We start from the raw sequence: 72,089 nt of genomic DNA on the forward strand, positions 1-72,089 counted from the left end.
GCAGGTAAAACTTCAATATAAAAACTAAAACAAAAGAACAAAAGCAACAACAAGGGAACAAAAGCAACATGCACATGCGCAAACAATAAATCTCCATTCTTTTCTCGGGCTGTCTCTGGCAGGTAATTTTCTCTTGGCTCTGCACAGTTCAGGTCTGGGCTTTTGCCTCTTGGCTTAGACTTGCAGAAACATTGCCCGGTGTTGGGGTGCCAGCAGGCTTCATATTCTTTGCTGCATCCCATTTGGGTCCTTCACCTGCAAAAACATAAGCAAACCCTTTTCCCCATGTTAGAAACTTGCATGGATCTTCTATTTGTCCTGGGTCTAAGGTTTTAATTAAGACTGAGGGGTGCCATTTTTTTTTGCTTTTTTGTTATTCAGGAAATGTCTATAAATCGGGGAGTCAGGCTCTCCTGCAGAGCTATTTAAAAAATTGTAAGCATACAGAGCTTTACTCAACCTTTTTTGAGGTGCAGCCTGATAAACTCCCCTTTTCTGTTTTAATAAGCTGCGTTTTAGGGTTTCATATGTTTTTCTATGGTATTTTTCAACAGTTGTTTACCATAGGAAGGGGAGATACCACCATCATTTGCTGCTTTTAGGAATTTTCTCTCATCCTGAGATAGGACAGATGTCCATTTTCTGGGACCACCAGGTTTCTGGCTGAATGCCACAGTCATGGATTGGGGATTCAGACTGTCTTCTTTGTGACCATCACATCTGAATGCATGCCAGTGTAGCAGTTGGTGATTATCAACATTCTTCTGGGAGTTCTGTGAAATTGAGGTAGAAGGGGTAGTATTGGCAGGGGAACCACAGATTTCTGTGTGTCCTATATTTGCCAAAGCAGCTGCCAGGTTCTGTTCTTCTCTCTCTTGCTGCATGCCAAGCTGTGGTGCGGTGCTGCGTGTAGCAGGTGCAGGAGCAGCTGGTAGCTGAGTCAGAGGGGCAGGAGGAGTGTCTGTCAGCAAAGGCACATGGGAAAAATCCAGAGGTGCGGAGGGATGTATTGAGGCTGGGGCTGCAGCCGCAGAATGTAGATCTAGTGTAGGGGAGGACACAGAGGCATATGCAGAGTATGCTGTGGAATCATGTTGTGGTGCTGCAGGCAGACTGGTTGGAAGGTGGGGGGTGGGGTTTGAAGGCTGCAGTTGAAGAGAAGCTGCTGGTGGCAGTAGGGCTGGGGTTTCCAGAGGCTGCGAGGGCAGAAGTGTAGGAGGAAATATGTGTGATGCAGCTGCATCTATCTATCTATCTTCTGCAACACTAGGATACCCTAAAAAAAGGCAGTAAGGGTTTCATTGTCTTTCTGGCTGTATTCATCCTGTCTAAAAATCTTCTCAACATCTTTTTTATTCTCTGCTTTTAATATATGCATCTAAATTTTGCCTTCTAAATGGAGATCCCTCAATTTTCACAGCTTTTCTGTGCTTTGTCTCCCTCTGTTATTTCCAAGCATCTTATCAAGCCTGTTCAGCATCATATTCCTTGCTCCTTCAGGCCTGTTTCATACCACAGCTCTCTTCCTTTTCAAATCATTCAACAAAATATTCTGCTCTGAAATATTTCAATTCAATAGGTTTTGCTAATAATATAAAGACAGAAGAATTTTTAAAAGAGGTATAGCAAACCACATGGATGACTTAATCATTTAACTATTTTCCTTCACATGGTACCCTTCTCCCTTTTGTTTTCACATATGATTCTAACTAACATAATATGTACTCATTTTTCCATTGCATCTACTTACACATGTTGCATATCATCCCTTCCTCCTAACAATTTTATTCTTCACGTAAAGCAGACATAAATGAACTGGTGTGGTCTTTTGTCTAGTCTGTAGACTATGTTTATTTCTATCCGCATTCTTTATTTTAGGAAAGAAAACAATACTCTGGCAGATCTTTCTAGTAAGCAAACCTCAGCTGCTCTAAACTTATAATAATTTGCACACTAATATGTTCTGTAGGTTTAAAGGAGAGTGTTCTAAGATTATTAGAATTTACTCACTTTTAGGGACATTCCGACTGACCTAATTTGTATGAGCAGGGGTCATGGTTAAAGGATAGGTCACTTGAAGAGATTATCCTTGTTCTCTAGTGTTCCTTAATTTCTGAAAAGTGACCCTGGAGATGGGACAAAGCCTTTTAGCAGGGGGAAAAATCTAGTAGGGAAATCCAAATTACAGAGCACAGGGAAAAACTAAAGTAAACTAAAGTATACATAAAGAGATTTCCAACACCATCTTTCAGAGAGAAATAGGCTTTTCAAAACAACCTTGAGTAAAAATATTAAAAATAGTAAAAAATATTAAAATATAAAAAGTGTAATTACTTTCTGCAAGAGTTCTTACAAAGTTTTGTATATATCTATATCCAAGACTATGTTTTAAAATCCTTTTTTAGTCAGTTAAAAATCTTTTTGAGATTGTATTTTATATATTGTCCTCCAGAGAGGGTCATTCAATTTCCCAGACTTGAATAACATGTTTGCTGCAGGCAAACTAGTAAGAGAAATACTTCTGTCCTGTTATAGTTTCTAAATGTGCAGACCCTCTGAAATGTACAGATGAAAGACTTCTGCACAATTTTTTTTTCTGTATATTAAAAATTATGACCTACTACTTTTCAGTGAAATAGTTTTGCCTCTCATTCTCCTTGTGAAATTGCATTTATCTTGTTACATTTAGGGTTTTAGATTTTGGTTCTTATTCTCTTTTTTGGTTTAATATGTAGAAAGGAAAATTTATAAAATAGAGGAGCATTCTGCATACATCACTTTTTGATAAAACTGGTATCTCATAATCACATAAATAGACATAGATGTTGTTCTGGTTTGAAAGCAAAACCAGTGAGAGACTCTAAGTCAGAAATACAATTTACTGGGAAAAGGGGAAAAGGACAAAAATACATGCAACAATACAAAGTGAAAGTCTACTGACAAAGTCAGAATACCACCTGGCCAGCGTGCTGGTAGCAGTCCAAATTGGAGTAGCTGTAGTCCTCTTGGGATGGCAGATGTAGTTGCTGTGTCTTCTCTGAGAACCTGTGAAAAGGCTGTCCTCGGTCTAGAAATCTCCACTTTTATCCAGGTGGGAATGCCTAGCTCCTCCCCTTGGGCAGAGCATCTCACAATGGGTTATTAGGAGTAACAAGGTGTGTCCTTAATCACCTCCTCCTCCTGGACAGTGTTATCTCTGAGTCATGTGGCCAGGCATTGATGGGGCCATTAACAGCAGATAAGGAAAACTGCCCCAAAGCAACTCCTACTCAGATGGTAATTGGAAAACGTTTTTTTTTTTTTTTTTTTTTTTAAATCTTGGACAGATGTTTATAAAATTAATTACAAGCACACAGCTATTTTAAAACTACTCTTAACTGTGGTGAGATTCATAGTAATTTTCTCCACTTATTAAAATACTGAAAGAAATATAGGTTATTTTCACTAATAAGCCTGTGAATAAACAGCAATTTAACTTTGTTTCCCTATTTTATCCTCTTCTGTTGGTCAGTCTAATGCAACTCTACTAGTGACAGACCTTCTGCCTGTCCAAAAGGCTAGACAGGGCTTGTGTATGGGGAAAAAATATATATGCCAAACCATTAACCTAAAAGGACATGTGTTCTTTAGCTATTCCTCATGTGGAATCTCATAGAAAATTCTCAGGATTGTATAAATACACCAACAGGCTACAGCATTGTTTAATGCCAGAGGGATATATTAGTTTTTCAAGTTCACACAGCCTGCAAAAATGCAGGAATCAGCGGAATGGGAAGCCCAGATCCCTGCTTCTGCCACAGCATAGTTGAGCCACATAGGGAGAGGTCACACTCTCCCTCATGGGGACAGAGGAGACCTCAGGCTGCACAGGGGAACAAACAGAAGTAGGCAGTAGTTTTAGCAAAAGGGCAGAAGGAAGGGAAATTATGGGAAGGGAAAGCTCTGAAGCCTACAAAACTTACAGTGAGCTGTTGGAGCAGGTTCATGAGCACTACTGTGACTCTGTTCAAATGCCTGTCACTTGGATGAGCACTTGGACCATTTGAATAGTTCTCAAAGCTTTGACTACTGATCTGAGCTATGTCTGTTGACTTTTCTCTGCTGCCTATCTCTGTGCTGTGGAGAGCAAGGCTTGGCAGGGGATGAACTGACAGCAGAGAAGGCTAGCTCTGGCCTTCACATTAACACATCCTGTGCTTTGGCACACACAGCATTCCTAGAATGCGAGTTTTGGGAAGAGACACTTTGTGCTTCTTGCCAGATGGGACTCAGAATGTTTAAAAAAAAACCATGAAAAACCACATGCAAATAAACAGAATGGTAAAAAAATATGAATGAGGGAATTTGTTTGGGTTGAGAAATCTCCTTCTTCCCACTCCTTTCTCTGACTTTTCTAATTAATAATCATACATTTTATTAAAAAATAAAGGCAGAAAGAGGTCTCTGAAAACATGTGTTTGTGCAAAAAGACAAAATTTGAGGTTTTAGCTCAAACACAATAGGAAACACAACTCAGCCACTTCACAAAAGAAATACCCCCTAACTGAAGTCTACAGAGTCTGTGGTGGGAATTATTTGGTGAAAGAGTGTATGAAATAATATGTTTCACTTTCCAGGACTGGTAGATAGAATTAACTGGATACTAATTTAACTGTGACTAGGCTAGACTGGGATCCTTTCCAATATATGCCTGTCAGTGTATTCTATTTTAACCTGCATTCCAGCTTAGTGCCATGAGACTAAAACAGATGTCACATGCAAGGCAGTCATGTCTTTGGTTCACCGAAGCCCCCTAACCACTGCCTTTATGCAGCTGGACAGAATTGTAAGGCATTTCTGCAGGATTTTGGCACGGATCTTCATGCAAGAGGTAGAATGTTTTGGTGTGGGGGTTCTTAGAGGATTTTTTTGTTTGTTTGTTTGTTTTTTCCTTCTTTATTTGTTTTTTGTTTGGTTTTGGTTTTGTTGTTGTTGTTGGTTTTGGTTTTTGTTTGGGGTTTTTTGTTGTTGTTGTTGTCATTGGGTTTTTTTCTTTCCGAGTATAAAACTTAGCACAAACATTTTCCATTTACTTCACAGGTCTTTGTCCAGGCTTCAGCATGTGGATCTGAAAACCCACTGGCACATCATGTAGCAGCTATCAAGCTAAACAATTTACCTGTCACATGATTGCCTTGCTAACAAGGACACTGCTACCCATAGTCTGCCCTTTGGGCTGCATGACTGTGTGCTGACCCTTGCCCTGAATTCATAGTAAGGTAATAACCAAATATAGCGCAGAACAGTTGTACTGGTCAAATAAGCAACTGCAATATGAGAGAGGAAAAGTATCAGCAGTATAAAAAGAAAGGGAAAGGGTAGCATAGAACTGCTTAAAACTTTGGAGGAGATGAAAAATAATTTCTTCTTTTTTCTTATCAAGGCTGTATATTTGTGAAAACGACTGCCTTGAATACTCATTTTAAATGAAATTATTCCTACTTTAAAGAGACAAAACTATGTGGGGTTTGTAATCATAATTTCATGTGTGGCCAAACTAACAAATGAATGACAAAAGTGCTGTACATTATTTGGGTACACAGCTGAGGGGAGACCAGAAGTGCAAATCTATTTGCTAGGTCTGTTATGATATTCTGGCTTTCTGAAACAGAAATTTTCACACATATCCAGGCTTTTCCAACAAAAAACAAATCAGAGGTTTGTGAGTTTTATATGATTCTTAACAATTCTTTTTATTGTGGAATAACATAACTTTGAAAATGAAATCTCATAATAAAAATATTCAAATTATTTTACCTGGCTGTGAGATGTGTGGATTTCTAGGAGGATATGACTCTTTTATACATATTCCGAAAAAAGTACTTAAAATGATTCTGTAACCTATTTACAGACAACATATTAAAAAAAGCTCAAAAATGCAACATCCCACTGTATACCAAGAAATACAGTTTAACTCCAAGTCCTCCTATTCAAAATAAAGTATTTTTCTGGAAAGCACCTTGTCCTGTTTCAAAATGCAATACAAAGAGGCACTCTTGCTTGCTGTGTAGTGATCAGAATTGTACAATAATGATGTGAATCAGTTTAATCATTAAATGAGTCTAATTCTTTTCAAATATCTATGAAGACAGGAACACCTCTACATACACATATATATTACATATTATATGGATACAAAAAGCATTTACCTTGTCCTTTTCCCCTCCAGTGACTCAATACATGATTAGACACAATAAAAACCTTCCCCTTATGAAATTGATGCATTTCAGAAGATTGTCAGTGATAGCTGCACAGTGATATATTCCATACAAAAACATGCAATTCTACCAAGTTTGCTCTCATAAAAGATTTATTTCTATCATAAACCATCACCTGTCTCTTGGTCCTCTGACATTACAATGCTGTCACATTCAGCACAGTGGGGTGGCTGGTGTGTTTTCTTTCTTGCAAATATGAAGATTGACAGACAGTTGACAGTGTTAAAGAACAAGATATGACCAAATACATAACATTTGTTTCAGCTGAATAGTTACTGCAAAAAAAGCATAAACTCTCCTTTTTTAACCTTTAAAAATACTCATATAGAGAATAAATATGGTGTACATAAAGAGAACATGGACAGGACTTCTTACCATAAAATATTTTCTAATTGTCACTATAATTTAGTATATAATTTAGAATTTATAATTTAGAATTTTCTTTTCTCCTTCAGTTTTTCTCTTGCTGCTCAGTGTCTATTTTGTATTGCTGACATACATTGTTTTTCAGAACAAAGACAGTTTTTGTATTGCCTTCTCACCATCTAACTAGTGTTGAATCACTGCCTTGACAGTACCTGTCCCTATTAACTGGGAGGAAATTTAGGTGACTTATTTGGTCCACTTAATTGTACCCAAGCAAGACTCCAAAGTGGAATGGACACTATAAATACCCCTCAACGCGTCCTCTACTCTGAAAGTTGTCATGAGACACTCTTGATTGTGGTTCTTATCTTTTTGCCAACATTTGTTATGAAGGAGAATATTAATGATGGAGTATTTATACAGATGCCTACTTTTCTGACCTTCTTTATCCTTAACAGTCCTGGCAATCTAGTCTCCAGGGGTTTGCATAACCCAGTAAGAACAGATGGATTTCCTTTACAACTCAGGGTCAAAGGTAAAGAAGCATATTCTTAGATGTGTCACTACATGAATTAAAATGTAGTAATGAATTTGTGGTGTACTCTTTGACTTTATGTTAGACCTTGACCTTAATATCACATTTAACTGAGCACAATCATAGGTCACAAATTAGAAAGCTTTAAGCAATCTTCTACTCTATCAAGGGAACCCAATTTAATCAGATCTATTTAATATTCTGCTCAGAGTTTAGGGAGCACTAGACTAATATTACTAAGAAAAAAATTGTCAGCATAGTTACGCCCATGCTGCAGAAGCACAGAGGCATTGGGGGGAAATTTTAGCACTTTGCAGAAGCTTACTGTCAAGCATTAGCTTTCCCTTTCCCTTTCCCTTTCCCTTTCCCTTTCCTTTCCTTTCCTTTCCTTTCCTTTCCTTTCCTTTCCTTTCCTTTCCTTTCCTTTCCTTTCCTTTCCTTTCCTTTCCTTTCCTTTCCTTTCCTTTCCTTTCCTTTCCTTTCCTTTCCTTTCCTTTCCTTTCCTTTCCTTTTTTTTCTTTTCTTTTTTTTTTTTTTTTTTGCAAGATGGCTTCCCCCCTCCTCCCCCAAGAATGGCTCTTTGAAACTTTTCTAATACCAACTGTTTTCTACATCATAATTGCATTATTGCAGTAATGTGTTTCATCATTCACTAGGAGAACACCTGTGGAGAGGCAAGCCTACGCTGAAAAGCACACAAAAGAGCAGAAGTGAACACATCATGCAGAGCCAGCAGCTCAAAGCATGACCATAGAAGGAACTGCAGAGAGATCCCCAGTACTTGAGAGTGGAAACAGAGGTGCAGAGTGACTTCATGCCCCTGGAAGTGGCAGCGTAGAACAAGTACTGTCATCTAATTGTACAGATCCAAATTCCATTCCTTTACAAAAGCAAAGGAGGAAAGAAGAGAAAGTAAGGCTAAAGCATGTCAACAGCAGGGTCATGACTAGTGTTCAACTCTGCTTTTTTTAATGCACTATGATATCTGCAGATGTATTCATAATTGCTCACTTAATGCTACATATACATAAACATGCATAATATACTCATAAGCATCTTCTCATCTGAGACAAATGAAGCCTGCCAAAATACAAGAATGCACATATAATTCTCTAGAAGTGTGAAAATTCACTTCACACTGTGCATAGGAATAGGGGAGTCTATTCCACAGGGCTTTGGATTAGATTAACAAGATAATTAATTTGCTGATTTATCAGTCCTTAAATATGCATATAGATAAGACATATAGTACAGATTCAATCTGAACATACCTGATGGATCCAGCTACTTTATGAACAACAGTGAAATAAGCACACTTAGTTCCCTTCTACATCTGCTCCAAGTCTGCTGAACAAACACTGATTTTCTTTCATGTTTAAAACTGGTCAGGTTACAAGTATCAAATTACATTAATTGAAAGTACCAGGTGAAAATAAACTGATTGTTACCTATGAATGTAATCCTGAGTTTCTGTCCAGTAATTTAATCTTCTCCAATTCACAGCAAACATGTTTTTTTTTTCTTTAAAAAAGGTGATTAACACTGAACCATTCCAGCTTTGTAAAAATGAGTCTGCAGTGCTGAAGCAACTCTGCATGCTGCTCTAAAATAAAATCACAATATATTCTATCTTAAAAATTATCTTGAAAATAGAATGTCATGGTCTTACCTCAGAAGGCCCATGCAGATAAATGCCCCAGAAATTGAATTTGTATTTCTAATTCTTGCTTATTTGAAGACCTTCTTAAGCTTGTGTAAGATCTTCCCTTATGTATGTTATCTATTCTCAATACTAGATCTGTGATTTAATAAAAAGGGTGAAATGTGATGATAAAAAAAGGAAAATCAAACTTTTTCACTTACAATTTCAAAATATTTTAAAAGCATCATTTGGAAATGATATAAATTGGATTGTGTTACTACATAATAACCCTACTTAAATGCAATATAACCGTAACACCTAGAAAACATTTACATTGAAAAGACCAGACAAACATTTTACAAATTAAATGCCACAGTTCATCACATCGATATAAATCATGTGACATACTACATACTACCCTTGACTCTATATCAATATAGAAGTAATTTGTCAATTTTAAATTTAATGCTGAAATGGTTTAAAGACAAACACAGAACCCATTTTCTATAATTGAGATAAACTTGATATGTCAACAAACAACATACAAAATGAAATAAAAAGGAGAACCTCCAATAATTTAGCTTTAGTCAATGCCATTATAATCAGCCTGCCATGATGGAAAAAGGAAAGCTGCCTATTTTCCATGGCTTTTTACTATTTATTTTGGCATACATAAATATAAGTCTTGCCATTTGTGAATGGGAGGGAGAAAAAGAAGTCACCGTCAATAGGTAGAGAGCTGTGTCTCAGCAAAATACTGCAAAACGTTATACCAAAAAGAGTAATGAACTTAAGTATTGTTCAATCTTCATAAATCTTCAAAATTCAGAGATACTTGAGAGTAAATCAAGAAAAGTGTAGCAATTTAAGGTAAAATAGGAAATAGTTGCAGAATCATTGAGTTATAAGCAGGGAGAGCTTTTATTCTTTCAATTTATTCACTGCATTTTCAGTTAAGACTGTTTACAAAACCTCTCAAACAGCTATTCTCCCAACAATAGTCAAATTCAGTGAGAACTTAGAGCCTCTGAAAGAAGAGAGGACTGGAAGAAGTTGCAGTTTTCTTTGTAGAACTGTTGTAAACGGTCTACATTAGACAAACTTCATGTAGTTAAAACAATGCTAACCATTTCCAGCCTATAGGACTAGGATTTGTCTGCAATTTACTTTAATTCTCTTTTCCCAGCCTTTAGCTAGTAATTCATAAAAGCAATCAGTTAGGTCAAGAGGCTGCACATCTGGATTGGCATATTTTCGAAACCATAGAACCTTTGAGAGGGAGGAATGAAAAAAAAGTTGCTAAGTTTGTTATACTGTCCTTTATTCTCACAGCTACAAATTGGATTTCAACCTAGTATTCAATGCCTGAAGTACTACTGGTTTTGGAAGAACAAAGACAAATACCTCAGTGACAACAGATTTCTTCCCAGGGCTTTCCTTCCTTCCCAGCTTTTGATATATTCTTCCAACTAATCCTGCATCTTCATAGTGTCTCATTCATTCATCAAAAAAATGAGATCTCAAAATACTTTCATTGACAATACAAAAGATGGTTGCTATTTACTGATATCTTTGATAACTAAAACATAGATGTACTCTAAGTAGAAAACAAGAATAACCTACAATACTCAATGCTGTTTTGTCCAAATAGCTTCCCATAAATTAGAATTCACAGATTCAAACCCACATATCACAGCTCCTAAGTTTTTCAAAGTTGATATTATTCATTCCAATTTCTCTGGCAGGTTTCAACTTGATTATATCAACTAAAAGCACATCAAACCAAACATTTCAATCTACAAAAATGGAGATAACACTTCAAAGCTCCAGTCTTCCTTATCTCTGCCATGTTTTTCTCTTTTTATATTGTTGTCTACTTTGTTTCTCTTAGTGTTTAAAGACAGGCCCTGACCCTTTCTACTTGAAGCAGTGGGCACAATAAATAACAGAATATGTATTTACTCCTTTATTTCATTGTCTTGGGTTTGTGTAGCAATGTTTTGGTAGGGGAGGGAGGTGGGGCTGCAGAGGCATCCTCTGTGGCAAGACACCAAAAGCTTCCCTCATGTCCAACATGAGGGAAGTTTCAAGAAAGACCTGCTGCTAGTCAAAGCTGAGTCCCTAACTGTGCTTATGTAGTGCTTCTGGGATAATGTATTTAGAAAGAGGAAAATATATATTTATGAAGAGAAAAAAATATATTTATGAAGAGAAAAAAAACCCTGAATCCCCTATTCTCCATTCGCCTGTGTTCTGGAGTAGGTAGAACAATCAGAAGTGAAGTAGAGCCTGCAAAGAAGGGTGCATGGGGGTAGGTTGGTTTTAGGTTTTTTTATTTCTCACTATCTTGCTCTATTATTAACTCATAATAAATTACGTTAATTTCCCCTATCCAAGTCTGTTTTGCCAGTGGCAGTAACTGGTGAGTGAGCTCTCCCAGCCCTTATCTTGACCCACAATCTCTTTGATTGTGTTTGCTCCTTCTGCCCTGCTGAGAAGGACTTGCTGGATATCTGGCAGCCAAACAGCCACCCCACCATAAAAATATAGCCTTAAGATCCACCAGCTGGGATCCTGGGGTCTAAGATATTGGAGACTTGAAATATTGTTATCACTTCCTTTTCTCTCTCTAAAAGTATCTAAACTCATCAGAAATCCATACAAAGAAAACCAGTCAGAGGCTGATGGTCTTGTGGCAGTATCGTCACTTAGACTTAATATCTCTATCACCCTTTTTTTAACCACTGAGATCCTACACACAGCTAAAAAAAGATCCATATTTTAGGCCTATCTGATGAATCTGTGTTCCTAACAGTGAAGGCTAAAATCACATTTCTATTTGATTACCTGCACCCAAAATTTACCTGATACCAAGCTCCATATCTATTAGGTTTTTAAACTTTTAAGAAATATTTTAGCTATTAGCTATTAATACATTTCTTTTTATACAATTTTAGTAGAAAATAGGACTATTTTCACAGAATAGACTCTGCAAGCAGTATTAGCTCTGCATATCACACCATTGTTACAGCATGCTCCCACTGGCTGTGCCAGGCAGAACTGTACTGAAGATATGATCTTTTGAAAAACAAAGGTGTAAAATACCTATTTAAAAGTGTTTGTATCAGCTGTCTATTCAAAGTCACAGGAATGGTGAGGCAGCAGGGGTGTACACTGGTGGCAGGAGCAAGCAGGAGAGTTGGTGTGTAGTAGGGCCTCAAGCCTGTCTGTCCTGACAGTGAAGATTGGGTCTTGCAAAAGTGCACAGATCACAGAATAATAGAGTCAAGGAATGGTTTGAGTTAGAAGGGGCTTTAAGGATCATGTCATTCCAATCCCATGCAGTGGGGAGGTACACATTCTGATAGAACATTGGATAGCCCCAGCTTTTTTGGGTGTCCTGTTCCAGTGCACCATCACCCTCACAGCAACTAACTTCTTCCTAATATCCCATCCAAGTATTTCAGCTAAAAGCCTTTGCCCCTTATGCTTTCACTACATGCCCTTGTAAAAAGACTCTCTACAGCTTTCTTGTAGGCTCCCTATATGTACTGAGGGATGCTATGAGGTCTCCCCAGAGACCTTCTCTTTTCCCATGCTGAACAGCCTCAACTCTGTCAGCCTTTTCTCATAAAAGAGGTACTCCATTCCTCTGATCATCTTGATGTCCTTCCTCTGGACTCATTCCCACAGGTCCATGTCCGTCCTGTGCTGTGACCCCACAGCTGGATAAATTGCTCCAGGTGGGATCTCACCTGTAGAGGGGCAGAATCGCTTTTCCTTCCCTGCTAGCTACATTGCTTTTGATGCCGCCCAGGATGTATTTTCCTCTCTTGTGGTTGGCAAGATAAAGAGGAAAGATTGCTCTAAAGGAAAGAGAAAGCAATAAAAACAAGATTCAGAAATAACTATACTAAAGTCCAAAGACAAAAACTCCTCTAAAACAAATAGAAGAAAATTAAAATATCCATTCTATAAGATGAGCAGCCAAAAAGTTCTTTTTTACCAACAGGAACTGGATATTGATAAAAAAAAAAATCAGTGGAAACTCCATTGAAATCAGCTTAAGACTGTTATCATTATTATTAAGTTAATGCAAACAAGATCAGATTCCGTTTAGTTTCACAGAAGCTGAGAAAATCAGTGTAGTTCGTAGTGTTAAGCATATTACTTGTGACTGAAATACACCAATTACCTCCAGAAAATGCAAACATATAAACACGTTTGCAAAAGGAGAAATTCTACATTAACTATTACCACCAAAAAGGCGCACAATAATTACAGTATTAACATGCTTTTCTGAATTTCTAGCTATCACCTAATTCCTTCCTGAGATATCATGAACATTTTCATCACTTTCATGTGATGAACATACTAAAAATATTTGAATTTGGTGACCTTGTTAGCGTGCTTAACATAATGAATATACTGAAATTTATTACGGTTCAGAATACTCACTTCAATGTTTCCATGGATGAGATGATTTTTCTATTGAATGATCTCTATAATAATTACTAGCTTTTTGAGTTCAACAAGTACATTGATCTCTCAAGAGGACTCACGAGTCCTGACACTTAAAATCTCAGATATCTTACATTGCAACCATGCTGTGCTACATATTCTTTTTAAAATTAATGTCATCCTAGGAATGTTTTTCTTCCCTGTGAATTAACATGCAACTTAAACCCCCTTCCACTAAGCTAAAATACAGGGTAAAAGTGAATAGATCACACAGTTAAGATTGTTAAGACTTTTGGTTTTGTTTTGAGTTGAAACTATTGGCATACCATTCAGGGTAAGCATATTAAAAAAAACCCCACAATTTTTCATTGTAAACACAATTTATGTACCACAAATATGATACATAATTACAACACTAGCTAAATTGCAAATTATAAACATGTCTGTCTGAAAATTCACAGCAGAGATACACCATAATTTTTAGAAAATATTCTAAATACAAGTACATTTTGACAAAATCTGTGGGTTGCTAAACCAGTGGTTTGTGTAAATCTTGGAGTGATTTACTTTTATATTGAAACACTTAGTTTCAAGTTGTAGAGTGTGTATTTTCCACAATGTAACTCAAAAACTGAAAACTAAAGAATTAATGAGTAATATGCAGCACAAAAGTGACAAAAACAAAACAGTAGTATAAATGCAATGCAGTAAATCAAGACCAGATATAACACATAATAAATCAATGAAAACTGCCAAAAATTGCTAAATATAGAGCATTTAATTAAAGTTTCTGCCATGTCTCTAGACAATCCAAGTATAACCATTAGCATAGCCTTCTTCCTTTTTTCCACACTCATTTTTAGCCTGTAACTTGGCCTGTCTTTCCCTTCTCATTCAAGTAATATCCATGAAAAGCATCAGGAAGAACACAGAGCAAATACAGCAGAAGAGAGTGCCACGGCACATATTACAGCCAGGAGGTGGAAAAGATTGATTCTGAAGAGGGGAACATAACGGGCTAACTGATTTAATCCTCTGGAGATAATCAGTAAAACCTATCTGTTGAATTATGTATACATACATACATACATACATACTTCCTTCTCTGTGTTTACTGTTCAGAAGGCACTCCCGAGGCCTGGCACACATTACATGCTCTCACTGGTGCGCACCTGCCAGTCCAAAGCAGGTACACTCCATAGTCCTGCTCAACAGCAGGGATTTGGAGAAACCTCTGCCATGGATGCAATGTACCTGAAAGAGGAGAGTTTGGGCTGAATTAATGCTGTTTGTTCACAAATTGGAATGTACCATCAGAAACAGACTGTAGCACACATCGTGTCTACCCATCAGTCAGCCATGCATGTTTTGGGGCTGAAGATGGGGCTGGGGGAGTGTGACCCCATCAGTGACAGAGAAGCATGAGGCAAGTTGTCAGAATCCATTAAACTACCTGTTAAACTGCCATCACCACTTACTTGTCAGTGCACTGCATTGTAGAGACCACATCCAAAAGCACGTATGCCCTGAAGAGGTGAAGAATTGTGCATTCCCTTCCAATAACAAAATGTGAAAATGTCTCTACACTATAGATTCATCCAGCTGAAAATAAAGTCAAGTTTTCCCTCTCCCTTCTACGAAAAGGTGCATAAAATAATTATAATTTCCATTTTTAAAGCTGAAATCTGGATTCCAGAGAGACATCACAATAACAAACCATGGTGGGATATTTTTGCTGAAAACCTTCCATGTAATCTATCCAAAAAATTATTTCTGATCCCATGAGTAAGATTCCACCTACTAGTTACCACTGGGTATGATTGACTACATGTTAAGATGTTGCTTCTTGCATTAAACATTTTTACCTTGAGTTATTGACACATTTTAAATTATTCTACTTTATGTCCATCCTTAATAGAACAGAAATCTACTACAAAACATCTTTCTTAACACACTTGCCTTAGGTACTGTGTAGAGATTCATGATTTAACAGCTCTCCAGACAGGCGTATATCTTGTTTAATAGACTTGTTCAACCATTTGGCTTCTGTGAGGTGTAAGTTGATGATAGAGGTTTGCCTGGCTATCTTTTTACACATCTTCCCAAATAATTGTCATAAATATCCATACTTCCTTAACCCAATTAATGAAACATAGCAAACATCTAGTCTACTGCTTCTACTGATGAAACAATTTCTTAGGAAACACATAATCATTGCCACCCCACGCTACATGCAGAGGTTCTAGTCTCACACAAAGAAGCAAGATACATTTGAAAAGGAAAAAAATAAAAGAGGAAAAATTCATATAAGTAGCACAACAATTTCTTTAGTCACTGATAAAGATTTTTTTTTCCCCTGTGGTGAGTTTTCAGAAGACAGGTTTAATGGAAAACATGTGGATTCATCATGGTTGAAAATCAACCTCACTTCAGATGATAATTTACTTATTTTCTAGAAAAAGGTATTTATGCATAAAAATTACACTCTGGGAGTTTTAATAGCCCTTTTGCATTCCTGTAATGGTAAATGCAATCTTGCACTAAAAGCAGTCAACCCAGGTGTGTTTCAGCAGCAGGGTGAATGGAGAGCTGCACTCAAACAAGCAGGGCTGGTAGTTCTCAGACCTCAATATTTTTTCTTTTTCATAAGCTAAGCAAAACAAAATTGCAAATAAGTAAAGTAAATTACTTCATTTATAATAGAAAACACTTAAAAGAATAATAGTTTCCCTATTCAAATAACAGATGTATAGTAACAGCACTAGGTTCATGGAAAAAAATATGAAAAGCTATTAAAATATTAAATATTTATGCTTTTAAATCTCCATCTATTTCACATCCCCTTAACTATTTTAGCATAATTTTATGAATATTTAAAGTTATAAAAACATTCATTTTATGATCCTGTTGAAATATTCAGCATGAAGAAAAATGTCATTTACACCACATGATTAATGTCCAAGATTCCTAAATCAACAAGCCCAGAATCCAGGAAGCCTGAGTAAAAAATGTTGCAGTCTGGAATCTGAAACAGGGTTGTTGTGTCCTTGGGAACAGCAGCATTGGAGATACACAAAAAAGGTTCTGACTGTATTACATTTAAAAACAAGAGGAGATGTGTTGAAGTGGGGGAAGATGTATGTGCAGTGTGATTCAGTATCACAGTAACAGTGGTGCTGGGGAGTGGATCTGCTTGTGAGCAGAACAAAAATGAAAAGAAAAACAAACAATTCTTTGTGCAAAGGCAGTCATAACACAAAAAAAACGCCATAAAATAAAAAGAAGAGAAGAAGGATGGAATTAGTGGTCTGAGTGAAATATGCTTGTTTAAAAAGACCATTGCCCCATTCCCCTGTGGAGACCAACACTGCTTCCCTTCTCACACTGCTGTAGCATTTACCTGGTTTGCTGAAAAGTAGAGTGTGCTATATGCAGCTGCTGACACGGTCAGACATTAACTGCCCCCAATTACTTCATTATTTATGAAATGTTTGCTGGGTGCAGTCAGTGGCTTCATGATGGAAAAGCTGCAACAATGAGGTTCTGTCAGATTTTTGGCAGAGACATATCCAAACACATAAAAACAAGTTAAAACACTATCTTTATGCATAACTCTTTCTTGGCATGTGTCCTCAGTTACCATAAGTTGAAGCGAGAAAACACTTCTACTTTTTCTCATTCTGAAATAATGTGGTCAAAAGTTATCTAATTCTCCTCCTCTCCCAGAAGAGAAACAACCTTGTCAAGAGCTGGGTTTTACATGTGCCTGAGATACCAAGGTTTCCATTTACCACACAGCTTCACCAACTCTAGCAGCCCTGCCTGCTGCCACATGCCTGGAGACACAAATCCACAGCTGCCCACAATGGTCATTGGTGACTGGCCAGGGCTCAACTTCTCTACTAGACTCAGCCTCTGCTCTGCTCTGACTGCTGATCCACTCCTCTTGCAGGAAATCCTGTAAAGCACATGCAGAATGGTGAACAATCAGTGTGCCAAGAGACAGAATCAGTGTAGACAGAGGAAAGCACAGTGCAGAGCCATGAATACTTTGCAAAACTGTGCTTCAAAACTGATTTACAGCTGGAAAGCCCTCTTGGTACAAATAGGTCATACAGCATATGACCTAAGTACTTGCCCACAGGGCCACAATAACATTTATGTAGCATAAATTAATGTGTTTCAACCTCTAATTCAATCTGGCTAGCTAATTCCTCTAGTTTTGGCAGAATGTGACCTCTGCAACCAAGTACTGTGCTTGTGGTGATGAACCACAGTTCTGCCTGCCTTGCATTTGAGAGTGTTACACACACCCTCATGAACAAAGAGTGCTATTTGTCAAGCAGCCATAAAAATATACTTCCAGAATATGTTTGGATCACTGCTAATTGAAATTTCCTTTTTATAGGAGTCTGATCAAAACCAGCTGTGGTTTTGGAGTCATGCAGGAACAGATGTATGTATTACATTAGAAACCTGACAAATTTAGACACCAGCAGCTGAGTGAATGCCTATAACTGGCTGGAGAGAGACACATATAACATGCAATTACTTGAGACTTCCCCGAAGGAAAATTCTACACTGGATGTGGATTATTTTTGTGTTTCTCTTTTCTGATTTCCTCTTCAGTGAAAAGCTATATCTAAGTAGTACCCCAAATTCAGAAGGACTTTACTAGTGATTTTAATGATGCCACAACGAGAGAACACAAAGTGAGGCAAATCTCTGAGGAACACATTATTTCTGTGCCTCTCTCCAACAAGTATGATTAGGAAGATGCCTGTCTATAGAAAGCCAGCTGTAGCTGCACAAATAAAAATGTTGGAGGGAAAAAGCAAGTGGTTACCAGTCTCCCTCTGTAATTTCCTCAACTATTATAAGACCAATTGTTATTAGACTACTAATTCTGTTCAGGTAGTGAAGCCTTACTGAAGTTCTACAAAAAATCCATTCTCTCTACTTCTCTCTGGTTGGCTGACTGTTTCCCACTCCTCCAGATCCAATTGTGCCTACAGCAACTGCTTACGAATCAGTTGTGAACACATGTTGCATGACGGAACCCAGGCCTGGTTCAGGGGTTCGGTATGGTGGAAAACTCTCTCCTCCAACCCGTGCTTCCAAAGCTTAATAACAAAGGAATAACAAAGGAAAAAAGTTTATTAAACTACTACTACTATAAAAGACACACACACTAAATCCAGAATTAAAACCTTCCAAAACATTCCTCCTTGCCTCACCTCAACTCCAACAAACCACAGTGAGAGACAACTTGGACCCTTAATCAAGTCATCACCCTTCAAAATAATCAATACTCAGTCCAAGGGAGAGAGGAGTCTCCCTTGCACCACAGACCCCCAGGAAACACAATTGCCACTTCTTGTGTTTCCATGTCACACATGCCCAAAGAAAATCTGCCAGTGTGACACTCTCCATGTCACAGTGCTCTCACCACCATGCATGGACAGACTGCTCATAGGCTTCTTTAAGGATATTTTGCCAAGGACCAAAAGAAACAACATTCCAGTGTCTCATTTTGGGGCCACAGTACACCCCCATTTTCCTCCTCCCCTGGGGCCAAGAGTGAAAAGAGAGATCTTCATCTTCCTGAAGACAGAGGGCATCATCACACCCTCCTCAGCTTTTCTCTGTTCATTCCTGTGCTGGTAGTTGCTGGAGGAGTTTCTTGGCTCACCATACATCCCCCTAAAATGCAGTCTCTCTCTTGAAGGAGAAATTGGTTTAGTCTATGGCTAACAAGAAGAGTCCAGCCAAAAGCCATTCCATCATCTCCCCCAACCTTCTCTTCCTAACATCTCTGGTCCCAGGCTGTCTCTCTTTCCTTTCAAATCAAGGAGGAGTAATATTTCACAAAGCCTTCATTCCCCAGGAAAGGGTTAAAAGTCCTGGACTCCCTGGATGGATGAAATCTTGGCCCAGGACTCTATCTCCCACAGCCTCCCCCTGCTTCTCCTTCTCTTCTGCTGGCAAACTTCCAGGTGTCTTCAGGCTCTCTGTCTCTTTCCATCTAGGTTGGTGGGGAACAAAGACATCTCAGACTTCCTCCACCTTTCCAACTGCAGGAGCTGGCTCAGTTCCAGACCCTCTATCCTTTGGCCTACCTCAGCCTGGCTGCATGGCTTCCCCTCCCCCACCCAGCCCGTGGCTGGGGAGGGGAGGTCTGCCCTCTCTGATGATTGATGACTGGAACCAAAGAGAGCATTCACTGGGAGTTCTTGCTTTTTAACCCCCTGTGTTCTCAGAGGCATGTCCAGCCTTCAGTGATCACTCCAGGTGCCAATATCCAAACTTGACACTGATTGTTTTGACTACCCACTTCCTGAAAAATTCTCTTCTATATCAAACCATGACAATGGCTGATGCCTTACTGGAAAAATTCCAGGTCTATCAAGCCATAGCAAGCTCTCTGTAATCATCCTATCACTGTGAACACCCAAGAGCCTCATCTGCAGACAGCCTTGCCCTAAGAAATCAAATCTGGTTCCAGATTCTTTTCATGACTTTCAAGATCACCATAATGCAAATCCACACCTATCCAAAAAGAGTGGGAAGCAAGAACTCAGCTTAGACAGCTTTATTACTAATCTACTATTATTTAATTACTAATTACTATGATCTTTGTTAATAATACGCTACATACATTGTAAGACCATCAGAAAAGTAATGGTTCCTATGACTTATGAAAATGTCAAAATGAAAATCAGCTTGTGACAAAAGTAATCGAATTAAGAATTTGATGACCAGTTTGTGGATAATTTACATCCTACACATTAACCCTTTCAGAATGGGAATAAATTTTAAGAATGCATTTCAAGGCTAAAGTAAAAGCACATGTTGGTTCCAGAAAACAGAAGCATTTTTTGGTTCCAGGAAACAGAAGCATTTGTTGGTTCCAGGAAAAATAAGGTTGTATCAAAACAGAGCCTAAAAGAATCCTTGACTTGCAGCTAGAACAAGACTAGCAGGTGAGGTGTGCGGACAATAAGTGTTTATCTGAATAGACAAACTACTTTAGTTTAGGAAAATTAAACACTCTTTTGGTTACCTAAAATCTTCCTCAGGTGAGAAACAGAACAGGATATACATTCTGGGGTGTCTTTTTTGAACTATACTTCTAATGCAGTATTGAAAATCATAACCTTTTATTCTACAAAAATGAGACTAGACTTGTCCTAATGTTGACTGATCTGAATCAGAGGAGTCAAGAAAAATTGCTCAGATGAATGGCATAGACCCTGTTTATCAGTGTTGAAGAAGAAAATAAGTTTATTGAAGAATGATTTAGTTCTAAGTCCAATGGCATGTAGTGGCAGGGATCTGTTCCTCATGAAACTTTACTCCAAGGCTGATAGCACCTATTCAGAGTTTTTGGAGAAGGCTCAGAACTATCTTTTGGGTGTTTATCTCTCTGAGGAGTTAGCCAGGGCATAATCAACTTTTTCACAAAAGAAGGTGTATTTCACACACCTTTCTTATGAATTATGGTCTTGCTCCTTGCTCGTCCCCAGTTTATGCTGCAGTAGGTAAAAACATCTTTGAAAAGAAGCCTCACTGCTACAGACAGAAATTTCACACAGACCAGCTCTTTGCTGGAGGGATTACCCTTGAAAAAGTAAAAAATAAACAATAAACTAGATAGTTAAACACCAAATAAATTTCTCTAAATTAGTTTTATCTCAGGAAATTATGAACACATCCACTTAAGTATAAACACAAGTACATTAAAAAAAAAAAGGTAAAACAGTAGACCAAGAAACTAACCAAACTATTTCTGCCTCATCCTCAGAAAGAAATGGAGATGAAGGAAACATTACTCTATAACAGTTGTCATCACTGTAATATTGAGTATTAGCAGGAGACTATACATTTTGTCACTGTGATTGAAGGCAAATTGTTGTGCATTGTATTTCCTTTCACAGGAAAATAGACATCTTATGACCAATTGTGTGTTTTTGTCACTTGGGGTAAATCTGTAGAAGACTGTATGTATGTATGTAGAAGACTGTAGAGTGAAAAGTCACTCTGATAAATACTGTGAAAAATCCTAAAGGAAAAAAAATGGGATATTTCAAACCCTTACATTTCCTAATGCTGTACAAATGCAGTTTTGTATTTTAGAGTGTTTTTTGTTATGATGATCAACTAAATGTTTCCAGTCTGATGAGGCTACTGCACCTACCTAGACAATCAAAGATGGCTTCTAGATATGTTTGCTACAGTGTATTTGCATGGGGAAATGTCCCTGGAGAGATTTGGGAGCCATCATTTAAACAAAATTACACTCTTCAATAGCTATAGTTACTGTATATAGTTACTGTATTGTGCCAGGATTTAAAAAACAGTCTCAACAATTTATTCGTTTCTGGATGCATCTCTGTGCACAGAGCAAGTTTCACTTTTGTGAATGTTCTGATGATTTTACTTACACCAGCAGGAGTAGTACTACATTAGCCCAGAAGGGTTGCTTGTAACCCTGATGCTTCACTCAAGAGCCAACACCTAATTACACCTACTCATTCTAAAGCCAATAACATGCTATGGCCTGGCTGTATCTGCTGGAAATTGTAACTTCTGCCATTTCCAACATCTTATCCAACAGCACATAAGCTCAAAGGCTGTCATGGTTTGACACTGGCACAATGCCAGTGCCCCCATGAAAATGTGATCCCTACCTTGAATGCTGTGAAGTGGAATCTAGAATAGAGCAAAGCAGGCCCAAGCTTAATAACAGGAAAAAAACTTTATTAAACTACCACTACAAAGGAAAAGAGAAAACTAAAGAAGGGAAAAAAAACCACACAAAGATCCAAATGAAAACCTTGCAAACCATTCCTCCCCCCACCACCACCCAACTCCAACAAACCACAGTGAGACACAATCTGGACCCCAATCAGGTTTCCACCCTCCAAACAACCGATACTCAGTCCATCAAGGGAACAGAGTCTCCCCTGTGCCACAGACCCCCCAAGAAAACACAGCTGCCACATCCTGTGTTTCCATGTCATACATGGCACCGCCCGGAGAAAAAGTTTGCCATGGTGACCCTTCTCCTTTCCATGCACAGTGCTCTCACCACCAATGCATGGATGGTCAGACTGCCTTTAGGATTTTTCCTTTCAAGGATGCCCTGCCAAGAGGGGAGAAAACAACAGTTCAGTTTTTCATTGTTTGGGACCACAGTCCCCCCCCCATTTTCCCCTGGGGCCGAGGGCTCAAGAACAGAGATCTTCTTCTCTTCTCTTTCCTTTCCAGGGCAAGTGGGCGCCACCACAAACCCCCTAACCTTTTCTCTGTTCACTCCACTTTTGTCTTTTTTTCAGCTGAAGCAGGTCTCTTGACTCACTGGCATCCTCCCAAAACACAGTCCCTCTTGATGGAGAAGATTTGGTTCAGGTTGTGGCTAACACGGAAAAGTCCAGCCAAAAGCCACTCCTTGTCCCCCTCCCATCCAGAATTCCTCCTTCCAACATCCCAGGGTCCAAGGTGTCCCTCTTCCTCTCTTTCAAACTGAGGAGGGGAAAAGAAAATTCACAAAGCTTTCATTTCTCAAGGGAGGGTTAAAAGTCCGAACTCCCAGGATGGCTCGATGCCCGGACATCCAGCAACTCCCACACAACTGGGCACCTTGCAGCAGCTCCCCTCGCTCCTCCTTCCTTGCGGCTTTCTCTCTCCCTCTCGGGAGAGGAACTCTGGGGGGAGAAATGGAGACATCCCAGATTTCTTCCACCCTTCCATCTGCAGGGGCCAGACCGGTTCCAGTCCTTTCACCACCCTTGGGGCTTTCGGCCTACCTTTCTCAGGCCATGGGGGCTTCCCCTCCCCCACCCAGCTTGTGGCTGGGCAGGGGAGGTCTGCACTGCACGCTGACCGGAACCAAAGAGAGCGAGTTCCCCTGGGAATTCTGCTTTCAACCCCTCTGTGTTCTCAGAGGCGTGTCTACTTTCAATTGGTCAATATCTAAATTGACCTCTTCCTTCCGGAAAAAATTCTCTTTCCGTGTCAAACCACGACAAAGGCTTAGAAAGTCATCTCTGTTTCTCATACAATTTTCTGAAAAGAAAGGGTGACAAAGGTTGTTGGAGGTTTCTTTTCAGAATTTCTAATCTTTTCCCATAAGAAACCTCATATGTATGGATTTTTTATTAGATTCAATACACTTATTAATACTGGATTTCTTTAGGGCATATTAGGTATAACTTTTTGAATGCAGAAGAAAACTTTTTTAGTAAAAAAAAACCCAAGAAATTATCAAATTGTAGGTGTGATAGTCAAGAATATTATTAAAGCTACAAAATTCATGGTATCCATAATTAGCTCCATGTAAATATTGTATGAATGAAGAACAGCTTAGCTTCAGCTTCAAAACAAACATATCCTCAGCCAGGAGGATGAATGTTGAATTTTCATGGTTACAGTGGCTATACATTTCCATCAACAGACACAGCAACTAATGAGTGAAGCAGTCACTAGGACAGATTAAAAGAAGAAACATTGCACCCTTTAAAGATAGAGAATTAAAGCATGTGATAAGAGTATCTCACTTTTAAAAAGCCAATTTTACATTATACCACTGAGAAATGTGTAAAAGAAGTTTTGAGGCTTTTAAAATCTTTGCACATTAATTTAATGGCATGTCAAGCTTGAAAGAGAAAAGTGTAGAATGATTTGATAAGAAAGGTGTCAGAAGTACCTTTATTTAAAAATGTACAAAGACTTATTTTATGCTAGGATGGAATGAGTACAAGCAAGGAAAAACAAACTTATGTAAGTGTAAATTACATTGATCTTGTGCTATAATTCAGTGATACTGTGCTCATGTACAACATATATATGTTGACTGGGAGAACTTTAAGTACTTAAAGTACTTATTTCCCATCTGTTTTGATCTAACCAGAGTTTTTCTAATTTCATAATCCTTACATGTCAATCTCTGAGGTAAAAACATGAAGGAAAACCTCAAAATGCCATCATTGAAATTTCAGTGAAGCAAATGGAAAAAAAACTATTATAAAGGGTCACAACTTCTTACATCCTACACTACATCAATTTAATGCAGAGGTATAGGTTCTCATTTAGGAAATAACAGATCTCCCACCTCACAAAGAAAGTTGACTACAACCTTGAGGACAAGAACTGTTGAAAAAAGAGAATGAAAATCAACAACTTGGACTGGATTAGAGTGAAGACTGGAGATTCACTGCTTTTTAAGTGTTTCCAGATCCCAAAGCTCTCTTAGTGATTTTGGGTTTGTGGGACAAGGCTGAGCCATGTGGCAGTATTCTCACATGCTTCACTGAGGTGCACCACACACCTTTCTAATTCTGGGGTGACAGAAGTCATCCTGGACTCATTACTTATAATCAAGTGAGCATAGAGAGAAAGAGTTCTGCCTTTCTGTCATAGGGAAATTATGAAATTTCTTATCCTTTCACTTTCCCCAAAGTAGTGTGATAACAAACAAATTGTTTGGTGCTGGACAAATATGCATGAGATTTATTCATTTGTATCCACTTTAGTAGTTTAGCAGATACCTGTCAATGGTACTGGAAGATAAGACTAGCACGTTTTCAATTTATTTTTTTTAACAGCATTGAAAACCAGCTGAACCAGTGTGACAAAGGCAAAGGACAAATGTCACATTTTAATCCTGTCAGTAAAAAGGCATTTGAAGTACTGCCTCTCACTAAAAATACATGTCTTTTTCAATAACATAGCAATTCTACCTGTCTGTTTCCTTCACCATCTACTTTACCAAAAGCAGATTTAAATGTATCTTCATGGATGTAGATGTCACTTGAAAGGAAATTTTCCACAATAAGGAGCCTAGTGGACAAACAAGTCATAACCAAGAAATCACAAGTCAACCATGTCAAACGAACAGGGAGAGATAGCAGAATGGCCACATTGAGTCAGGATGGATCCAGCAGAATGTCAGTGTCAGCATTCTCCTACAACCTCTCACTCTGCCTGAATATTCAGAGGTTAAAGGAGGAAATCTAGGGAGTGGTTGAAAGTGGTGTAAAATTACTGGAGAATCACACCTGCACAGAGCAGTTTTTCTGTTGTGCAGTGTTTTTTGTCCCTTCCTCCTTCCAGACAGCCTGCCATAATGTTGAAGAAACAATTTCCTGGTATGCATAGCCTTGAGCAATGAACTTCTAGTAATATGAAATCAAATTAACTTGGAATGGTCTAGTTGATAGATATTCTCCCTTACAGTAAGCTCAAGAAATTAATTGTTTTTATGTTGCTCTGAAAGATGAATTCTTGCCCCACATTGCCATGTTTTTACATAAATTTACTCCTACCCCAAAATAAACTAAAATTATGTTTAATTTTAATCCCATGGTCTTTTCAGTGCTGTCAATTAATTCATTAATTAACAAAGATACTTTTAATTTTAACCTTATTAGTGAGAGATTAAAACAAAGACCCTCAAGAATTTTATTACCTCTGAGCAATCTTTACTAAGATCATAAAATATTTTTGTGCCAACTCTTTGATAAGTGCTACAAGCACCTACTTTACTGCCAGAAGAATGCATCACATGCTTGCACTTGTGTCCATGGGAAGGGCTGCTCCTTGCACTACTTATCAAGGTTCCCGCGCCTGGGCTCTGGCATCTCCACCTCCCTATGAAGCCAGGTTCAGGCACAAGTATCAGACCTTGCAGAAAGGATATTTGCATCTCTGCTTTCCCAGGGGATTAGTGAGAAGGCTATCACTTGGGATGATATTTTCTGCTTCCTGTTTTGTCTGAGAGCAGGGTACACAACTGCACAGGATGCCCTCCATGCTGACAAGCTCCTGCTACAAGAGTTTTCTCTAATCATAAACAATGAACATTGCACAAGATGCCAGTGCCTCTTCAAGGTTCCTTATGCCTTTCTATTCATATAATTAGAGAAAGTTAGAGAGATACACATTAGTTTTGAAGATGTGACCATTTCCAGGATAGAAAAACCTAAAGTAGTAAACATTGAAAACACACAATCAAATAAGAAAGTATATCTATTTTCATAAAAATAAGAAATAAGTGGATGGATTTGCATATGTTATTTGAAAATTATTATCATAACCCTCTAATTTAAATTATTTATTAAGAGGCATATATTTACTTCTCAATTTCTTCATTATCAATAAGGAGGGAAAAAGTTATTCCTTCCATTCTTTCCTTTAGAAGACCCTTCTTTTGGGTAAAGAATTCTGCCATTTTTGTGACATAATTTATTTTTCATAAATTCCTTTTATCTACTGCATTTCCCAAATCTGTTTGAAGTTCAGACAGCTCTAGACAGATGAAATCACTGGCATGTATTAAAAAAAAACCTGCCTTTGAAATATAATCAACAAGGAATCTCTAAAGAGAAAATACAATCCCTCTGTGTTCCTATGAACTATAATTTTTACTGTCTTTGTGACCAGTACCAAAGTTTGCGCATTTGACTTAGGCCAACTAAAATAATATAAGCCATATTGGCCAAAAAATCTTCATGAAATGTTAACAATACGCCTACTTTCAAGAAAGGAGGCCTTTATAGGTGAAGTCCAGGCTTTTGGAAATTTTCATATAATTTTGGATATTTTTTTAGGTTCACTATATGTCTTTCCTATGCTTTCTAACAAAGCAATGTCTCTTTATCATAATGAAAAATCTGCCAGTTTAAGGTAGCCTATCCCATATTGCTTCATTTTGTGAAGTATGTTCAAATTATCAACAATACTTTTATTGACCTCATAAATTACTTTATTTAAAAAATATTTAATTTATCTGTATTAATTTGGCTTATTATTATGAAAAGATTTTTCAAGCATGAGACAGTTATTTGAAGGTAAAGGTAATTGTTGATTAGAACACAATTCTGCTTCAAAAGTGTTGGGGTAAAGCTGTCAGGCACTTTATATTTAAGTAAGGTTCAATTGTGACGACTCAGACTCCAGAGCAAGGGCTTTCTTGGTTTCAACAAAGACACAGTGCAGATTAAGGCCTTTTGTAACTCAATGACGTTATTGTCACAGTAGAAACCTTCACAGCTGTTTCGAAGCACAGAAAACCACAAGTGTTGCCTACATGCACTATGAAAAAATGTTCTGTGAAACAATAAATGCACCCACAATACTTTGTTGTTTGCAAACTATCACTTTGGTCTCTTCCAGCAACAGTATCAGTCATACCATGAGTGAACATGGTGGGATAGGAAAGCAGGGGAGATGCTGCTTTCCTCAGTAGAAGGTAGCGTGGAGGAAGGTTTTAGAAAGGCCTTGGGAATGGTAAACTGAGGAAAAGGATGCATTCATGTATGCCCCATTGTTTTAAAAAGGCTTTGGGAATGGTAAACTGAGGTAAAAGATACATTTATGTATGCTCCACTGTTTCGGGAAAGTCCCACTTCAGCATTCCTCTGTAGACCCCCTTCTCCCCACCCCTGAGCAGTTCCTATTGGACCTGGCCCCTGGGGTGGTTCTGATGTGCCTTAGCTGGACAATATCCTCATTGTTTAGACCTTATCTCTTAATTTTGCTGTATAAAACTGTATCTGGGCAATAGCCCGGGGCCTTTGGTCCCTGCTATGGTTCAGGCAATACAATCTCTCTGGACAAGCATACCATTGGTCTCTCTTGGTCCCTTTATCTCGAATCCTATCGGTGACTGAGGCAACGCCGCAGCTCGGACCGTGCTAACCCAGATGCTGCCTGGTAAGCCAAGGGCAGTGGGACTGCGGAAAACCCTGGCCCTGGAGGGGACAGCTAGCTGGAGGGTCCCGGGGGGCCGGGGAGGGGCAGGGGACAGCGGCGAGTAACCCCCGAGAGCAAAGTGGAGGTCGAAAGAGAAGAAACAGTGTAATTTCCTACTGGCTGGCCAAGCCAATTCAATCCAAGTGACCCTTCAAAGCCCCACTGTAAATGTCTTCCTTATACAAGTTCTCTGAAGAAACACTGACCCACCATGGTCCTCCTTCACTCAAGGATTCCACTCATTGTCATCAAATTCGGGTTTCCTGACCCCTCTCGGCATGCTCAGCTGCATCCCAAACAGCACACGTTAACTTTGATGCTCTTCTCCTCTCCAAGAATCAGTGCTCCTCTCGGACTGCTCCTGGTTTTCTTTAGATTCATAACTGCAATTTATATGACTGTAATAGAACTTTATTGGGTTTTCTGACTTACTGAAAGGCAGAATGCATCCCTAAAATGTTTGCACTCCTTTATTTCTGTAAGAAAGAAAAACTGAAATTGTGCAATGCAGGCACAAATTGAGAAAATGCATCAAACAAGCTTCTTTGTTAAATCACAGGCCTCACAGAGGAAATGTGTCTCTACATTATCATGTTCTGTCTAGACAAAGCAGTTTTCATGCACAGTGAAGGCCAAACTGCTGAAGTTCAAGAATTCATGGCTTGATGATATCAAGTTTTTCCTACTGCCTGCAGAAATCACACCACCACTCTGCATTTCCTAAAATATTAGACTCATATTCCCAAGATTTTTGAGCTAGACTTGTGACATCATCTTTCCAGCAACATATGCAACCTTGCTATTTTCCAGTATTTAGAGATCCATAAATGAAGCCTGATAATAATTATGGGAGGAAGCATTTAAATAACAAGGTAGGTAACATGGTAATGTTATTGAGAACTGCACTAAAGTGTGAATGGGAGAAGGTACATCTCCTTGTCCCCGCCTTCAGAACACATGCAGTTAGCCTTCCCTGAAGTGTGGAATTACAGACAAGTCTCCCCATTCAGTTTTGCTTCCAGATATGACACTGGTTCCACACTAGATTTTATTGTCATGATAAAAAAATCTATGTGGAAAACTTGAGGAGGAGGTGTGAAAATATTTGACTTATTAGGTTAGAACTGGTATAAAGGGATGAGTTGTGTCAGTCTTATTCACAAAGAGAACTTCCTTTCAACAAGAAAACCAGCTGGAATAATAAAGGTAATTCTGTGAATGTTCAAGTTAAATTGAACTATTTAATATGGATTTTTTTTTTCTGATGTTTATTCCTCACAGGAATAATATCTGTGTAAAAAAAAAAAAATTCTTTTTCCCCAGAAGATCAGACAAGACAAAAAAAAAAAACAAAACAAAACAAAACAAAAAAAAAAGGTGCTTCTCTTTCGACCGCCACTTTGCTCTCGGGCGTCACTTGCTGCTGTCTCCCGCCCCTCCCCGGCCCCCCGGGACCCTCCAGATAGCTGTCCCCTCCAGGGCCAGGGTTTTCCGCGGTCCCGCTGCCCTGGGCTTACCAGGCAGCGTCTGGGTTAGCACGGTCCGAGCTGCGGCGTTGCCTCAGTCGCCGCTAGGATTCGAGATAAAGAGACCAAGAGAGACCAATGGTATGCTTGTCCAGATAGATTGTATTGCCTGAAGCGTTGCAGGGACCAAAGGCCCCGGGCTATTGCCCAGATACAATTTTATACAGCAAAATTAAGAGATAAGGTCTTAAACAAAAGAGACAGTGTCCAGCCTGGGCACATCAGAACCAGCCCAGGGGCCAGGTCCAATGGGAACTGCTCAGGGGTGGGGAGATGGGGGTTTACAGAGGAATGCTGAAGCGGGACTTTCCCGAAACAGTGGAGCATACATAAATGTATCTTTTACCTCAGTTTACCATTCCCAAGGCCTTTCTAAAACCTTCCTCCACGCTACCATGCCAGCTGATAACAACAATTCCCTCTTCTTTACTTATAAAGAAGAACAGTGCCTTGGGAAAAGGTAAACTGTGGCTCTTAAACTACAGTGTCTTTCTGCTTGTCATCTTCCCACCAATCGCTTTCCGTGGCAGCAGCAGCAATGAAAACCGGCGCGGAAGCCTTCGGCTTTGAGGTGATGACCTTGGAGACGATCCGCTTCAGAATCCCAAATGCTAACAGAACTAAAAACAATGCAACTAGAAAGTAAAAGATGTCTTTTAAAAGAGACACTGCCCACCCAGAAAGGTCCCAGTCTTTGAACAGATTTTTAAACCAATCCTCATTTTCTTGCTTCACATTCCCAATGAGGCTTCTCATTTCCTGAATGGACGAGTGGACACTCTGACCTTTAGATGACAGATCAAAACAACACAACCCATCAAATTCTTTACATCCATGACCATGTGCCAACAGCAGGAAATCAATAGCTGCCCTGTTCTGGAGGGTAGCCTTTCTGGTTATTTCCTCGTCTTCTAGAAGGTCACTCAGGGCTGCTGATGTTAAATTTGCCTGCTTTGTCACCCAGCATTCTAGATTGCCTAATTCACTCAATGCTTTGGCTGCCGCAACCCATGGTAAAAACACCGAGACGGCAACTCTTTTGGATTTTGCCCAATGATAGATTTCTGCATCACAATGTTCATCAAATTGACTTGCACTCCGCTTAGTAATTTTTTTCCCACCTTTTGCTTGCCCAATTGGAATTTGGGTCATGTTGGGGGAAGCAAGGGTCAGATGCCCAAGAGTGCATGGACCTCCAATAAGACAAGAGGGGATTCCTGGGTACGCTCTGTCCCCACAGATAAGAAACATTCCCTTGTCCAGCTTGCGTGGATGGAAATCAGTGGTGGATATAAATTTCAGCTTGTAGACAGCTGTGCACCATTGACCTGCTCTGAATTCTACCTTGTACTGTTTGACATGCTCATATAGATTTACTTCTTTGGTTGGGGAAAAATCAAATTGAATGCAAAATTCAGCTTTTGCAGAGCCTAGGAGTTCTAATTCCTGGGGCTCCCCCTCAGCAGTGGGCAAATGTGAAACCCACCCTTGCCACAAAATGAGGGGATTTCACACTTGTGCTTTAACTTGTCCTGCACCTTTAGGTATTTTATTTTCGTTCACCTGCTTTTGCAAACGGACCAGATCAATTGGGAACTCATCCTCCTTACATGGAACCCCTATTAAACCTGTGGACATCGGATTTTCTGCTGAGGCAGTGGACAAACACATATGATCCTGTTGCAAGGCTTGGGCTAGCGTGACCCACACATTTTTCTTGGGCTGTGGAACAATCCATGCACCCACCGTGGAAGGGTAGATGGCCATTCCCTGGAACCAAGCAATGAGCAGGAATGTGGAAATTGACATTCTGCTAGTCTGAAAGAAAGATAAAATCATACAACAAAGTGAACTAACTCTGAAAAAGATACAATTTGCTCTGCCAGTATAAAGGAAAAATAGGAATTAGGGGTCTCCTCCTTCCTTGTGGCGTTTTGTGTTTGACGCAATTGCATTCTCTGTGGGATTCCCCTGAGCATCAGGGGGGTTACTCTGTGGTCGACTCACTCCCTGTTCAGCAGTATATGGTCTGGCCCACTTCTTAGGAATCCACCTGAGTCCGGAGGGTGTGGACACACACGCATACCCTCTTCCCCAAGTGATAAGCTGGTGGGGACCCTGGATTTCTCCAGAGTCTGGATCCCTAATTAACACTGGAGGTCTCTCTTTGGGTCTGAGCTGCTGATGTTGTTTAAAATGACGCAGGACTGGAGGTTCAGGCCTATCAAAAGAACAATTTAGGAAGTTAATGGTGAAAAGGGCTTTGCAGAGCCTCATTTGCGGAGACATGGCCTGAATATCTCCCCACTGGCGAAGGAGGACCTTTTTTAGGGTCTGATGTGTTCTTTCTATCACAGCCTGGCCGGTGGGGGAGTGTGCAATTCCTGTCTGATGGTTCACCCCCCACTCTTGTAAAAACTCACAAAACGCTCTGGAAATATAGGCTGGGCCATTATCTGTTTTGATGGTAGTGGGGACCCCCAAGGCTGCAAATGCCTGCATAAGATGTTTTTTGGCATCTGCAGTTTTCTGTCCCATGTGGGCTGAGGCAAAGACTGCTCCGGAGAAAGTATCTACTGAAACATGTACATGTTGGAACCTCCCGAATTCCTGTATATGTGTGATGCCAGTTTGCAACACTTCACAACTGAGGAGTCCCCTGGGGTTCACTCCTGAACTTACTGTTGGTAGAGTGGACTCCTGACACTGGGGCAAGCAGCCACAATTGCCTTGGCCTGGTCACGCCGCAGTTGGAATTGGCGGACCAGTCCTGGGGCATTTTGGTGGAACAATTTATGGCTCACCTTGGCCTGCTCGAGGATGTTTGGTTGGCCAACCAGCTGCAGAGGGGCGGCCAGTGCATCTGCCCTACGGTTACCTTCTGCTATAAAACCAGGAAGATCGGTGTGTGATCTCATATGCATTACAAAAAAAGGCTGCTCTCGGTGTGAAACTAGATGGATTAGTTTTGAGAGCAAACTGAATATCACTGGGTTGGAAACCTCTTTGAGCACTGCGTGCTCTGCCCTGGACACCACACCTGCTACATATGCTGAATCTGTAACTAGATTAATTGGTTCTGAAAACTTCTCAAAGGCCCTGACAACAGCGTCCAGCTCAGTGACCTGTGGGGAGCCCTCTACAACTTTTACATCAGCTTCCCACTGCTGAGTCTGGGGGTCTTTCCATGTGATCACAGATTTGTGGGACCCTCCCGACGCATCTGTGAAAACTGTCAGTGCTTTTAGTGGTTCACTGCTCTGGATACTTATTGGAATTAAATGAAACTGCACTTCAAACAATCTGTGGCCTGGATGGTTGATGAGAATTTGTCCAGTAAAACTGTCTAAGGAGAATTGCAAGCTTTCATTGGTCTGAAACAGGTGCTCGAGTATTTCCTTAGAGAGTCTCCCTGAGGATATTCTGACAGGGAGATGAATGCATGCGAAGTCACACCCCGCCAACACCTGCAAACGAGCTCTGGCTCTCATGATCAGCTGGGCCATCAACTCTTGTGGCATGGTGATACTTTTGGACAACTGGTGACCAAGGAACACCCACTCTATAATTAAGAGGGGATCTCGTTGTTCTGTGTCTCATTGAAAAATCAATCCATGGAGGTGTGGCAACTTACCAAGAATGATGAATCGGAAGGGCAGGCCCTCACGACACCTGTGAGCCTGTCTGTCTGCTAGGGTGGACTGAATTTTCTCCAAAGCAGCCTTGGCCTCCTGGGTTAGGGCCCTCGGGGAGTCTAAGTCTTCCCCGCACCTCAATAAATTGAAGATGGGAGACAACTCCCCCGTGGTGAGTCCTAACCAGGGTCTGATCCAATTTAGAGATCCACAGAGCTGGTGGAGGTCTCTTAATGATTTTGGACTATCATTTATCATGGGTCTCTGGGGTGTGATGGTTCTGTTACCAATTTCAAGGCCCAGATACTTCCAGGTAGGTGCTGCACTTTTTCCTTCTGCAACTCAAATCCAGCCACCGACAAGGCTGAGATAGTGTCCTCCACTGCCTCTGCAAGTACGTTGTCACTGTTGGCACAGACAAGGACATCATCCATATAGTGATACAAAATGCAATCTTTCCACTTGGCACGGACTGGGGACAGAATTCTGGCCACATACCACTGACAGATGGTGGGAGAGCATTTGAGCCCCTGAGGAAGGACCGTCCAATGGTAGCGTTTCATGGGTGCCGCTCTATTAAGAGAGGGCTCAGAGAAGACAAAGCATGATGCATCATCTGGGTGTAGGGGAATTTGAAAGAAGCAGTCTTTGATATCAAGCACTGCCAATTTCCAGTTTTGGGGAAGCATCGATGGGGAAGGCATTTCAGGTTGAAGAGATCCCATGTCCTCAATGACATTATTAATTTTTCTCAGATTGTGGAGGAGCCGCCACTTGTCTTTCCCCAGTTTCTTAATAACGAACACTGGAGAATTCCAAGGGCTTTGGGTTTCTACTATGTGTCCCTTTGCCAATTCCTCTTTTACAATTTGAGAGAGCGCACTCGCTTTTTCTGTAGTCAGCGGCCACTGGTCTACCCAGATGGGTGTATCTGTCAGCCACTTAAGATTTTGGGTAGGGCGCTTCTCAGTGGCCGCACCTAAAAATCCTGGGGGCCTGGAAACTCTAACTTTGCCCCCCATTGGGACATGGCATCTCTTCCCCAGAGGGTGAATTTTGAGTCCAGAACAAATGGGCATAGCAATGCTAATTGCCCATTTGGTCCCTTGATTTGGACCACATTTTTGGATTCTTGTGCCACTTTTGGGCCTCCCACTCCTACAGCTGGGTGGCCTACATTTTCCAACTCACATTGCCTTGGCCATTTTTGAGAAGGAATGACTGTCACATCTGCCCCTGTGTCCATCATCCCCTGAAGGCGAACAGAATGGCCCTCACTCTGGAGGCCACACCACACAAGGGGTTTCTCTTCTCCTAGGGTCTCGGTGTAAAAGACTGAGAGGGCATGGTCATAGCACACAAGATGGGGCACTGGAATGACCTGTGCAATGATCTGTCCCTCCGCCAGGAAGAGAGGAGGGTGGACACAGCGTGCCATGAGATAGAAGGTCCTGGGATCAAGCTAAACGATTCCAGGAGGAATTTCTATCTCCTTCGGGGTGTACTTTGTGTCCCCAATGACAAGGTACTTGCAGTTTAGCAGATCATTTCGTCTACGAGTCTCGCAGTCCCGAATGCGGGGCAGAAGCTCTGCTGTAGCCGTGATGAAGTGCCAGTCCTGATTAGAAAAATGAACAGGTTTAGTGAGTCTCAACCGATAAGGTTCAGTTTTATCAGTGGTGTAAGCTTGGCTGCTGACACTAGGTACAATGTGGTGGACAGCAGCTCTGGCCACAACGTTTTGGCCCACCCCATTTTTGTCGTCACGCGGGATAGGACCGCGCTCCCCAATCAGTTTTTTTGCTGACTGGAGATCCCTCCCGCTCCCACTTTCCCTCTTTTGAAGGCCCTGTCCCCCGCAGGGGGCACTGGCCTATGAAATGTCCCTCTTGGTTACAGAAATAGCATCGGTGTTTGGGTGCAGGAGGCTTGGCAGCCCTTGGTGTTTTCGGGGTTACGGTTGCCTCTGCAACCACTTTTCCCCGCGGTTTTATCACTGGGTCCTGTGTCATTAATGAAGCCTTCCAGGTGCACTCCTCGATGAGCTGATCGAGTGTGGGGGGAGGCGATGATGGAAGAGATAGGATGATTCTCTGACAGACTTCATTTGCATTTGTGGTGACAAGTTCTAATGTAAGTTGGTCTTGGAGCTCTGGATTTTGCACCCTTTTTTCCAGAGGCTCGCACTCGATCCACAAAATCCATGAATGGTTCAGAAACAGACTGCTTCAAGGCGATGTAAGAGACAATAGGTTCTTTAGAAGGCATATTAAAAAATGCACGTTCTGCTGCATCCCTGGACAGGTCCAACACTGCCCTGGGAATGCCTGCTGCTTTCTTTTCAGCTTGGCTCCAATCACCTTCACCCACTAGATGTTCTAAAGTGATTTCCTCATCCTCTATATCTGTGGAAAGGCTTGGACTCTGCAAAATCTCTGGGAGGAGATCTGCTGCAAGTCTTTTCCACGTTCTTTCCCACAATCTAAACTCAGACTGAGGGAGCAAGCAACTGAAAAGACGTCTCAAATCAGCGGGGACAAATGTCTTGGAGCATAGAGTAGCTTTTAAAATGCTCTTAAAAAATTCACTTCTTTCCCCAAACTCACGCTTCGTTTTGCAAAGTTCCCTAATACTATCATACAAAAGGGGCTCCCATTTGGCGTTCTGTCCCCTGGTATTATAAATCACAGGGGCCAAGAACGCAGGGTCGGTGTCTCTGACCACTTCCCGGTTCCCCATGCTGACAGCCTGGGCGCTGCCGTTGCCAGGGAGACCGGGAGAGGGAGAGGGAGAAGGGCCGGCTTGTGTGGGAGTGGCCACAGCCGGCGGGGCCGCATGGAGCGGGGCAGGGACAGGGGCAGGGAGTGGTGATGCAACTGCGAGGGGAGGAGCTGAGGGCTGGACCAGGAGCTGGATCACCACAAGGGAGGAGGGGTTGGGATCAGGGACAGGCAGAGGGAGGAATGCGAGGGCTGGGGGCGTGTTCTGGGCTGGCACAGGGAGCACAGGGAGCACTGCGTAGTCGCCTCCATCTTGTGGGGGCTGCACGGGGGGGATGGGGGGTGCAAAGCATGGATTTTCAGCTGCGGGAGCAAAAGCAGGAGGCGGAGAAGGGTTAGAAACTAAATCTACATCTGCACGGTTAGTTTTCTCACCGCAGGGGACACGGGGGGACACAGGGGACGCGACGGGGCTCTTTTCTGCTCCCCGGGTGCCCTGAGTGTCTGCACTCTCTTTCACAACATCGTAAACGAACAAAAACATTCTCATAAAACCTTCTTTCACTGAGGGATCTCCTGCCTTTGTCCTTTCACTCAGCACTGCACCCACACGCTTCCAAAATCGTCTTTCTCTCACTTCTTGCTCTGTTACCTCCAGAACATTTACTGATAACCATCTGACAAACTCTTTCACAAGGCTCTTAGGAAATTTGACACCTGCACTCTGCAGGGGCTCCTGAACTTGTTTATAAATCTCTTTCTGCTGTTTAGTCAGCCTAACACCCATGGCTGGCTTCACAGCAAAATCTCAACCACTTAATGCAGCAAAACCCAAAGTTCTAAAGCTACTACAGAGACTCCCGTCACGCCTGCGCACTGGCGTGTCCCCCCCACGGGCACACAGGAGCCAATGTCTCCTGGCCGGGCCCCTGCCCCCAGAAACCGAGACTCACCCACCGCCGTCCTTTAGACACCACTGCAGCAACAGTTCTCGAACCCACGGGTGGTCTCCCGGGTGTAGGGAGGTGCCGTCTGACCCGTGGAGACCTCACCGGAAAGAAATCTGCATCTGTTCCCACGGCAACAGTCCCGCTGGGCTGTGTGGAGAGGCAAATGGCTCACCACCAGCGTGATCCCAGAGCTTCTCCCCGCAGAGCCAACAGCATGCGTGGCAGCTTATCCGCACCGCTCTCCGCTTTGTTGCTCGTGGTGACACTGCAAAGTGTCTGGAAAAGCTCCTAGCCAGTGCACTGTCCACGACGGCTGGGGCTCGCTTGCTCAGACCAATGCAAAGCCCAACGTTGGTGGGCCACTTGTTGCTTCTCTCTCGACTGCCACTTTGCTCTCGGGGGTCACTTGCTGCTGTCCCCCGCCCCTCCCCGGCCCCCCAGGACCCTCCGGCTAGCTGTCCCCTCTCGGGGCCGGGGTTTGCCGCAGTCCCGCTGCCCTGGGCTTACCAGGCAGTGGCTGGGTTAGCACGGTACGAGCTGCGGCGTTGCCTCAGTCGCCGCTAGGATTCGAGATAAAGAGACCAAGAGAGGCCAATGGTATGCTTGTCCAGAGAGATTGTATTGCCTGAAGCATTGCAGGGACCAAAGGCCTCGGGCTATTGCCCAGATACAGTTTTATACAGCAAAATTAAGAGATAAGGTCTTAAACAATAGAGACAGTGTTCAGCTAAGGCACATCAGAACCACCTCAGGGGCCAGGTCCAATAGGAACTGCTCAGGGGTGGGGAGAAGGGGGTCTACAGAGGAATGCTGAAGTGGGACTTTCCCGAAACAGTGGAGCATACATAAATGTATCTTTTACCTCAGTTTACCATTCCCAAAGCCTTTTTAAAACAATGGGGCATACATGAATGCATCCTTTTCCTCAGTTTACCATTCCCAAGGCCTTTCTAAAACCTTCCTCCACGCTACCATGCCAGCATGATAACAACAACAAAAAACCCCCCAAAAATACCAGCCCAATTAAAAAAAAAAAAAAAAAACAAAACCAAAAAAACTCTGGCACCTCATTTGTAATTCTGACAAAAATGTCATTAAGAGTAAATGCTGCAGCTCAGTAGAAAGGGTGTGCTCACAGAAATTATTTATGTTCACAGTTTTAAGCATTTATAGCTTATTTCTTTTGTTATTAAAAACACAGGAGACAAAAGATACTATATACATCAGTTGTAGTTTTTCTGAATGCAATGTGGGTAGTTATAACTCCTGAACTTTTACTTTTTATGTGTATTGTTTAGAAGAAATTCAAAGTATGAAAAACTTAAACTGTGTCAAGATACTCACATATTAACACAGGCATAAGCAGTTTTCACAAATGTATTTGCCATGCAAAAATATTCCCTTGATTTCAAAAGAATCAGGTAATCTACAGATGAGACACTGAATTTTTCTCTTGCTTCTAAATGGTGCAGCTTCAAGGACATGATTCAACATAGATCATTTGATCTCTTGAAGGATGGATGTGATTACAGTATGAACCAAAATAAATATAGATTTGTGTGTGCTTGTAAATTTGGAATTTGGCCAGTGTTCACTAAAACGACCATGAAAGTTCATAAGCCTACAAATTCTTTCACATGAGTTATGAATGATTTATGGTCCTGTAAGAAAACTCATCTCAATATCTTAATGCAAAACATGGCCAACAATGTTATTACTTGCATTCATTGAAAATAGACAAATATTTTTTGACCAATAAGTTTTTCTCAGTTCAGCTAAAACTTTTATAAATTTTTTTTTATCAAAAAATTGAGCATTTCTTCTCCTAAGTTATTTGTAGAGACTCCTCTGTAAGTAATTATTATATTGTAAATGGTTCAGAAAATTTGTTGTGGAGTTGACTTTTAAAAACAGAGGTGTTTTAACATATTTGACCTTTTGAATGTATTATTTGCACAGATTATTTTGTATTCCTGGTGAAAAGCATTCTTTATACTTTGCACATCCACTATTTTGAAATCAAAGCAATTCCTCATTAAAATTTTTATCTGAATTTTATGCAGTAGTATTTTCTTTAAAATACCTTTGAGTAATTTTTTATGTTAAAATTTAAAAAAAAAAAGTACATATGTAGAATGAATTTCTGGAAAAATTCTTATGGGCACAACTTTGCTTAAGCATCTCCCCCTGCCCACAGCAACTTGGCGAGATGGTACTGCAATTTCAGGTGACATGAATGAAACCAAAGAAAATTATCATATAAACTTCTAAAAAGTGGAAGTACTATATTTTTTATACATGTATGTTAGGTGACAACCAGATGGCTTAAAAGGTTATTTCTAATGTTAATCAAAGTCGTCTAGGAGTCAGATATTGACTCTCTTGGATTTTTTTTTTTTTTGAAGTTTTCTCATTTCATCTAGGCTACAGGTATTATTAAAATAGCTTTACATAGGGTAATTTTGCTTCTTCCTAGACCAAATTAATTTGCACTTCTTCCAGGACCAAATTAGCTCAAAAGCAGGAAAGCATTAAAACAAAAGATATACAGTCAAAAAATCTGCATAAAAGTATGAACATTTTCTCATGCAGTAGTATTATGATGACAAATTTTTGCAAATAGAGAATGTAAATTGTCATTTGTATATGAAGATGAATCTGAAATAAGGTTCAAAGGAAAAAAAAACAAACTTAAAAGTGGAGATGTGTTATTGGTGATTTCCTTGCTTATCTTATATTTCACAAATATGTGAGAAGGTATTCACACAGATATCTTTTTAAATTATTTTATTCATAGAATCATAGAATTTCAAATGTCAGAAAAAACTAACAATCATCAAGTCTTACCATCAGCCTAGCACCACAACCATATTCACCAGTAAACCATGTTCACAAGTGCCATGTGAACCACGTTCTTCAAGAGTTCTAGAGATTGTGATTCCATCACCTTACTGTGCAGTTTGTTCTTTTTTTCAGTGTTCTTCCTTCCTATGAAAAAACTTCTTTCTAATATCTAATGTAAAGCTCCTCGGGTGCAATTTGATGCCATTGCCCATTGTTCCTTGTTACACACAAGAAATGGGCAACCCCCACCTAGCTACACCCTCCTGTCAGGTAGTTCCAGAGACCAATAGTGTCCTTCCTCATCTTCCTTTTCTCCAGGCTGAACACCCCTAGCTCCCTTAGCTGGTCCCTGTAGGATTTGTGCTCCAGGCTCTTCACCAGCTCCACTGCCATTCTCTGGACTTTATCCAGGACCTCAAGGTTTTTCTTGTCATAAGGGGTTTAAAACTGGACACAGTACTCAAGGCACAGCCTCAGTGGTGCCCACTACAGCAGGGAGAGTGAAGTGCCTGATTCTGGTGGCCATACTATTGCTGATATAGGCCAAGATGTCCCTGGCCTTCTTGGCAACCTGGACACACTAACAACTCTTATTCAGATATTTGTCAACAACAAACTCCTCTTGTTTATTCCATTAAACAAGACAGGCAACGACTTTAATGTATTTTTTATTTCCTTAGTATTCTTTTGAAGTAAAGCTACTGTCTGCACAGAAGAGGAACCAAAAATAACCTAAAAGGTTTAAAAGCTTAGTCTGCCTTCTCACTGACCAATCTATTAATGTTATATGATTATTGATGGTGCTGAATAAAAAAGAATCATCTCTGAATCCAAGTTCCACAAAGGTCAACATTTTAGTTTACCTCCATTAGAAAAGGATGGGTCTGACATTAGAATCAAACCAAAATATAATGTTCTCATACTTTCAGGACCATCGCAGTGAAGATTTTGTTTCAGCCTGTTTCTAATATTAATGCAGTCTACATCGTGAACATGTCAAGCTCTTGGAAAAAGTAGACATACTTGCTCTGTAAAACAATCCTTTCAGATAAGAAACACATATCCAAATTCCTTTGAACAAAATGTTAATTTGTAAATAACTGTTGAGAGAAGTTGTGTAGTTCTACTTTATATTGAAATGACAAGATAACATCATAAAATAATCTTCATTCTTTTAGACGTTATTTCATAACATTTGAAGTTGTTATTTTATAAAACAGTTTATAAAAAGTTTTTAGTGTTCATCTTATTATAGTCATATAGGTTTGGGGCTTTTTTAAAATTTCTAACCTAGTTTTCAAAAAAATTTAAGATTTTTATGTAATTAGAAGCACCAAACACCACTAGCCTATAAAAAGGTTTTAGATGAATAACAAAAAAGAAAAGTAATTATAATTTTTTGAATATTTCAGTCAGAAAATTGGAGACCATTAAGTTATTTAGCTTTAATCTTTGGGATCCAGTTAAAAGCTTAATAGTGTCCATTCAAAATCTTAAAGAATTTGCAAAGAAAATGCCAGGAAAATTCATAATTATGAAAATACATCTTTTAAGAAAAAAAGAACTTTCATACTTTGAAGATGAAAGTATTACAAGCACATGATTTAAGACAATCAAATAATTTGAATGCTAAACCCTCCTATGCAGGACAATGACAATGATGAATTCTTCAATGAATTGTAGTATTTCCAAACCAGCTGTCCTTCCCCAGGGACGTGGTCCCAGCACCAGCCTGATAGAACTCAAGAGATGTTGGACAACACTCCCAGACACATGTTGTGATTCTTGTGGATGTCTTGTGTAGGGCCAGGACTTGGGCTTTGAGAATCCCTGTGGGCGCCTTCCAATCTGTCTCAAAATTTTCAAGCCAAGTCCTCACATTTAAATATGTATAAAACCTTGATGTCCATAAATAGATAAAATCCTTAAATGGACTTGTCATCTCAAGAAATTCCAGTTCTCTGGGTGGTATGTGCACAGGTTGTTTAAGTCACTGCTCCTCAATATCTGCATGGGGATATTGTCTCTGGTCCTGAGCATGATGTAGGGCAGGACAGACACACCTGGCAGGTATCCACTGTGTTCCAGTGTCCATAGAAATACATGCATATCCACATCTCCATGTAATGACATCTTATGGACCTTCCCACTTATTCCTAATAAAGTTTTTTACTGTTACCTTAGACCTAGGTAATTGAGCATCACCATATGACTGCAAGGATAGAAAATAATTCAGGATTGTTTGGTTCTAGGATTTCTCTGGGATCGTTAAGTAGTTTAAGGTGTAAACTACTTTGGTAACTCTACTTTGTGGAGTCTTGCCACACATTCCCCTTTTTTTTGTTTCTCTAAAATACGTTTTAGAAAATGTATGAACATGCCATGGGCATGTTCAACAATGGCTTGCTCTGTTGCTTAATGGGGGATACCTGTGTGGTGTTTTATGCCCCATAGTTGAAGGAATTGTTTGATGATGGCTTTGTCTTGAGGCTCTGCAGAAAAATGGTGCTTCCAGCTTTCAGTGACCCTAGCCAGTAGGTATTCCAACAGGTAACTTTAGCTGTTGCAGCAGCGGCATGTGCACAGTGGTGGCAGTGACTTTTGGACCCTGCAGTCCGCTTCTGCTTCTGGATATAATGTTTGCTGGTATCCAGGCACCAACAGTGACATACTTCTTCGATCCGCCCACGAATTGGGTCTGGCGCTAGGCACAGCTCTTCCACAGTCAGGGTCTGCTCTGGAGTGGCCGGGATCAGCTGGGGCACATCTAACTGTCTGTATGTCCTGGCATGGGGTGACAAGCCAGCCTATAGTGGCCACAGGGCGCTCCATAGGTGAGGTGTCCCAGAGTGGCACAGCAAGCTCGGTTCCATGTGGCCACTTTGCTCCCCTGCATGCCCAGAGCAGTGGCCATCCTGATACTCGGTTCTCCTCACTCATCTCTGAAGGTGTCTGTGGCACCCCCTCCCTCTGTAGCTGCCATAGTGGGTCCATTGTGCGTCTCCATGGCTTAATAATGCCAATGGCAGCCTCATGGCTGTCAATGGACCCTGCCTGGAGTATGAGCCTGCCAGCCTAGAGCCACATATAAAATCTAAAGTGGCCTCTTCCCCTTCAGTCATATCCAGTTTGTGGCTTTTCCACCACATTAGCAGGGCAATTAGAGCACAGTTGTCATACTTGAGACTTCATTTCTTTAGCACAAATGTCCATACCTGAAAGGTAGGCTCTGCTGGTGTAGAGTCCCATGTTCTCATCCTGGCAGCTTCCTCTTAAGTCCTCAAAAGAGAAGGAGGTCCAGACCCAGAAACAGCTCTCCATACCATCTTCTGCAGCTCTACATGCTGCAGGTAGCAGCTCTACACACTGCCTTTGCCAAGGTTCTGCAGCTCTACACTTCACAGGTAGTAGCTCTGCATGCTGCAAGCAACTGTTCTAGCTGTCTTCCTTATTCCTCCACTCTACACATGGATACTTGTTGAAATCATGTTGGGCTTACCAGATGTCAGTCACAATGATGCGTCAGAGGAAGGAACATGATGAACACATGAAAGTCATGCAGCAACAGCCACCTTTATTGAGACCTCTTTCCTAATATAGATGAGAAGGCTCATGTAGTTAATCCTCACTGGTTGAGCTAGTTTCCACCTGTCCAACCAGCCAATAGCAGTCTGAATCCCCAACAGCCTGGGCCTGAGGTCTTATGGGCCTTACTGGTCAAGTTACGTAAGCAAGGTAATCATATAATCAACCTCATTTCACTTATAGAGCTGGTATTATTTATTACTGTAAAGCCTAGAGCTGGCCTGTAGGCCACTGCATGCTCCAAAGCAGGGGCACACACACTGTGTGTGTGCTCACTCATTGGGAATGCTTTGCTGGGGCGCTGGACCCTTTAGACTGCTTCATCATCCTCATGACTAAAATCAGTTTTGGACATGAGTGCCTTTCAGTTCCTGGGGAGACCTCATGGGTGACATGGCACCACTAAACTGAGAGCACTTGAGGTCTGGCACTGGGACTGACATGGACATCATCAAGTTCTTCCTTCAAAACTCAAAGGCTGGGTGCCATGTGATCTGATGGGGAGCAGTCATGATTTTTGAAGCTGTTTCCAGCCTGCATAAGAATCAAATGCTTTTGTCATCTGGTAGTCTCTAAGGTGCCTTCATTTAGAGAGAGGTGTAGATTGAAGAAATTAATGTAGTACATCCACTACAAAGGGCTAGATTTGACATATTAGACTATATCACAGTATATTTTGTTGGCTTGGATATGGGACTTACAGTAAAGAACAAAATAAGAGAAACAAAGAAACAAAAGACAAATTAATGTTGTCGATTTTGAAAATATACTTAATATTAAATCAAAGCAGTAATTTTTGGAAGACAGTAACTTTAGAAAGTATGTGATGTTGACAATTTTTTCACTTGATCATGTAGAAATATTTAAATATAATACATAATATAATTTGAAACAGAAATAGCTTTCAAGCCACAGATCAATCTTAACAGAACTCAAAAAAATTATGATAGTGCTGGAACAGTGAAATTCCACAATGCAGTCTGCAAATATCAAATTGAAACAGAACAAGGACTTAGCAATTTATTTCCACTTGACTAAAGCATCCACTGGAGAGTATTAATACACATGACAAGTAGACAAATGCTGACTGTCTGGATTTTAAAACTGGACAACTGCTTCATAATGATCACTGTCTTACCAGACAGCAAGAATGAAATAATTGTTTGCTTTAATTTTCCATCAGACTGTGTAAAGGATCAAATCTCTTCCATCTTTTTCAAATAATTTTGCTTTCAATTTAGACTTTCAGGGTTTCTTTAAACATTACTGCCTTTCTTTCATCAGCTGTCTGCTTAGAACACAATTAATACAAAGAAAGCACTTTGTCAAAGGCATGATCTTCCTTATTCTTTGACATATTACTTCCTTCCAGTTAGTTGTAACTCCTTAAATTGATCCAGTGCAGCTGCATACTTGAAAGGACTGAAGAGTCACAGAGTTTATTTTGTGTTTACATAATACATTTGGTGTCAACAATTATTTTTCAATAGTAAAGACAGTAACATTTCTCCAGGTTTAAGAACTGTGTGGGTAAAGCTAGAGTACTCAATTGAGACTTGGGATTTTTACTTCATCATTGATTGTGGTTAAATCATTTGTTTATAACCAAGAATCCTTATTTTCATAAGAAAGCTCTGTTTTGGTAAAATGTAGCAATAAATCTTTGTGGAAATTAGTTTTAATACCAAATTCTAGACATTACCCTGAAACTTAATAGTTGAGCACTAAGGGCTGGTCTTTGCACTTTTCAAGTAAGACAAAAGTAATGCATGTGGATTCTGATTCTGATCCCTCTAAATTTAGTCGAGGGACCTAGAATATTTTTATTAATCTATCTGAGTAATGATCTCCTAAAAACATGGTGATTTATATGATTATTTCTATTTAAAATTAAACAAAAAATTATTATTGATCACAATAGAATGAAATTGAGTAAAATTACAGTATTTAACATATTTTATTTTGCATACATTTATATACATAACTATACACACATAATTATGTGCCTATAAATGTAAAATATGATGGATGAGGAGATTCCTATCATCATTATCTAGATTTGCAGCAGCTTCAGCTTTAATTTCATAATATCTACTAATTTACTTACTAAGAGTGTCTAATGCTACTGAAGCTGAAAACAGAAATGAAGGTAGGCCATAATTGTATGTAGGCCCCAACAAAATCTTTCACATGCTGCAGGTTAACCCAGCATCCCAGTTTATGGCATTTTCAAGTTGATTGTGCGTTGTGCTCAGGGGAAGTCACTGTCCAAGCAGAGAAGATTATCAGCAGGCATCTGCACCTTTGTTTTGCAGCCTTGGGGAAGCAAAAGTTTCTGGCCCACATCCATCACTACAGTTTTACTTGCTGAGGTCAGTGCCATGCAGCTTGTCAATACTTAGAATACCTCACAGACTACACCTGATTAAAATTGCTTGGTGAAAGGGAAAACCAAGATTATTATGGTCTGCACTTCGTATAAATTTTGTACATAAGTGTAGCATCATGTGCATGCACTTGTAGCTGCAACACATGCTACCCCAGGATTGGGTCAGCTGTGAGTACAGCAATAAATAAAGAAGGGATGGGAGTGACTAAAATGTCAGAAACTGAAAGCTTTAATATAAAGAAGGTGCACAAGGGAGCAACATAAACAGCACAGATCTACATAGCTCCTTTAAAAGACCACCCAAATGGGACAGACAACCTTACACAGACATTATCTAATGGGAGGGAACCAATGAACAGAGAGAAACAGAAACAATACCTTATATGGAACACAAGATTAATCAATCAGAGGACAGGGTTCAGAACATAACCTTGTAAAGAATAACGTAATCTGTATAATTTTCCCATCATCCTTTGCATCACCTTCACTTGTCATGTAACTTAATAAGATGTTTCTTGTCTTAGATTCTCAGTGTCCAGGGCCCAATGTTGTTACCTGCTGTGTCACTGGCCCACAGCCCATGTTCTCTGAGATAGACTACCACACATTGGGAACACCAAAGGAAGTGAAGAAAGTAAAACAAAACCCAAACTGTAGATATATCAAAATTGAATATGTATGAAGTATTAGCTTTTAGTCTTCTTACTGCATCCTTCCAGTACCTGAGGGGAGCCTACAAAACAGATGGATAGAGGCTATTTTTAAGTGTATCTTTTGATGGGACAAGGGGGGGTAGTTTCAAATTAAAAGAGGGCAGGCTAAAATTGGATATTAGGAAAGATGTTTATACTGGGAGGGTGGAGCACCATAACCTGTTGCCCAGGGTTGTGGCTGTCCCATCCCTGGCAGTGTTCAAGGCCACGATGGATGGATGGGGCTTTCAGCTTCTTGGTCTACTAAAAGATGTCCCTGTCTATGGCAGGGAAGCTGACACTAGATTATCTTTAAGGTTCCTTTCAACACAAACTATTATATAATGCTATGATTCTATAAAATTTTAAAAAATCATGATGAAATTTAATGAAACCCTGTGGTCAGTGAACCCTGTGATAAAAAAGCAAAACACAGCTACAGTTCTCTTAGAATAAAATTTTGGTTTGGAAGATCAGTACCCAGTAAAAATGCAGTTTAAACTACCATAAACAACATAAAGTTGTTGCAGTAGCTGATATAAGGATTACTTTTCCTCTTATGATAACCCTACTGATACAAGTGTTTGTATGAGATCACATTGTGGGAGTCGTGGTTGAGAGCAACAAGGCAGGAATGCCTTAGGAGGATTCTTATGGTGAGCAAGTGTGACGATTTCCCAAGGTCCCTCACTCCCACATGTAAATGGCTGCCTACCTGTCACCCAGGACTCACACCCACACTCCAGAAAGTTCTGTGTCCCCAGTTCTCCCATTGGCTCACACATTGTAGTCACTCCCCTCCTGTTGTGTTATTGGTTGGATGTGTGTCACCCCACCTCAACTCCTCCCTCTACTCCTATCCCCATTGGTTCATTGTACCCCATCCATGCCTACCTTCCCCCAGTATATATACCCCGGACCTCCCCCCCCTCCCCCCCCCCCCCCCCCGGTCAGGGTCTTTTGGCTGGTGGTTGGAGTGGTTGCTGCCTTCATGGTTGCTGCCCTTCTGCCACCTGCACTCCTGCGGCTTTTGGGGGCCAACTGTAGCTGTCCCCCATTCTTCCCCAGCCCCCCGGGACCCCTCCGGCTACCTGTCCCTGCCAGAGACTGGGGTTTGCTGCGATCCCGCTGCTCTGGGCTTACCAGGTGGCGGCTGGGTTGGCGCAGTTCCTGTGGTGGCATGCTGCAGTCGCCTCAAGGATTCAGGATAAAGAGAATGAGAGGTCAGTGGTATGCACACCAGAGATTGTATTGCCTGAACGGTGTAGGGACAAAAAGACCCTGGGCTGTTGCCCAGATACAGTTTTTATACAGAGAAATTAAGAGATAAGGTCCAAACAATAGAGACAGTGTCCAGCCTGGGCACATCAGAATCACCCCATGGGTTAAGTCCAATGGGAATTGCTCAGGGGTGGGGAGAAGGGGGGTTACAGAAAAATGCTGAAACAAAACTTTTCTAGAAACAATGGGAATACAGAAATGAATATTTTCTCAGCTTCCAATTCCCAAAGCCCTTCCAAAGGTCTTCCCCCATCACGCCAGCGTGGTAGCAACACACTCCATCCCTGGTTCCTTTCAGCTATGGCTGTTTTCCTCACCTGCTTCATCTACCACCCTCCCAGCCTACCTACCTTCCTCACACCCTTCTGGACCTACAACCTACCCTGCAATCAGCATACAGAGTGCACTCCCATTTGTTACTGGTGAAGAAAAAGTACAACATCTGGGCACGTACATCTGGTTAGCTGGAGGAGCTGTTCATTGGGCCTGGTACAGAGACGTCACCAGTTCAGCAGGCAACCCTACAGGATCTGCCTGGGATGGCCCACATCACGTAATGGCATCACATCATCTTTCATGGACTTCTCATTCCATCTTGATAATATCACACAATTTAAACACAGAAGTACTACGGTCCTAGTCAGATATCAAAATCCTCTATGCAGGATTATGATATATTTGCATAGGTATCCTAATACCTATGTATAAGGTATCCTAATAGCTATATAAATAAAGTACGTTAATACTTATGTCTTGGAATCCTAACAAGGTAGTAAGGCTTTCTAGTGTCTATCTATGCCAGCATCTTGCATGAGAAAATGTTGAATATTGCTAATAGCAGCTAAAAAAATATTTGAGCACAGTTGCATTCAATATTGAATTTAAACTGATCACATTAAACTGCAGCTTTGCCAACAAATTACAGGATTTTTTTGTGCATCATTACATTATCTCTGTCCCATGGTTCATAGAAATGAAATGGAAAAAAAAGCCATAGTCACAGACGTTCAAACCGGAAAAGAAAACCAAAATTAGCAGCTGACTTTGTCACCTGCCAGCTAATGACTTCAGACTGGAAAGAGTTTTGGAAAATAACCATCAGTAGTCAATTTAAATCCACTAGAAAAATTTTAATGCACCCTCTCCTCTTTCCATATTGCACAAAACCTTGTTTCAAAAGCAACACCTGTATTATAACATCCATGTATTAACAAAAAAAAAAATCTTAATTTACAATATGACTATAAAATTAACAAACAAGGGAAACCATCCAGATAGTTTTGTGCATAAGATAAACTTACTCTGTATGAATTGCTGAAGTCTTAAATGTTAAATTAGCAATTAATAACTCTCTAATGATTGTGATATACTGTAAACTAACTAATGAGTACTAATGAGTGAAAAATTTCACTTGAGGTATTCAGAAAAATCAGTGAAACCGGCACCTCAAGGAGTTTTGGGCAACTGCTTTCAAAAACGTGGCTCCACTAGGAGGAAATCTATTTTTAAAATGGAGCAGGGTTTTTCTAGCCATCTATCTCCTTTATGAACCTTCTGGTCATTCACAGCTCCCCTGGGAGGGGCATTGATAGGGTGGCAGGGTGGTGGCACTGAAATGGAGAGGACAAGCCACTGGGTAAGATGAAAGCATGCAGGGTCAGAGCAGTGCTCACCCTGCAGAACACTGTGAAAAGGAGTCTGCTGCTTCCCCTGACCCTCACCCAGCCTGCAGTAACACTGCACGTTTTTTGTTCCCTGAGCTGCTTAGCTAATTAAAGCATGAAACTTGCAACAGGGAGATTGTCTTATGTCCTGAAGTGGTCACAGACTTGCCACTCATAGGAGAAAAGGATGTTGTTACAGGACCTAATTAGCAGAAGTAGTCACATTAGAAAGATGATGATAGACTATAACATCATTACTCACTTCAAATAAAAGAAATATCCATCCAGCCTCTCCAAGCACCTTGAAATAAGAATACTTCACCTTTCCCAGGGGTTCATTTAATTGCAACTTAGCACTGGCAGTGAGGACAGGATGTGTGAAGGCTGGTACTAAGCATAAGGCAGCTAAATAGCTTGATATAATCCTATTCTTAAAAATAGTCAGCATTTTCCTCAATGGGACTTGACAATCCTGTTTTACACAGCTAATTTTAAGCATTCAGTTTGAAACAAGTATGTGGTCACATTGTCACATTTATAAACTAAAGATGGCAGAGCCAGTGTATGCCTGAAGTGCTCAGAAGTTTTTATTCTTTGCTTCAGAGGAACTCCTCCCTATGTATACATTTTATTCCTCCTTCTTAAGCATCTGTACAAGACTATTTGTTGTGGTGTGCTCACTATCTTGAATCTTCCAGAAGTTACAACTCTCAAGATTAGTATATTTAGAAATAGGCCTTTTAAACTATTCTGAGAGGATTTCACCCCAAATGAACATATTTTTCATTAAGCATCATTCTAAATATTACAGAAAGGCTAACAGATGTTTAGCCTCTATCTTATGGTCTAAGAAAATGCTGAACCTATTGATAGATCTAGTAGCAAATCCAGCTTTAAGTAAGTGAACATCCCAAGTAATAATGTTAAACTTCTTGTTTATTCAGGTAATTGCCACTGCCTCGCTCCGGAAGACTCCGACCGATCTTCCCTAGGCAGCCCTAGCTAGCCACAGCCGATCGCGAGGCGGGCAGGCTAAGGCTCTGGCCGCTGGACTGCAAGGCAGCTTTGGCCAGGGCCTTCGTGGGTTCCACGAGCACGGACAGTTGCAGGAGTCCAGGAAAAAGACACAGAAGGTCCAGCTCAGGGAGCAAGCTCTGGTATTTATTAGCCCAACGGGGCAGAACAGCAAACCAAAGCAAATCCACAACGTGACAACATGGAAGGTGGTGCTAGCCGGAGCTGGCACAGAACTGAACTTGGCATGGGATTTTATAGGGCAGGGGAAGGGAAAACAACCTCCAATCAGGGGCTAGCAGGGAGTGGCTAGGGGGTGTGCCAGGAGAGGGGGACCACCAATAGGGGAAAGGTAGGGGAGGGGTCCCAGGTCCTCATCCAACCACTCGGTGCCCTGGGTAGAAGCTTCTAGATGGGGGGCAAGGAACACCGAGTGACAGACAAGACACCTGGGAGGGGTAAAGGGAAAAGACTTTGCCCCTTCCAGGGTGATGGACAGATACTGGAAAGGCGGGAAGGGAGGACAATGGCGGGAAAACTAGGGAAAGAACCATTACAATGTGGGGGGGAACCGGGATGAACCAAATAACATTACAAAACATACCAATAACAAATATAACTGAGCAAATATAACAAATATAACCAAATAGGAACCGAAAACACACCACCACAGGTAGTAATAGGATTTAAACACAGAGTGCTGCTGAAACTGTAAAACACACTTCAGGGCCAGGGGAAGAAAATTTCAGCACTGTTCAACACAAACCATGGGAGATTATTTAATTAGGATCACTTCATCCTTTAAGCAAATAAAATAACTTGAGTCTGCCTTCTTTCTGACTCCCACCATCCTCTGAATCATTTTGATCAAAAGCATGGTTTAAATCCACATCATATGCATCCATAACACCTGTTTTATACTTCCTAGCCATTTCTAAGCTTCTTCTAAATGAAATGGGGACAATACTTTCTAGCCATGTCATCCAGAAATAGATTCCTTGTTGGTATTTAATCTTGCTTTCTCTTCTTTCCTCTGTTTTCTATGGCCAGTTATCCTGTTTTCTGCTCTTATGTCTTTTGCTAACCACAACATTCTACAACCTTGTTCTTAAGTCTATATTTATTCCACACTATTAAGATTTTATTACGAATCCAAATGAAGGATCTTTAAAGTGTGGGTGCTATGTCTGCCATTATGATAAATTCAGTGCCTATGCCTTTGCACTTTTTGTCCTGTAAACCCTTCCTCTTAAAATGGTAGTAATTTTCATAGGTTATTTATGCTTTAATGTGTTGTGAATCACTCAGTAACTATGATAATACAGGGACTCAATAATTATGATAATACAGGGAACGTATTTACAACAGTATCAGATATATTGTATTAAAGTCAAAGCTACTTATGTATTAATGATTATCAGAAAAGCACTCACTGGACTTTCAAAGGCACATTATCTCAGTGCACAGACACAGGATTCCTGTAAGTCCTTTCATTTCTGAGTTATTGTAATTATTTGTTTTTTCCTCTTTCTTTTGCTTTCATGGTTATGTTCTGATCAATTCAGAGTAGCTGCTTTTATAATATTCTTTTCTTTCCTTTTCTTCTGTAGAAAGAAAAAAATAATCCCAGAGGCCAAAATTCTTTTTCATGTTTTCTACATTACAGAATCAAAAAGACCATTGCTTTGGTATGTATGAACACCTCTATTGTGCATTTGGGTTGTAGAAGAGACAGAATTTCGGTTGGGAAAAAACCAAAGGAATCAGGTTTTTGTGCAGTATTACTAAAAAATTCAATATGATTTCATCCAAAGGGTGCTTTTCCATAAGTATTGCAGTAACAACACCATCAGTTAGTATCAAGTACAGGAAATGAAGAATACACTATAGCTTACATTCTTTAGTAATATGTATTGCTATGTTCCAAGTTCCATCCATGAAATGGATGTTGAAGGAAATATATCTATGTAAATATTTTTTCAAGTAAAAAAGGAAAAGTATGAATATAAATCTTCTGATACAATGAATGAATTTAATATTGTGCAAGTTAAAAAAAAAAAAAAAAAGAGAGAGTCTTGGGTTCCAGTCTAGAACTTTTCCCCTATTAATATAGAGTGGAAGTCCATGCTTCCAACAATACTTTAGTAAAAACTGCAAATAAGATAAAAAATTTTTAGGGATACTGTATTATTTTTTTAAGCCCACAAATAGTTGCACAATTTCCCTGCAATTTTTTTTCTCAAAATAGCACATGACTGAAATTAATATGCAAAAGTTGTTGGGTCTGTGGCTATATGGAATGTCAGTGAACAGAACAGGCTTTTATGGCCAAGATAAAAAGCATGGCCCAGGTTTATGTAGGCAAAAATCCTTATTCTCTCAGAATAAGTCCCATTGAACAAAATCTGTCAACAGTGGACAAGTGGTCTGAACCTCCAGGACTAGGAGGCAGAAGACTGCCATAAGTTTCTTTATAAACAGGATGAGAAGAGCACTTATATGATTTAATCTTTCTCTCATTGTTGCACACACTCACTCACAGGCTCTGAAGGATATGTGATCCAAATTTAGATCAGATATGGAGTAGAGTCTACACAGGACAGGTATTTACCTGCATTATATTATTTACCTGTAATATATTGCAGACTGCATTTTTATGGGCTTGGTTAGATACTAGGCTATGGCAGCATTTGGATAAAAAATCATGAAAGATCGAAACTTCTTTAGTAAACACTACAATGAGAGAACCTCACTGAAACCCCACACTCAAGGTAAGTGTTGATCATATCTGTAGTCAGAGAGAACCTTCAGGACTTGCTCTAGGCTTTTGATTTCTGATGTGCATGCAAAGCTAGAGAATCAAAGTTTGGAATGACAAAAGTAGTGCTGAGAAGTAATTTCACATGCAAGGAGATCTATTCAAGAAGACCAGCTTCTTGAGCACAAATAGTAAGAGAAGTTGACTGTATTTCTCAGGTTTAATTTTTGGCTTTGAGTTTATTTTGCCCTGATATGCTGTTTCAGGAACCTTGACAGTGTCCTTGTTAACATTCAGAAGCACACATAATCATGGGATATGATTATATGCAGGTGCTTTTATTAAGAGCTCTGGGAATCAGGGGTACAGACCCAAATCTGACTCCGACATGGCTTTCGAGCTGAACGTATTTTATATTCTATCGTTACATAACACATATATTAATTATTAAACTTATATTATTCTATTGTATACATTGACATGAGTTTCACGTGATCTTTCTTAGGTTACTGACCACAGTTTCTCATTATTATTCTTATGATTAAACAGTAATTATATTTAATTACTAAACAATTATCACATCTAACGATTATATCATTTATCATGTACTAGCTACACAGTGCAGTTCTAACAAGTACTAGTTCTCCATGTGCTTTATTTTTCCAGGGCCTACTAAGCTTATTTTTCCTTTTAACCCTTAATCCCCATGATTTTAAAACCCTTTTACTATCATCCTGAGAATGATTGAAGGGCATTTGGTTTCTGGGCAGCATCTTTTCTTCCAGTTCTTGCCAATCTGTACCTCATCTCCACAACACCCTGAATTATTGAAGAGTGCAGATTCCCTTCTGGGCAGTTTCTACTCCAGCCTCCTAGGAGTGAGGACAAAGGATATTCAATTCTTGACTTATCTATTTAAATATTTCTTTGAATTTCAGTGCATTCTTACTTTCCTGGTAAAAAAATCTGTGTTAACAAATTAAAAAGTATTATAGATGTATCAAGAAAAAAAAAATTTATCTAGAGCACAATCTAAAATTTTGCTGAAAATTATAGCAAGAAAAAACCCAATATTAAACTAAGCTTTCAAATGGGTATGAGTGTTATAAAAAAGATCAGTGATAGCTGCTTGCTCTTCTCTCAGTCATGTGAAAGTATTATTTACTTAGGGATCAAGTTCAGCCTTTAGCTTCTTGACCAATGTCTGTTATTCCTTCAATTTTCTTCTGTGCCATCATGCTGAGCAGGAGTGATGCACAATAAAATTGATATCTTATTTAACTGCCTATATCCACTAGAGAACATGAAAAGATTATAAAAGGAAGTAAAATGAAATTTAAAAAAAATCAAAACAAAAAAAACACAATAACCTTTGACTCACTTTGAATTAAGGAAAAAAAAATAGAATAGCAAGAAATGAATCTAAAACAAAAAAGTAAAACTCTCTCTGGGCAAGAGATCTGAGAAATACAGACAATGCCCATCCTTAGGACCTAAATTAAAAATATATATACTTTTTTGATCAAAATATATAAAGCAGAAGTCTTGTCATTTTAACACTGTTATTGTTGATCTGAAACAGTCTGTGTCTGAGTACACCATTTTAAAATTTTTTTTGTTTTGTTTTTGGTTTTGAGTTTTGGGTTTTTTTGTTTGTTTTTTGTTGATGTTGTTGTTTTTATTTTTATGGACTGTGTAGCCTGAAGGACAGCTTATTTTGGCTTAAGATTATTATCCAGCACAAGAAAGCAACTTGTCCTGTATGAGGTATTTGTAGTATTGTTAGTGCTTGAAGTGCCAATTGAATAAAAAACCAAGGAGAGTTTGCCATGAAAACTCATGGGTTTTAAACAAAATTTCTCCATGCCCCAGCTGTTGCTGTGGATTCAGAGTTTTGTACTTATTGACAATTCAGGAAATTTATGGGTTACAATATGGTATATCAGGATCACTCCTGTGCACAGCATCTTCAGGATAGAGACAGGGAAATAGCTGAAATTGATCTTATGCACTGAACTTCATTGAATGTCTTTATGTCACATTCAGTGTTTGTTTCCTCTGTGAGAATATAGCTCAGTATGATTTCATCACATGTATTGATTTCCTGTGAGATAAAATATTTTTAACAATGTTTTAACCCAAATATATTTTAATTAATATAAGTGCAAGAGAAGAAAAAATTTGGAACAGGTTCTACATTTTAGTCACAAGTAAGAAGCATGTTTTTTATAGACTTGAACCAAAGCTAATGAGGCATGATTAAGACTGTCAGCTTGACCTGAACAACTGACAGTTGTGCATGAAGAACAACTGAATAAAAGCTGAGTATCAATAAAGCTGCTAAGCAGATGTATCTAGCTGCATATCTTGCACAGGTTATGTACCATTTTGTTTCCTGAAATCACTGGTGATAAATGAAAACATCAACCACAAGTAATAAAGGAACACTAGTGTCTATACAGAACAGGAACTGCGTCTTTTTTATTGTACCTATGTGCTATTTATTTCTGCCAGTACCCCATGTGCTTCTGTTAAGTTTAAAATTCCTGAGAGTTTAAATGAAAATATGGCCAAAAATATCCAACATTTACTATGCAGTGTACATAGTCATCATAAAGCATTATTAGTAAAATAATAATTCTTAATTCTTAGTATTCCAGTTCTTTCTTTTCCAATTCCAATTCTTTAGTTATTACCAAAGAATAACAGTCAGCACTGAAAATCCTGAGGAAAGGACCAAATTTTAAATCTGCGATGACATGCTATGTCACAAGGAATCACAGAAATCTATTCAAAATAATAACAGGCTCTACATTCTTCTGTAGCCCGTGTCTGTTAAGCCCCATTATGAACATGAAGATTCCATTGGAGTTTGAGAGCAGAAATGACTGCTTGAATTCCTACCTTTGGTTTCAAAACATAAAATTACATAGATTTCCTTCATAGCTGTATGCTTTTTCATTAACATCCCATTGTATACTTTGCAAATCATTCAGAGAAAATGTTTTGCTTCACTTAGGGAAAGCTATATTGTGCTGAGTTGCTAACAATAAAAATAATTCCACAAGATTTTTTCTGTTTTGTTACCACATGAAGAAGTGTGACAGCTCTAGCCTAACAGCCAAATAGAGGTAAATCTGGGGGCAACATTTTTGCAGCAATGTGTAAATCACTCCTGCAACATCCTTATTTTGAGGAATCTTGTCTTATATATTTACTGCTCACTTTCTTCCCCTAACACCTGACATAAATTAGTGAAATATGTGTAGTTTAGGTGATTGAAACTAGGTCAGTTACCTTTTCCTATGCAAAACTCTGTCACCTAAGCAGAAGTGCAAGAATAGAGACAGTTCTTACAGAAAGCTTAAGAGTCTGAGTAAATGTCACAACTTTCTTTGTAGAGAATTAATTAGTCACAGAATCACAGAATGATAGAATAAGGTGAGTTGGAAGAGACCCACAAGGATCAATGTGTCCAGCTTCTTACCCTGCACAGTACCACTCAAAAGTGCCTGAGAGCATTGCCCAAATACCTTTTGAGCTCTGACAGGTTGGTGCTGTGACCACTTCTCTGGGGAGCCTGTTCCAGTGCCCAACCAGCCTCTGGGGAAACAACCTGTTTCTAATATCCAGCCTAAACCTCTCATGACACAACTTCAGGCCATTTCATCATGTCCTGATCACCAAGAGGAAGAGATCAAGTGCTGGCCCCAGTATGGAGCAGAGCAGGACAATCCCCTCCCTTACCCAGCTGAAGATTCTGGGCCTGATGCACTTAAGGACATGGGTGGGTCTTCTATTTTTCTCATTTCATAGAGAGCAGATAGTGGAATCTTTTTTGCAATGCTGACATGCATCCATTTGCTAAATTTATTGCTACTGAGGCTATGTCTATTCTGCAATCCAAGGGTGACTGCTTAAGACCACTGACATTTGTTTCCAGGAAGTTGACAAAAAAAGAGGTAATGATCACTGGGATCACTATGACATATTTGGAAATAAGCTTTTTTTAGCTGGGAATTATCATTAGTATAGCCACTAGATTTATTGGAATAAATCACCTAAAACATGGTGATAAGCATGAGCTGGCTAATACTGTGTTGTTGAACTTTCAGATAAGCTTTCAGTCTTGCTCCTTATCAAAAGTTGGTTCCAAAGGTGTTGCAAGACAGGAGAGGAGACAAGCCCAGGAAATAAAAATATATTAAAAACAGAAAATAAAATGTAGAAATAAATGAGTATTTTTGTTGACAGAGATGATGCCACAAGGTTGTTACCAACATATAAGCATTTTACGTATGTTTAAGTAATCAGGAAAAGACAACGATGAGGTAGGTGATAGAGCTTGCCAACAACATTAGAGACGGGAAAGGATCTGATGGAAAAAGAAAAATTTTTCTAAGATGTTTTATCTTGAAAGCAATATGACCAAAGGGGTACAGATGCAGTTAATAAAATTATAAATATGGGATGAGCCCTACAAATTCCTTGAGAAGGAAGTTTGATAATCATCCAAATTGAGACATATTCTTTTCTCAGCCTTCCAATAAACATACTAAAGTATTGTCTGCAAAAGCAAGGTCCTCATTTGCAGATTCAGTCAAAATTGCAGATAAATGTCTCCCCTTCCTTAGGCAAGGGAGACAGAAATAAAAGTTAGGGTTTCATTCACCTGATTAAGTACATGAAAGAAGAGAGCTGCAATTACCATGGGGAGTGCTACAAGGCTCTCTGTGATTTCCCTCAATGGAAAGCTGCAGTATCACAGAGTAACCCTGGCAAAATACACTTGTGGCGACTAGCTGCATCAGTACTTCTCCCCAGCAGCTGGCTGGGGATGCTGCCCTGTACTTGCAAAGAGCAATGATGTATACATGCATTGGGTGACTGCCTGCTAGCTGGTCTGAGACAAGTTTGGAATTGTTGATTTATCCAAGTAATATGTCTGTTCTCAAGTCCCAGCTTACACCCCCTGAATTCAGAAAGTGAATCCAATAAGACTGGAGAGACTTAATGAGTGAGAAAGAGGGTTAAATGCCTAGTAATACCATGGAGAAATAAACTCAGGGCTGGGGAAACTACTTCTAGCTCGTGGGACATTTTATATCAGTATGTGGCTTTAACATTTTCTATCATACTCCAACATTGTATAGAATAATTGAATCACTCTCCTGTTGAACAACACCTACAAAAAATGGCAAAATGCAACTGTTTCTCTGTACACATGGGCCATCTGTAAGTAATACCATTTTTTCCTTTCCGAATATTGCAGAGTCTACTAAGAAGGACTAAGATCTTTCACTTTTGGCTTTCCTTGGAGCAAGCCAGATGTCTCATGAAGCTATCAGCAGTGTTTATTTTTCCTGGTTTGGATGCAAACTTCCAGTTATTAATATCAGAGTGAGCTCTGCTAGCAGACAATTTAAGATAGAGTAAATTGCAAGTGACATAAAGGAGCGTGTGAGTGTTAATGTTCGTTACCAACATTCTTTTCTGACATCCTGAAAGGTCTCATCTGTATGGCTGACACAAGCAACCTTTACCAGTGAACCTGTGCTATTAGAGGGTAGGCACTCTCATTGATTTGTGAAAGTGACAAATGCTGCATGTGGTTGTAAATTAGCCATGTGAAAACAGTCTCCAGAGATTTCCAAGACCGTTTTTTTCTTTGCAGTGATTTGTGTTCTTCCATTTGCCAAGCTGCATGAAGCAAAGCACTTAAGTCTTTCACCAGTCATCTTGCTGTATTTCACCTTTCTTCTGAGTTTGGGTTGGTTTTCTTTTTTCTTTTCCTGCCTTCCCTCGATTATCATGATTCATAAGGCTAAACTTCTGCTCAGTTTGTTTTTGAGATGTTTTTCCATTTCTCATCACAGTGTTTCTGAAAAGGGTTAGCAAAGTCATATCAGGATAAGCTGAAATGCTTTTCAAACCATTAAACTCTCTTTTATTTACAAATATATGCATGCATACATAAATATGTTTGGTAATTTTTACATATAACAGAAAAGTCTGTTCTGGTGAAGACTTAAGTGAAGGCTTTGTTAAACAGAGACTGCAGCCCCTGCTCACACTTGCAGATACACAGTGTGTGAGTTTCCAAGTGTCTTCACTTATTACACAGAAACCCAGCTGTGAGAGAGTTGCACAACTTGTGACAAGGCCAAGTCAGCTTACACAGCAACAATAGTATCATCAAAAGGATGATAGCAGGGAATAAAGGCTTCTTTAGGCTCAGTCCCATGGTTTGGTTTAGTTTTGTAACAGATATCTACCACGATTGCCTGAAATTACGACTTATGAGTGGCCTGGAACGCTACAAGGTGCCACCAGGTATGCATTCATCAGAGCACACAATCTGTCTTCTTTGTTTAGTTTGGTTTCTTTCCATGGAATTCAAATCATGCCTTTGTAATGCTGATTATAGATATGAACGTGCATTGTAATTAATGTACTACAAAAATCATAAGATGAGACAAATAATCAACCTTCTAACAATCCAATTTAGGGCATCTAAGCACTTATGAGAAGTATCTATGTGCCACTGCTGCAAAAGAAAACACTGCTACAAAACTGAACACAAAGCAAAACAAAAACATGGCAAGACAAATTATTCCCTGGACTAAATGTCACCAGCTGTAAAAAGCACCATGAAAAAATGTGGAGGTTAAAGGTCATGACCCTACAAAACTACTATTTTAACTCCTTATCCTAAATCACGTCCAATTTTGTATGGTAAGGTCTTTCCATTCTGAAGTAGAAAATACTTTTTCTGAGAACTTCAAGCTGAACTTTCATCACAGATACAGAGGTGAAAGGTTCAAAGTTTTAGCTACTAAACCACCAAATATCAGCTCTCTCTTCAATTTTCTCTCCCTTTGAAGTTATTAACAACTGTTACTTCTAGAGAGTCTTCACTCCATGGGGCAGGCTTGTGCAGCAGTCATGGTAGACTCTCTGTCTTCTGTCTTCCACACTTTATTTTTCTACTAGTTCCTACTCACATTATTCTTTTGAGCTTTATCTAAATATGTATAGGCACAGCTTTAAAACAGAGATGGTCCTTAAAACTGACTTTGGGGCAGATAGGGGGGGAAGCGTTCTTGTAATTTATGAGCTTTTTTCCTGTGCAACTGCTGTGTGATTATTATTAAATCTTGCTATGCTGAGATCATACTCTAGAGCCTGTCCAGACCACCTCAATGCTATCACATGTGACTCCAACACACATGTTGTTGAGGCAAGATCGCTACCTGAAAGTGGAATGATTGCAAGAATTACAGGACTCTTTATAGGGAAAATTTAGTACTAAGCTACAGTGCCATGATCTTCACAATGGAAACCACTGTTTCATCAAACTACCAAATCTCAGATCACAGTGTAAATGTTTTATTGTGTCCAGAATTGCTGTTTGGAGTAGTTTTGGAAGGCTGGGTTAAAACTCTGTAAGGGGCTGGAAAGGGCTCAAGGTTTTTCATTTATATGAGTTTTGGCTTTTTTTCCCCTAATAGACCCTAAATGTTTTATAATTTTTTATTTTAAATTTATTTCTTGGTCAATCATTCTCATTCCCATCCTTTAGCAAAGTACAAAATTGAGTGTTACTATGGAAACTGCCACAGATGTAACAGCTGCAATTCACAAGAAAGAAAAAGATGAAAATGGATAAGAAGTGTCACTTGCATTATGCAAAATTATATAACTATGTATGAATTGCATCCTGTGTATAAGGTTCTTTGTGAAACCAAAATGTTAGAAAGGTCCTACTAGCCTTAGAGGAAATTATTTCCAAGTAGGTAAATTAATTGCTTTCAAAATTCCTATTAAAAAAATAAAGGAACTATTTATAATCTTTCTTTCTAAATTCCAACTGTTTTGCATACAAGAAATCGTATTTTTTTGGCTGTTAGCATGTAATGTGATTTTGTAGATTTTCCGTTCTGTTGTTAGCAAACAGAAGACGTAATCCCAGATTTCTTTAGGTCATAAACTTCTTTAAGTGCAACAGACAAGCCAGCAGTGTTTTTATATTTTAAGGTATTTTCCTAAACTCTTTTTGATATATCTGTGTAATCAGCAAAAGAAAATAGGTCTACGAAAATGCAAAACAATAGTAATAGTGTAGTAAACAAAAGCTGTGAAGGCATGTACGCAGCCTGTTTTTCTGACCAGCTACAATATTTTTACATCCTCATAAATTACATTATTTCTCATGGTAATTTTTGCAGACATGGCCTGGAGAACCTTAAAGAGGGGAGGGAGAACCAGGCCTTCTGTCTAGTGCTCAGCCACCATCAATTATTTAGGGGCAAAATTATGTGACATTTTTCTTTCAATTATGCTGTTTTACAAGGCTTGGGAGTTAATACTGAGCAGGAGATGTTTTATCCAAGATGTGCTGTAAAATGCTCTGCTCTCTGTAGAATATATCTCCCTTGGCTCTCAATTAATGACTGCAGCCATGTAGCTGCACTAAACTGACTAATCTCACTTGACTGGATCTGAAAGCACTTCTGTGTTTTTTTAATAATTTTTTTCTTTTTTCTGAGTATTTTGAGAACTATTTGTGCTGGACACACAATAATAACAATTTGTCAAATCTGTCAGAAGGCTTGACTACTCAAAACAGTTCTTCAAAGAGAGAAGTGTGTAAAAAACAGAAGTCATGCTGCTTTGTTATTACTGTGGGGACTGTGTGATCTTGTGCCTGACAAAGATCAGTTTAAGATGTAAGACTTGTCTGTGAGCCTGTATCCAACACTATCTTTACTGCCATGCAGCAGTTTAGTCTTCATCCTGGAAACTTGCTCTTGCCTTTTGCCCTTGGCTTCACAGTTCAGCACAAGTGACTGAGCACATTCCCAAGCTGTGCATTTTACATAATCTGAATAGTAAGCAACCACTTAAATATCATTACATCCACTGAGGCATGCATCAGATACAAAGAGGAAATTCTTAACAAGTATATTTTTTAAAAAGTCTTAATTTCTACATGAAACTCTGCCTGGCACCACAGCTTCTGAAAAACTGTGGTGACTCACTGGAAACTCAGGGCAAACATGAATGCAAATACAATTTCTGGATTTGTCAACCACTTGTCCCCTTTACAGCTCAATTATTTGATATTTTCAAACTTGATCATAAATTATGGGAAATAAATTTGAGAAATAACATAATCTCTTCAAAAGTTATTTGCTTTTGTGGTCAGCTGTTGTTGCAAACAACATCACTATGCTTATCTAACAGGTTTTCCTGTCTTTTCTTCAATCCCAGAAGCAGAACATGCAGTATTAGGAGATGCAGGACTGTCCACTTTCATGTCATTGCCTATTGTACACTTGAGTACAGATTTCAGACCAGCACTGAAAAATCAATCCTGACATTACCAACATAGTATTTCTTGATGTTCTGATAATGAGGGAGGTTATAATTTCTAGAAGCATTGAAATTGGTGAAGAATATATAGCTGCAATTCTGTTCAAAACATTTGTCTTTTGTAGATAATTATCCAGTCTATTAAAAAAGACTTCAGAAAACCTTTAACCTCTATTACACAGAAGTTTTTCCCTGTTCTTGTTGTTTAGGGTCCTTAATATCCAGATTGATTGCTTTAAAAATCTGCTTTACCTTTTAGTCATGATTAGTTAAATTTATACATATTGGTTAAATTCTAGATTAAGTGGTAAAGTGGAAGAACTGGACAGAATAATATGATTCAGCAAAGCCAGAGAAACTTTATTCTATAAAAATGTTGGCCATATCTTCAGACTGATTCCAGGTTATTTAGAGCATTAACTACAACATAAATTGAGACTTCAGGAAGAGCTGTTTAATGGAGCTATTCATACAGCATTTGGAGATTCATGTTGTTTGTTTTGATACTTCCTCATGGACAGCATCCTGCCTCCTGAGCTTCAGGTAGAGAGGAACTTAAGTGCACACCTGCTCAGTTTGTGTAGTCAGTTAAAACTGGCTGTTGTTACTTCAGATCCACATCTTGTAGAGAAGGCAACATAGAGCTTGCAGCCAAGGGAGGAGACAGCCAATTAAATGACTTTCAGACTCATTTTTGCTGGTCCTTGACCTGGAGAGGTTATCAGCATATCTACAGTAGTGGTGGGACTATTGGGCTTTCCTCCCAATAGACTCTATGCAGCACTATGTCTAACAGAGGCAGCATGGCGCTTCCTGCTTGCTGTCTGAACTCTAAGAAGGCCCTTTTCACTTCAGCTTGCCTGCCACAAAGAACTTCTTCGCAATACTAGAAAATGAGGGTTTAGGATTTTTTCCTTCAGGAAAGGGACCAACAACATGGAATGAGGATTTTGCTTTAAGAGCTGCAGCATTCCTCTCCTTTGTGATCCACAACAAAAATTCTCATCTGAGAAACAAGAGGAAACAACCAGTTTTACCAAGACTTACATCCGGAAAGCAAAATCCTTAGAAATGAAAGCTGGGCTTGATTTTCTCTTGTCCAACTAAAATCATAATACATCCCTATTTTTCTCCAACCTGAGGAACTTCTCAGCAGCTCACGCTCTGGCAGATGATCTATCAGCAGACAAGACTCTGTGAAATCATCTCACTCTGTTTACAAATAAGCCATACATTAATTTTCCCTTGGAGTACCAGGACTACTATTTCCTCTCTTTAAGAAACACTGATTTTTATTTTTTCAGTCTTGCAGCAAATTACAAATACATAAGAATAATACTTAAGTGACATAATACACATAATACTTAAGTGTCTCATGAGGACTACAGAGTATAACATTTCACACAGAAGTGGCTTGAAAGCATTTATGTGTTTCAATGTGAAAAATTTCTATTATTTCAGAGGAATTTTATGGAAAAGTGAAATCTCTTCTTTGATTTTTAACTTTATAATACCACCCCTTCTTTGGTCATACTCTAGACTTTATCTCAGTAAATTAAACTCCAGAAATAAAAATAAATGTAAACAAAAGGTCATAATTTTAGACAGTCTTATACAATTATGAAAGTCATGTGAGAAACACATGTGACACAACACAACCTAAAGACCACAAGTGGGAAAAAACAAAGAGTAATATGATATAATTGTGGAATAATGGAGGTTAATTGTGGAAAAGAGAGCAACTCTAAAAATAATATATGAAGTACTGATGAGAGAATTTAGCAGCAAAGTCAGAATCACATCTGACCTCTAATATCATTTGATGCCCTTCTTAGTGTCATATGAAGTGTTTTCTCAAGAGAATAGTTCCATGACTCTCCAGAGTCTTTGTAAAGCCAGCCTTTCTTGAAAACACATTATATGTGACAGATACTCCAGCAAATGTCTGGCTTCAAAGAAATGAAATAAATATTAGAAGGCTTGTTTTTTAAGGCAATACTCTGTCTCTTTCAATCACAAGGCTACCTATTACTACATCCTTTAAATTACAGTATTGTCTTCAAAAAGCTACTGCCTTGGTTTAGATGTTGCAAAAAGCTGCCTTGAATGAATCTAATTTTTAGCAGAACGAATCATGACATAAATTCAAATTTCCTTTGAGGAACTGTTCTATATTTTTTCTGCAAAAATAAATCACTGTGTTAGTATGTAGCATTTCCTGATGTAAAATTTAATAATTTAACAGAAATGTGTATTTTTTGTTTATTGATCAGAAGCCTAATTTAGTTATTGGAAGCCTATCTTCAAAGGAGAGTTAGTATTAGAACCTTATAAACATTAGTTTTGTACTATTTCTTAAATATAAAGCCACTAAATTTTAATCTATTTGATAATTGTTTCACATATAGAACTTACTGGGAATTCAAAGCAAGCATTACTGCTTGTTTATTATGAAAATTATAAACAGCAATTGTCTTATAGATAAAAATTTTCTTATATGTAAAAAAACCTACAAATGAACTATCTGCTTGTTTGCAGTGTTGTGAAGACTTTTACCTGTATTTGTCAACAGTTGTGATTCATGACAGACAGCAGAAAGGATGCATGAATAGTGTATTATTGTGGGCCAAGAATAGATTATGGTATTTAGATAGTTTTTATTCAGTCCAGTCACACACTTGTAACACTGTATAGATCAGTGCCTGGTTTAGGACATTGTAAAGGTCCTATGCCAGACTCTGAGAAATCTCTGGATGTAAAAAGCTGTTCCTATATAATGTAATAATTATGAAGGTGACAGGTAATCTGCGCTTGGGTTCAAGCCACCTTTCACAAAAAAAAATAGGGTTAGTACCTAGGTTTTATATTTCCATTAAGAAGGAAATGGACAAGTTCTCTGTAAAATACAAATTTCCTCTGACAAAAAAGGGGTCTGTTTGGCAGCTCTGAAGTTTTCCCTGTTCTGCTTAAAGAAGTTCAGCACCTCAAACATGATGGACACTCTAGTGCAGGGACACTGGTCCCCATAGCCAGGGACACAACCCCCTGACAACAAGGCAATGGGGCAGTGCATGCCAACCTTTCCAGTGCTGCTGAAACTGGTGGAAGGAGCACACACAGCAGGGATGACTCAGAGCCTTTCAGGAAGGTTCCAGTGAATTTCAAGACAGAGCTGTTTTGAACGTCCTTTGAATGCAATCTTTTTCTCATTTTTCCTTACATATTACTAAAATTCAGCATTTTTCAGCACCATAAAATAGGTCCAGGACCTGAATGTAACTAGCATGATCAAAACATCCAGAAAACTGGAAGGTGACACAATCTGCATCTCAAATACAGAAGACCATGCCATAAGGCCAGAAGTTTTCAACACCTGGCTCAGTAACAATGGTGCCCATAGATCAGTCTCAATGTTTTTAGCTTTTTTTTTTTTTTGAGTAAGTATTGGTAGGAAGTCTATTTTGACATTTGAACCTTATTTGAACTTATTTGAAGTGCTAGTGTGTGTTGGTTTGATAGCAAACCAGTGGAAGAAATTAATCCCACACAATCTCACCTTGCTTGCGAGAGTTTTCAAGTCAGAGTTACATTTTAATTGAAAAATTACAATAAATGCAATGATACAAAAAAGCTTGTTTAAATCCACAAAATCAGAGTAAAACCTGGCCCCTGATAGTCAGGGTGGTGGTCACAATCAAATTAAGCAATGGTTCCAGTGCTGCTGAAGTGATGTTCACATTATTTTCAAAAGTAGTGGTTCTGTGGAAGTTCAGGTCCCTCTCTGGATGTCCAGTGGTGGTGGTGTCCAAGTTCCCAAACCCCAGGATGATATACCCTCAAAATCCAGTCAGGAATGTTCAGAACCTCCCTTGAGGCACGGAGTTTCACAATGGGATGATGCAGTTCCATAAGTCATAAAATGTTTTTGGAGTCCTGGATGGCCATTGCAGATGTCTGTTCTGCTGGTGCCACTGAGGTCATCATGGCCCATTTAGCAGAAACAACCCCCTCAGGACTGTGCTGCTGCTTCCCCAGAGGGAGCTACCAGGACTGAGTCATTGGTGTGAAGGAAAAGAAACATCTCCCTTCCTAACAGGATTGTCTCTTTTCCCTTATCTCATTTAAGACCCAATTCATAGCCTGAGGGGCAGGGTCGGCACTGGACAGCTGCTGCAAACGACCCACCATTAACAGTGTACCAGGAATAATGGAGATGGCTGCAGAATATATAGTTTGGTTACATCTTTGTACCTCTTTCTCTTGTAACCATGACATAGTGCTACCACATTTGAAGCAAAATCAGAAGGGTTTTCTTAAAGTCAGCCACTACTTTTGGTATAGAGAATACAATGTTGAAGTGCATAGTGTTGATTGTTATGGCTTGCCTTTGTAGAATTTGTATTTTAATAAATTGTGTATAATATTTTTCCTCACTTTCTGACATTTTGTTTATACAATATAATCACATTTAAGTGGCCATCATCATACTATTACTATACAGCAAACAAATAATTACTTTTCCTAAAAGCTTTCTTTCTGAACTTTCAGACCTCCACAAAAGCATGACAAATATGTATCTGGCATTATTATTTTTTTCACCTAGAAAAATCACAGAGTTGTTCTGGGAACCTTTTAAGCATTTAGAAGTCATCTTCCATCTGTATATTTTCCAGTACAGCTCAAGAACTTATTTTCAATTTGCAGTTTTGCTGGGGAAGTGTTTTGATTCTTGACTTAGACTGTGGTCTCCCACAGGTCCCAGGGTTTCTGCTTGAAAGATAAAGCTTCATACTTTATGTTTCCTTGCAGCAGAGCAGTATTACACACCACACACTCTGCTCCAGTCCATAGGTTTTTGAAAACAAGACCACCCAGTACTTATTTTTTTGGTCTTCTGGTGCTGGATATTTGGCATGGGGTACAACAGGCTGGAGCATAAATCCATGCTGGCATTCAAACAAATTCTGTGTTCTCCAAATAACCTATCCAGTACTGGATGCAAAATTAAATAAATCTTCTCAAACATCAGTTATCATGAGGGACTGTAACTACCCTAACATCTGCTGGAGAAGCAACACAGTGAATCACAAACAGTCCAGGAGTTTCCTGGAAAGCACTGACAGCTTCCTGACACGGGCAGTGGAGGATCCCACAAATAACTTATACAAAGAAAGAGGGAAAGCCTTGCTGTAGATGTGATGGTTGGAGATCATGAGATAGTGGATTGCTTAAGGCTAAACAGCTGACTTTAGTCTCTTCAGGGATCTTCTTGGAAGAACAAGTGAACAGGCCCTGCAGGGAGGAGGTTCCAAAAGAATTGGTCGATATTCATGGATCACTTCCTCCAGGCTTAAGAACAATGCATCCTAGTGAGCTAGAAACTGGAAAAAGAAGGCAAGATAACCACATAGATGAATCAAGAACACCTGTCATTACTCAGGTTTGAGCAGAAAATACATAGGAGATAGAAGCAATGTCAGGCCACTTGGAATGAATATACACAGGTTGCCAGAGTAAGTATAAATGAGATGAGGAAGTCAAAGGCCCATCTGGAATTAAATACAAACACATCCATAATCAAAGGAAAACTAAGGATAGTGTGGGCCCATTACTAAATGAAGTGGAGACCCTGGAAACAGAGGACAGAGAGAAGGCAGAGTTACTGAATGACACCTTTGTTTTGGTCTTCACTGGCAAGACCAGCCTGCAGGGGTCTCTGATCCAGGAGACCAGGGTAAAGGAATGCTGGGAGAGTTTTCCTTGGTCAAGAAGGATTGGGTTGGAGAACACCTAAGCAAACTTGACATCTACAAGTCCTGTGTTCAGGATGCACATAGGAGTGCTGAGACAGCTGATGGACATCATAGCTATACTTCCGTATCTTTGAAAGGTCATGGAGATCAGGACTAGTGCTTGAGGACCAAAGAAAGTAAATGTCATCCTATTCTTCCAACAGGGCAAGAAGGAGGATGCAGGGAGCTATCAGCCAGTCAGCCTCACCTCAGTCCCTGGAAAGGTGATGGAGCACCTCATTCTGGAGGAGACCTCTATCGACGGAAGAAAAGAAGGTGATCAGGAGTAGTCAGCATGGATTCATTAAAGGTAAATCAAGCTTGACCAACTGGATTGCTTTCCATGATGAAACAACTGCCTGGATGGATGAGGGGACAGCAGCAAATCTTGCCTACCTTGGGAAGTAGACAAGGCAAATTCAGGAAGACTGGATGAGAGGACAGGGAGGCAGATTGAGAACTGGCTGAATAGCAGATCCCAGAGTCACAATCAGTGGCACGGGCTCTGGCTGGAAGCCAGTCACTTGTGGTGTCCCCCAAGGCTCAATAGTGGGCCCAGTCTTATTTAATTTATCCATCAATGACTTGGATGAAGGGGCAGAGGCCTCCTCAGAAATTTCACTGACAACACAAAGCTGGGAGGAGTGGCTGATACCCCAGAGGGCTGTGCAGCCCTTCAGAAGGACCTCGACAGCCGGGAGAGATGGGCACAGAGGAACCTTCTGAAATTCAGCAAACGCAAATACAGGATTCTGAACCTGGGGAGGAACAACCCTAAGCACCAGCACAGGCTGGGGGTGACCTGTTGGGAAGCAGCTCTATGGAGAAGGAGCTGGGGGTTCAGGTGGACTAGAAGCTTTCCATGAGCCAGCTGATGGTGGCTAGGGCCAGTGCCATCCTGGGTAAGGTATTAGGTATTAGGAAAAGAATTACCAGGAGATCAAAGGAGATCCTGCCCCTTTGCTCAGCCCTCAGTGAAGCCTCCCCTGGAATGCTGTGTCCAGGGAAGGACTCCTCAATTCATTAGGGACACAGAATAGGTGGAGTGGGTCCAGGTATGAATAACAAGATGATTAAGAGACAGGACTATTTCTTTTATGAATGGAAAGGCTGAGGGAGCTGAGCCTGTTCAGCCTCAAGAAAAGACAACTGAGAGGGAACTTCATCAATGTCTATGAGTATCTGAAGGGAGGGTGTCAATAAGATGAACCCAGGCTCTGCTCAGTGGTGCCCAGCAATAGGACAAGAGACAGAAATTGATGCACAGGAACATGAAGAAGATTTTTACTGTACAAGTGTCCACACACAGAGACAGGGTGCCCAGAGAATGTGTGGATTCTCCCTCACTGGAAATATTCCATACTTGTCTGGGTGCAACCCCATGTCTGATGCCCTGGGACAACCTTTCTTGACCCTTCTTGGACCAGATGACTCACTGTGGTCATGTCAAACCTGACCTATTCTGTGATTCTGTGAAATTAGGAACTGGTATTTATTATTTTCTATGTAAAGCCAGTCAGAAATTAACATAGATGAAATTATATTTTATTTCTTAATAATTCTTTCACACTCAGATGTATCTTGAATATTTTTTAAAAAAATAACATGCTATAGCCTGTCACATGTGGGAGGCATGGAACCACCAAAGACAGGTCCAAGTAGACCAACCTGCTTACTGTTCATCTGGGAAGGTTATCCAAGCACTTACCTACCTGAAAGTATAGATATGTTAAGCCTCACTTAGTAAAATGTACAATATGAGAATTATCACCCCATATTCTTTGCCATTCTTGAAAATATACAGTGATGATATAATACAAGGAGGCCTAAAGTTTCTTAAAAAATACTAATTTGAAATTAGAGATTTACAGTTACAAATACAGAAGTATTAAGCTAGCTTTTCTCTTTAAACCTAGAGATCTATCTTTTCTGTGTCTTTCCCCACATCCATGCCACTTCTAGATTAGCTGAAATACATTTACTTTCCTTTTCCTTCCCTTTGTTTTTCAGAGGCCTGAAAGGTCTCTTTTTTTTGTGTGTCAGTTCAAGCTATAACCCTGTAGTTTGAGTTTTTCTTGGCCATAAAATGCAATAGTAATTTATATGCTCCCTTACCTCACACTCCTCTGAGGCATGGCCAGCTGTCTAGCCAGCAGTTTAAAGAAAGAGCTGTAATGAGCACAAGCATGCAGGGGGTAAGGGGAAAGCACACACAGCACACAGCTGTGTTCGTTCTTCTTTGGCTGGTAGTGGTGATGTCTAAATGGCATTACAGCAAGCTGAGAGCATAGAGAGATTCTCTGTGCAGGCACTGCACACCTTGTTCTGTGGATTTCTCATTCCTTTCTTTCATTCCTCAGTAAAGAACAGATTTAGAGGATGAAACAAAGCTGTTATGTGATATGAAATGTGAGTTATGAGTGTAAAACCTTGCTTCCTCCTACCTTTTCCCCCTTTATCAAGAGAAAGCTCTTTTTAGCAGCCAGACAAAGCCTGATAGTGATCTTGATGTACTTGACATAGGCTTTGATTTTTGCTTGCCTGAGCTCCAGTTTTTGGTGTGACTATTTCTTCTGTATCTGTGCAGTATGCTTATTTAAACTTTACCAACACTGTAGTGTTAGTGGGAAAAAAAGAAACTAAAAAGTAGAAAAGTATTTTGCCTGTAAGTCACTTCTGTCAAGGATTTTTTTTCTCTGCTGTTGTCTCTAAAAGGTTGTCATATGCACATGTAAAGAAAAAAGTCATATAACACACAGTGTTGCAGAATCCTTCAAATAGAGTCAATACTTCCCCTAAAGTCAATTCCAAAAATAGAAATTTAGACTCTGATCTCCATGAGTCCAGTGTGAATCCAGCTAAAAAATCTCAAGTCTTTGCACTAGGATCAGTAGAATTTGGTTAGAATTACAGTGATGCAACAGATGAAAACCTGGCTCAGTGCAACATTTCCACTTATATAGCAAAATACTTTATTTTCCTATAAATATTCTGTAAAATAAAACCACTGAATTTTTAACTGGAGTTTTGGATTCTTCAAAATACTAAGAGAAAAATATGGTTGTTTTATTGCTATTCTTACTGTATAAATAATCTGTGAGTTAGGATCTGATAAAATATACTTTCATTGCAAAGTTCCAGATGTCCCTGAGCTTCCACAAATATTGACAGGCTAGAGTTTAGCTATTTAGTGCTTCAGGACAACAAATTAACTTCCTAGAAAGGCAAAAGAGTCCCCAGAAATGCTAGAAGGACCTTAATTATGACAAAGGACAAGGCACAGGTAAATTCTTCCCTATGTAGTATTTTCAATTATTGTTCCCACATAAATGTACCTGAGAAAGGAAACTCCTCTTCAGTCACCATACTCAGCCTTTTCAAATCCATGGTATACAAAGGCTTTTATAGTATCTAAACCAAAAATAATGAGCAACTAGTCTAGGCTGATCCAAGATTGATTAATCAGAGGACTTATAAGTAGATAATGCATAAGTCTGTATATATTTTGAAGCAAAATTTAAAGTGAGAGGCCATCTGGAAGTTACTGTCTATTTTTAATAAATTCTGGCTAAGTAGTTAAATGCAATATGTCCCTCTCTCAAGGTGCAATTTTCACCATTATTCAATAAAAATAAACCTACAAAAGCAGAGTCTTTTCTTTCATGGAGCCTATCAACAGGTTTGTTTGATCATAAACCAGAGTGTCCTAGAAGGGTCAGAAATATAGGCAGGAAGCTACAAAATGAGAGTCTTGTAAAAAAGGCAAGTTAAAGTGTTTGAGGGAAAATAAAATTAAACAGAAACCCAGCAGGAGGGAGGTATTTGCAAAATACTGAAGGGAAGAAAACT

General features: G+C 39.7%; 2 long non-coding RNA genes across 2 annotated transcripts; both read right to left on the bottom strand.

Annotated features, from left to right (window-relative positions):
* Positions 1–22,000: 22,000 nt before the first annotated feature.
* On the bottom strand, positions 22,001–29,514 carry LOC144248274 (uncharacterized). Its single transcript, XR_013341665.2, has 2 exons — positions 22,563–29,514; positions 22,001–22,406 (listed from the first exon to the last, which is right to left on the bottom strand). It is a non-coding gene; the product is annotated as an uncharacterized LOC144248274 (long non-coding RNA).
* Positions 29,515–29,623: 109 nt separating this feature from the next.
* LOC144248258 (uncharacterized) lies at positions 29,624–36,957 on the bottom strand. Its single transcript, XR_014951584.1, has 2 exons — positions 36,850–36,957; positions 29,624–34,794 (listed from the first exon to the last, which is right to left on the bottom strand). It is a non-coding gene; the product is annotated as an uncharacterized LOC144248258 (long non-coding RNA).
* Between the last annotated feature and the right edge of the window lie 35,132 nt (positions 36,958–72,089).

This window comes from Lonchura striata, chromosome Z (genome assembly GCF_050655825.1).
Source record: "Lonchura striata isolate lonStrDom1 chromosome Z, ASM5065582v1, whole genome shotgun sequence".
Lineage (NCBI taxonomy): Eukaryota > Metazoa > Chordata > Aves > Passeriformes > Estrildidae > Lonchura > Lonchura striata.